The 70,000-nt window shown below is 44.0% G+C and overlaps 3 protein-coding genes across 4 annotated transcripts in view; 1 reads left to right on the top strand and 2 right to left on the bottom strand.

Moving 5' to 3' along the window:
* Nucleotides 1-11,748, bottom strand: part of LOC134463353 (E3 ubiquitin-protein ligase MARCHF9-like) — a 38,195-nt gene extending 26,447 nt beyond the window's left edge. Inside the window, exon 1 of the mRNA XM_063216567.1 lies at nt 11,410-11,748. Within this exon, the coding sequence (XP_063072637.1) occupies nt 11,410-11,748 (339 nt within the window). The remainder of the gene's footprint in view (nt 1-11,409) is intronic.
* A 12,947-nt stretch (nt 11,749-24,695) lies between these two features.
* Nucleotides 24,696-43,437, top strand: cdk4 (cyclin dependent kinase 4). Of its 2 annotated transcripts, XM_063215888.1 has the most exons (10): nt 24,696-24,941; nt 25,976-26,046; nt 26,806-26,855; nt 27,463-27,677; nt 31,483-31,618; nt 33,338-33,505; nt 39,706-39,815; nt 40,694-40,744; nt 41,360-41,495; nt 42,065-43,437. In XM_063215888.1, the coding sequence occupies exons 3-10, from the start codon at nt 26,826-26,828 to the stop codon at nt 42,140-42,142; spliced, it is 924 nt and encodes a 307-aa protein (XP_063071958.1). In that variant the 5' UTR covers nt 24,696-24,941; nt 25,976-26,046; nt 26,806-26,825; the 3' UTR covers nt 42,143-43,437. The 2 variants fall into 2 exon arrangements, with proteins under 2 accessions (XP_063071958.1, XP_063071959.1); XM_063215889.1 differs by lacking the exon at nt 26,806-26,855.
* Nucleotides 43,438-45,296: 1,859 nt separating this feature from the next.
* Nucleotides 45,297-61,445, bottom strand: LOC134462713 (tetraspanin-31-like). Its single transcript, XM_063215887.1, has 6 exons — nt 61,292-61,445; nt 59,252-59,419; nt 56,088-56,168; nt 54,280-54,420; nt 48,700-48,810; nt 45,297-48,423 (listed from the first exon to the last, which is right to left on the bottom strand). The coding sequence occupies exons 1-6, from the start codon at nt 61,352-61,354 to the stop codon at nt 48,349-48,351; spliced, it is 639 nt and encodes a 212-aa protein (XP_063071957.1). The 5' UTR covers nt 61,355-61,445; the 3' UTR covers nt 45,297-48,348.
* Between the last annotated feature and the right edge of the window lie 8,555 nt (nt 61,446-70,000).

The following is a 70,000-nucleotide window of genomic DNA, read 5'->3' as shown; positions in this document are numbered from 1 at the left end:
ATTTTGCGATCTTTATTTTGCTTGGGGCGGGGCTGTAGCTGGGGTGGGATGCTAGAGGGGGCATCGCCCTGGGCGCTAGTCATTGTAGGACCACCAATGGCTGGAGGTATACAATATCACAAATAACATAAAATGTGGATTAAATGTGTACCAAGCAGTAGCCTACATTCCAGCCTTCATTTCATAAAGCTGAAGAATATCTGAGTCTTTTCCCACCTTATTATACACCAGTAACATGGGTGCTGCCATGCTAGCATTGGAGCTCTTGGATGTCCGGTTGTGCAGTGTAGTCCATAGACAATGGCAACTAGCTGACCGGAAATTCTGTGAGTGCGCGAAACTATATAAAAGGACTTAATGGGGTTGACTGAGCAGTCAACTGGGGAGAGTAGGGGTGGGCGATATGACGATATTAAATCGTGAATCATGAAATCGAGTAGGGCTTCAAGATCGCCTCGAATCTGCCAAAGTGGAGAAATCGTATAGATCATCATGCAGTGAGAATGTTTACTATCAGTATCTTATTGTTGTCTTCACTTTTATTCTTTACATTATTGTGCACTTCATGAGTGTCATCAGTGTGTTCACATTTGATTAATTGATAATTACAAATTGCAAGTACAAAAAAGGCCTGTTTTTGCTTTTTTGTTGTTTTCATTTTTTCAATGGAAGATTGTGATAAAAAAATAAAATAAAAATCGGAATCGATATTTTATATAAAAAAATTGTGATATGACATTTTTCCCATATCGTCCACCCCTAGGGGGAGAGTAAGGCTTTAAGACCATAGACATTTATATAGAAATATTTTAGATGGGCAAGGCTACTCCATGGCCGTGTCTCTCCATAGTATGAAGTGAATGGCCCATAGCATGTGACAGGCAGACAGCCGTTAATGTCGGGGCTGTGATGGATTACGCTCTTGGCACGCAGCAGAAGCATGTACGTGTAAGAAATGATTAAAAAAAGAAATATTCACACACATTTACACAAATTCCTTTAAATAGGGTTGAATCATATAGACTCAGAATGTCTGAGTAGGTCAGGGTGAAATTATAGTGTGCTACCACATTGCTCACCTAGTCCCCATCCCGCCCCCAAACCCTACTCTTCCTCTTACTCACTCCCCCTCTTCCTCCATCTTTCCCATCCCCCACTACCTCCCATTCCTTTTCACCTCTCTCTCTCTCTCTCTCTCTTTCTTTCTCTCTCTCTGTCTCTCTCTCTCTATCTCTCTTTCTCTTTCTCTCTCTCTCTCTCTCTCTCTCTCTCTCTCTCTCTCTCTCTCTCTCTCTCTCTCTCTCTCTCTCTCTCTCTCAGTGCCTTTCTTCCTCTGTCTCTCTCCTTTGTCTCCTTCCTACCTTCTTTCTCTCTCTGTCCCTCCCTCTTTCTCTCCTGCCTCACTTTGTCTCACACCCACCTTGCTGTCTCTCTCTCTCTCTCTCTCTCTCTCTCTCTCTCTCTCTCTCTCTCTCTCTCTCTCTCTCTCTCTATCTCTGTCTCTCTCTCTCTCTCACCCCCTTCCCTCCCTCTTTCTCTGTCTACCTTTCTCTTTCTCCCGTTCTCTTTGTCTGCCTCCCCTCCCCTCCCCCACCGCCCGCTTCCATCTGCCGTTATCTCCTTCTCTCCTGTTTATGATTTCGGTGCCTTCCTTCTTGGTGGACATTGTTCTGAATTTATCACAACGTGCCACATAGTTACACTCAAACACACCTGTCATGCATGCATGTGTGTGCGCGTGTGTGTGCGTGTGCGTGTGCGTGTGCGTGTGTGTGTCCTGTTGTGCCCATGCAAACACACATACATTGTGTGAGTGTGTGCGCGTGTGTGTGTGTGTGTGTGTGTGTGTGTGTGTGTGTGTGAGTGTGTGCGCGTGTGTGTGTGTGTGTGGGCTCTCATGTGTATGCACACACACCCTGCTGTGCCCATGGAAATACACAGACAGACAGGTAAATGTGATGCTCATATAGTGCACACACACACACCTGCTGTCTGGCCAGACATGTGGACTCAGACAGTCAGACCGGAAGCCAGACAGATAAATCACACACACATAAACATATAAACACAGGTACACACACACACACACACACACACACACACACACACACACACACACACACACACACACACACACACACACACACACACACACACACACACACACACACACACACACACACACACAGTATGTTTTGTCCTGGACATGCACAAAGGCACATATGAGCAAGGAGCCACCAAACACAGACAAACACATACTGTAGTTGACAAAAATCACACAGAGACACTTGATTCACTCACGCGCAAACAGTGCTCTGCTCACAAAGACGTGCGCGAGAGAGAAGCACAGCATAGATCGGAGCGCTGACAGAAAAGGTCATGATTATTGTCTGTTTTCAGACCTATTTTACAGCGTCTCAGACAAGACAATGAGCAGCTCCAATCAGGACACCATGATCAGATTCTGTCACGGAATGAATACAGATTCAGCCCCTCTCTCGCCTCGACTGCAGTCTGGATGGGAGCTCTCCTCGTCTATTTATGGAACGGGGCTTTATAGCAAAAGGGATTTACCGTAGTAGTGACATTTACCATTAAGATGGCATTTACAAGCGTATTGGCCCTCATTACAAATCGGTTTCTTAAACTACTGTATATATTGGTCTATAAACAAGTTAAAACCCCATTACCGTGATGGGCTGTCAGCGTTTAAAGCAATTACAAACAGGTTGGTTTTTTTTGCTATAACCCTAATTATGCTGTTTATGTATTCAAATTAGCATATATAATGAACTAATGCTCCGTGGCACCATCCGGGGACACCATAGAGAGAACCTTCATATTTAATGCACACACACAGGGCTGGAGCTAGTCAATTTGGTGCCCTAGGCAAGCAACCCCTTACATTCTGTGCATTTAGAATAGAAATTACAATCTGGGCCCAGCTGTGGCTCAATCGGCTGGGCACTCCACTGCTACACAAGAGACCCAGGTTCGATTCCAGCCTGAGGTCATTTTGCTGAGCCCTCCCCATCTCTCTTTCCCCGCTAATTTCCTGTCACTCTTCACTGTGGTTGGCATAAAAAGCCCCCAAAAATATAAAAAAAGAAATTGCCATCTGTAAAGATATTGTAGCGTTGTACATCTGATTGAGTACAGCTTATCTAGTACCTACATGTACATACTGGGTGCCCGTGAACAATCATTGCCAAAGTTTCATGTTTATTTTGCTAGATATTCTAGTTTTGTGGGGCTTTTGGGTGCTAATGGTGCCCCAAGACATTTGGTGCCCTAGTCCAGTGGTTCCCAACCTATGGGTCGGGACCCCCCTTATGGGTCGCCAAAGATCCACAGGGGGTCGCGGAGCCCTCTTGATTTTAAGGGGTTTCGTTTTAAATATATATAGCCCATGTTGAATAAGACAAAGCATTTAAGAAATAAATACATAGACGCAACAAATTCTAAGTGCTACATTAAACATTTATTCTATATTTGACCGAAGACGAATTGAGGAATAAAATAACTAAAATAAGTTTTCGCAGGAAACGGAGGGCATCTTGTGACTCCGTCTCGTGCGGGCGCTCGCGTGGTTGGGTCACCAAAGCTTACAATAGTAAAAACATGGGTCCCTTAAGAAAAAGGTTGGGAACCGCTGCCCTAGTCAACTGCCTTGTTCCAAGTACCGGCCCTGTGCACACACACAAACACGCACGCATGCACGCATGCACGCACACACGCACGCACACACGCACACACACACACACCAGGTGAGCAGTCATGTCCTCCTTCTCCTAACAGTCTGAGGGAACGCCAGCGCGAGAGGAGAGGACAACATTACTCACCTCGAAGTTCAGAAAAAAACCCATCCCTGTATACTATAAACGACATTCAATATCTACGGTGTGTAAAAATAGAGGGATTGCTGCTACTGCGCTGTTTACCTCCTCGGGGAACAATAAGCAGTAGGAGTAGTGTTTCTGCTACACCTCGAGTAGGCGGTGAGGCTATAGCGTAGTTGCCCATTGACATTAGCCAAGAGACCCACTGACTGCTCAGCTCGTCTAATCCCCTGGCCAGGGCTGGACTGGGACCGAAAAGTGGCCCGGGCATTTTTTGGCATAAACCGGCCCCGAACACACACAGGCCACTCTCATACTAAATCTTGACTGGCTGAATCCATTGTCTATATTCAATACAATGGACCAATGGGCCTCCCCGTCTAATTTGTGGGCAAATCCCCAGGAAAACAACCACAACAACAACAGTGTCAGCCCCTGAGGACTGTCGGCCCAAAGGGAAAATGCCCTGTATGCCAGATTACCAGTCCAGCCTTGCCCATGACCTCCTATAATTCCCAGCCAAGTCCACCTACTGATAACTATAATGGACTGGTGCGCATTATAAAACAGCACTCTCGTTATAACAGCTATTAGTTAAACTCAAGTATCTGGCAAAACGGCTACTGATTGTAAGGTTCCTGGCCACTAAAGGGCCTTTAGAGGAGTCATAGATCTCCAAACTGTATCTGCGGCAATGTGGTTTTTCAAAATAGAAAGTGGTGGGTTTATGCTTGGCTAGGAACCCCAACAGCATTTTTTACAATCCTCTTGTCTTTTGTGCCCAATAGCGGTTTAAGAGTTGAATATGGTGGGGCTTTCTTGTCTTCACAGAGGGAGGGCTCACGTGCAACCAAATGCAAAAATACATGGTGACATTTTCTTTTTTAAGACAGGTTAAAGCCCGCACATCCATGACATTTTCCCATTTCACAGTTCCTTTTCTGTGCATCTCTATGTAAATAACATGTGCTAGTACATACAGTACATAACACTAATCCAAGCCCTTTGGTGCGTTGTAAATACATTATAATGCTACCTTTTATTGTCTAATGCAGTGCTCATCTGAACCTGGCTGACGTAGCAGGGACAGTACAGTAAAGTGTAAACAAAACAAATAAACGACTTGAGTTTCCATGGCCACCAGTGGAGAATGTCAGCCCGAGCCCCGGGTCCAAAGGACTCACGCATCAGGAAGCTTGAACTACATCCACCATCAGCAGAGCCACGTGGATTTCTCTTGTTTCTCATCTCCCTTCCTTTCCATCCATCCATCCATCCCTCCCTTCTTCCACTGCTCTGTTCTTTCCCCTCTCCTCTTGTTCCACTCCTCTCCCTAACTTTCACTTTCTATCTTTCTCTCCTTCTATCTTTCTCTACCACCTCAACCACAGTTAAGGAGACTGTAATAGTGCATGCTAACTCTGACTCGGACATTTTCAGGGGTATAATTAGGGCTCAGTGCCTGGGTTTATTTTCATCTCCGCTTAATGTCAAGCCAGAGCTGGGCCATACATGTAAAGTATGTGTTTTCATCATTTCGCAACAGCATCATGGTGTTGTTGTGGTAAGGGTGGTGGTGGTGGTGGTGTTTGTGTGTGCTGCATGTTGTTTATCACTTTGACAACACGCTGTCCTTTTGATGAAATGATCAGCAGCCATCGTTAACCCCAGAGCAGGAGAATGGGCTCGGAGGAAAAGGTCAGTTTGTACAGTATAATGAAGTGGAGGCCGCTAGAGCAAAAAAGAGGCTAGTTGAAAATCAGCAGGGTTCCTCCATCCTCTTCTTTTTTCTCTGTCTCTCTGTCTTCCCCTCTTTCTCCATGTCCCTCTCATAATCTCTCTCCCCTCTCCCTCTCCCTCCCATTCCCCCTCCCCCCTCTCTCTTTCTCTGTCTCTCTCTCTCTCTCTCTGTCTCTCTATTCTCCCCCTCTCTCTTTTTCTCCCTCTTTCTCTCTCCTTTTCTCTCTCTCTTTCTTTCTCTCTCCCAATCTCTCTCTCCCTTTCTCTCTATTTTTCTTTCTCTCTCTCTCTCTCTCTCCCTTTCTCTCTATTTTTCTTTCTCTCTCTCTCTCTCTCTCTCTCTATCTCCCCCCGCCTCTACTCTCTCTCACAGTCGAGTAGCTATTTGTTGCCACATTTGTCCCAAAGTTTATTTACAGTGCTGCCATCTATTTTTTCCTCAAAGCCCTGCATTTCCCAATCCGGAGGGCAAACAACATTTGACCTAAATCTGAGTGGAAGCAAGGGTATACGGGCCCTGGCAAAAGTGCTGCACACACCTAGTGACTCCTGTGACTCTTTCTTCCCCTACGAACCGACAGTGGTTGTCTTTGTCAGCAATTCATCCAGACTGCCTTTCCGTGTGTGTGCGTGTGCGTGTGTGTGTGTGCGCGTGCGTGCGTGCGTGTGTATGGATGTGGTCACAAATCAAGGTTTCAACTGTAAGCTTATCGTTCTTGTGTTTGGCAGCCTAGGACATGTACATAGGCTTGCATTGCGTGGATTGCAGCTCTGTGGACTTACAGTAATAAGGACAATTCAAAAAAGACTGCTAAATACTGCTCAATTTCTGCAATAATTGGTAGTTTAGCAATATAGCGAAGGAGGTGCCATGTCTACCCCTAAACAACTTAAATTAACCAGGCCATTCTGACCTGTAATGTACTGCATAAGACTCTATGACTCTAATCAGTCCCTACTGATTGCTATGAAATTTGCTTCCATCACTATTTGGATTTGTAATGCTGCCTTCTTGGTGAGATCCAAATAAAAGTACTAAACTGTGTGTGTGTGTGTGTATGTGTGTGTGTGTGTGTGTGTGTGTGTGTGTGTGTGTGTGTGTGCATATATTGGCATATACATGAACCTGTGTATCTGTGTGTGTATGTGGCTCTGTGTGTCTGTGTGTGTGTTGTTCTATGTGTGCGCGTGTGTGTGTCTGTACTGTATGTGCTATATCTCCTCGAGTGTGTGTATGTCTATGTGATGGTCTTGGTTAGAGTGTGTGTGTGTGTGTGTGTGTGTGTGTGTGTGTGTGTGTGTGTGTGTGTGTGTGTGTGTGTGTGTGTGTGTGTGTGTCTGTGTGCATGTGTGTGTGAGCGTGAACGTGCATATATTGGCATATACATGAACCTGTGTATGTGTGGGGGGGTCTGTGTGTGTGTTGTTGCATATGTGTGTGTGTGCTGTACCTCCTCGAATGTGTGTATGTCAATGTGATTGTGTTGGTTAGTGTGTGTGTGTGTGTGTGTGTGTGTGTGTGTGTGTGTGTGTGTGTGTGTGTGTGTGTGTGTGTGTGTGTGTGTGTGTGTGTGTGTGTGTGTGTAAGTGTGTTCCGGGTGCGCGCGTGTGTGTGTGTGTGTGTGTGTAAGTGTAAGTGTGTTCTGGGCCCCCATCTGAGGCCTCTCCACATGATTTACACTGTCATCTGGAGCTCAATGGCCAGGGCTTGCGTGCCAACTTTCAAAGGGCTCCACGAGAGCTAATTAAAATGTTCAAGGGGTTACGTCTGATGAGGTTCCCTCCGCTGTATTTCCTTTCTAATGGAGGCGGGTGCGACGCTCCATTCCGAGTGTCATTGGTGATTGAGTGGAGGACCTCTCCACTGCTCATTGTAGCTATAGCTAGCGGCCGCGTCAAATGCTCTCTCTCCCAGTCCATGTCACTTAACCCCGCAAAAGTCATACACAGTAAATGTTACAGTGCTAACTCAACATTTAGACAGTTGAATATAACATTCGTAGTGCTGGTCCTACTCGTCAAGTGTTGAATTTAACACTGCAAATGCAGGACAGCACAAGAGGGCACAAGAGGGTCCGGTCCACCTCCGCCGACGATGAGAGGGAAAGGTCAGGAGTCAGGCTGCTTAAAAAGTCAACTGGATTTCCAATCGAGGCAATGGAGGGGAACAATAACACTCTTCCACTCATCTGCCCATCCGTCTGTCTTGTCTATTGGTCTTTCTGTCTTTCCGCCCAGCCAGCCAGCCACCCACCCACCCACCCGAATGAACTTTCACAGATGCAATTTCCTGTCCCGGTTTTTCTGAATGGGTTTACACACAAGTGGGCATCTGGGAGAGGCACAGGTCACAGAACCCAGTGGAGGGAGGAAGGGAAGGAGGTGGATGTGCTGTGCTCTGCCTTTTTGTGCAGAACCAATCAGCGGCCCTTTTCACACTTTGCTTCAAAGACTCAACTGCATCATAACAACATTGATATGACATTGCAAAGAGCCTTAAGTCACAGATCAAGACTTGGTCATTATAATGTTGAGATCCATAAGGTTATGGCAGAGGCTCTGCACCTCTACTCTATCTTGACTCTACCACTACTCTCCATATCTCCTCCCTTCTAGCCTGTCCACAGCCCTCGGTAACTTTCCACCCAATTATTATTTCCCATTGTTCCTGATTAGCTTTTCTCCTGTGACGTCAGACACCTTCCATTCCATGCATTTGAATAAGGAAAAGTAGCATGCGGTGGCATAGACATAAACTTACACCCTACTGTTATCTATGGAAACAAAAAGCAGATTTTTCTGCTTCGTTTCAACAAACGGAACTTTGATGATATCACAGTGAAAAAGGTGAATCCCTATGACACGTCTGGGCCTGGTCTTGTTGGTCAAGACTTCATTGTTGATGTCCCCACCCAGGGCCGGTTCTAGTTCATTCGGTGCCCTAGGCGAGCACCGCCTTTCCTTTCGTGCATTTAGAAATTAGTGGCTGTATACATCTTATAGTTTTGCAAAGCTGTATATAAAAGTTATCAATATCAGCGAATGGGTAAAATCAGATCCAACTGTTTTGAAATCAAACAGTTCACCCCTCCCACCTGAAATGGTGGTCAAACCCTTTATGAGGGCTCTCGAACCAACATCACCTGACATCCATGTGGAATGCAAAACAAGAAACAAATGTTACAGCTGTTGAACTACAATCCATTCTTTGGCACACATTTTATGTGTCGGCTTTGTTGCATTTCCATTTGGCACTACATGTGTTTGCACTGCACCACACCACATGAGTGTAGATGGCAAAAAAACCATCATGGTAACAGATTCGGTGTCATGGATAGTGTACGGTAGGCTACTGGCTGTGAAGCAGAAGAAATCATGCCTTGGGAACCGCTGTCCTTGGCTCTGTAGCCTACTGTACTGTAGCTATGGCGAGGAGGATGAATGAATAATATGATTCAACATCCATCCAATTAGGGACAAAGCAGAATTCAGACTATTAGAACAAGGAGCTGTCAGCCGAGGGCTTGTCTAAGCCCAGTCAGAACGTGTTCTTGCACGTTGGGAGGGGTGTGGGTGAAGGGAGAGGGAGAGGGAGAGGGAGATGCTTTGGCGGTGGGAACACTGAAAGGACAGTGTGTCACATTTCTATTTGCCGTTTGGTCCTAAAGCAGCTTACTTCGACCAAAAGTGCTGACGGTCCTTAGCCTCCTCCCTCACCCCCGCCAACATCAACGCTAACACCATCACACCTCACCCCACCGCAAACACGTTTTAATTCACAACAACCACAATGGTAAAGAGAGGAAGGTGCAGGGGAAAGATTACTCTGCACACACACACAAGATATGCACATTCATTCATTCTCCGGGCCTATGAGTGTTTGTGTGGCACGTCTCACTGATAGCCATAATAATGTCCTTGGCAGGCTTTTAGCAGTCCAGGAATTACAGTGGGGGAACAAGGTCTAACAATGGGTCTTTGAATGGGGTCAAAAGACGCAGAAGCCCCCAGCAACGAGCCATTTTCCTTTCTCAGGATCACCAGCTTTCAGACACAAGAGAGAGAGAGAGAGAGAGAGAGAGAGAGAGAGAGAGAGAGAGAGAGAGAGAGAGAGAGAGAGAGAGAGAGAGAGAGAGAGAGAGAGAGAGAGGCCACAAGCTACGGTTCTATTAACTAGTCTAGTGCACAAAAAGACATTGGTTGTCCCTGAAAGCAATTATTGGTGGAATGATTGGTTGCCTTGAAAGGTTAGGCGCGATCGAAGTGAACAGGCAGGCTCCCCTCTTTTCCTCTCATGTTTGCAAGGCACTCAAATTAAAAGTCTTTTATTTTGTTCGCATTACGTTTCAGAGAGGAACTTTTAAGGAGCACTCTTGCTGACAATAGTCCTGTTCTGGCTTGTTGTGTTGTGGCTCAGCAAAACGATTCCTATTGAGTTCATATCGGGTGGAACTATTGAAGGATAGTGTGCATCACAGAGAGAGAGAGAGAGAGAGAGAGAGAGAGAGAGAGAGAGAGAGAGAGAGAGAGAGAGAGAATGAAAGAAAAGAGAGAAAACAGGAATAGTAAACTATTGTAACTTCTCCACCCCTGTTTCCACTACACAGATACTCGTCATCTAACATGAAAAGCTGCCATAACTACTGCTGCCTACTATGCCAGAAACAATCACCATCATAGATTTTACAGTCCACACTTTCAACTCCCTCAAAAAAGGAAACGCTATACAATAATAATAAAACCTCCATTCCGAATATCGGATTGGGGTTAATACGAGGCACATTACCATACATTTACATGAATGAAATGAAGTCTACCATGTCTGTACGGGCATTAATCATTTTGACAAATTAGGTAACACCACCTCTTAAGTGAAGGAGCTTTAGATAGGCTACGTAAGAAGAAGCACAACCCCCCCCCCCCCCACCACCACCACCACCATTATATCACTGTGACCTCCATGACTCTGCCCAGCTATACTTTCCAACTACTACCGCTTCATATTTAAATAATCTGCATAATACCCTCTACAGCCTTGTCTGTGATCTGATGACTCATCTGATGGGGGATAGATAGATAGGAGGAGGCTTTTCTGGAGGTTGCTAAGAGGTCCAGCTGGCAAAGGGAACAGAGTGGAGCGAGCGGGACAGGTGTAATGGATAGGCCCATGTTATCAAACTCTGCCTGCCTGCAAAAGAGGCCAGCTAAGCTACCTGACTCCTCATTAACTTGGCCCTGTGGAACTCCTGGCGTCACCGACACCCTTGGATTCTCATCTCAGCTGATCATCGGCCCTGCTTGCCGTGCCGTGCACAGCCTCGCCTCAGCATGCTGCCGCTGCCCCACTCTCCAAGACATATGTCAGATCAGTTTCCTCACGGCCAGCTCTGACTTTAATCATTGTTGACAAACACAGCATGGCCGGGCCTGGAGCTGTTTGTGAGTCTGTCAGGGTGTCTTAGAGGAGCTGAGAGGTGTAACTGCATCGGACTTGCACATGAAAGATATGAGGGGACCTTGTGTTTATGTTATGATAAGGAAGGCCAGACAGAACCACCCCTGTCAGATCATTGCTTGTATTCAATTCAACTGGACGCACTGTGTATTTAAGGTGTCATATCACCATAGCCAATTGCTTGTGTGGAGTTAAATTCAATTGAATAGGCTACATTGGTATTTATGTGTCCAATAGCTATAAGCATTGCCTGAAATCCCAATAAACAGCCTAAGCAAACAACGACCTATCTTGTATCCCCAGAGACACTAGAAGTGTTGTTTGAGGGTGCAGAGTGAATTAGTATCCAGGTGTGGCATGGCTGGTGTGGCTTACCTGCTCGGGACCTTGGAAACAGATTCGGCACTGCGGTGAGCGCATGCCGCTGTCCATGGTGCTGGTGAGAGACACCGCGTCCAGCCCCGCTTGAAGCTTCGTGTCCTTCTCCTCGAACGCCAGGCTCCGCGGCCGGGTATCCGTGCCGTAGTACTCCTCCTCGTCATTCCGGGATGTGCAGTCGAACGGAGGCCACCCGCAGCCTCCAACCCCGAGTCCCCTCATGCCTCCTGAACGTCTGTCTGGGTCAGCTTCCGAATCGGCCCGCCGGGAGCCAGATCGCATCAAAACTAGCACTTTCAGTTCATTAAAAAACATGCGAATCCGATACTTGAACATTGTGGGTTTACATAGGCGATTGCGAATATTAAAACTGAATTGGGAGAAAAATACTGTCAACAACAAAGGCTCAATACGTGCAACATTTCTGCTGCACGTCTCGGAAAGCCACCTATGGATTGTTGTTCCCCAGAAATGTAGCCTATATTTAGTTTTCGTTCAGAGGCCGAGCTATCAAATATAAACATCAGAGTTGGTTTTAAGCATGGCCTCCACGGTGCAAGTGTCGGCGAATATCAATTAACATTTGTTAATGGAAATAGCAGAAGAGGCACGTTTGACAGTTGTTACTTCCTTTGTAAGGATAGCATGTGTTGGCTACAGCCAATGCGGAAGTTTTTTTGTCATTAACAGACACTTAACAGGCTATTTGGAAAAGAACAGATGCCAGTACAAAATAAATCACGACAGTTTTTGATTTGAGGGAATGGCACAATCAAACGTCAATCCGGAAACAAACAGACAGCCTCGTCCCATTGTGAATGCACACACTTGCTTTTTATGGCACCAGCGTAAAGCTGTTTGCTACTGAAGGCGACCTGGCGTATCTTTGCAACGAAAATTCGGTATTCTGTCGACAGAGGAGAGGACAGCGAAGAAGGGGCGCGGGAGAACGTAGGTTAGTGAAGCTAGAATGAGGCGATATAAAAAAACATATGCCTTGAAGCCGTCAGAGCATCCACCAAAACATGTTGTTACAATTCAGCCAGTCCATATAAAAAATACAGCGTGTAGTCAAAGGAGTTTCAAAGCATCTTCCTTTTGTCTGTCCCTCAATGCCATCCCAGCCATCGCATCATGGTGTATGTTTTCCTTTCCTCTCTCCTCGTTTACAGTTTTTTCTCAGGTTGATAAAATGAGAAAACGTTCCACACAATTCCCCCGCCGAACGCATCCGAGATCCACTTCAAAACCCAGCGTGTTCGCATTTTAAACCAGACCGGACGCGGCACCGAAATTCAGTCGAAATGCATTCATCCATTTTCCATTGAATGTCCACTCGGTGCTTCTACCCTTCTTCCTGCAACGATTTCTGTACACCACAGAGCAGGAAGACGGTGTAGCCCTTAAATATCACATCTAACCAAAATATCACATCGCCGAGAGAGACACAGTGTTTGTTATCGATCAACATCTAATTAGACCATCTTAACAAAATTAAGACATAAAATACATAATAGGTGCAACGATACCCTACTTGCTTCTGACAACACAGCTCCACAACCAAGATGGTTTTCTGAGGAACACAGAATTGCAGGTTCTTCTAACAGGTTCGCGCGCTAAATGTAATAGAAACACATCATTTTGCTTATTGTGTCGTTGGTCCTTCCCATTTCCCTATAATACAGTTCCCTTCCTTGGTATGGCAAGGGGGAGAAAAAAAGCTCAAGCGTTCAGCTCCGCATTGGCAGAAGCCACTGTCCAAGGTGCTGATTTCATGTGACGTATCGTCCACGTGTTTTTCTCTTGAACCCGGGAAATCTAAACATTGTCTGAAGCATAGAGGTAGAAAATAACACTAGAGAGGACCCCGCCCCCCTTTTTACGGCAATCTATAGCGGCCATTATCTGTAGGTAGATCAGAGAAATGGAAATTAATGGAGAACGAGGCTCACCTCTGTCAAAAATGGCTTAATCATGTGAAAATGTCCATCAACACACCATACAAGGACAATAGTTGAAGTGTGTTGCTAACTATGTTCATAAAAGATATTATTTGATTTTTAAATGTATTTTATCGACTCATATGATTTAAGTAGATATTTAGCCTGACATTTCAAATCTGGTCTTTGATTAAAGTGTTACTTAATATTTATGCAGTTTTAGTCAATTTCTCGACAGGGGTGGGCGTGTTCTCCATTGACTTGCATTGCCTGAAGATACCTACACTACCTACGGAAGTTGGGAAGCTCCAGCTGCCATTTCCCAGTGCTGTCGCAAATTGCTGTGTCCTCTCTAGTGTTATTTTCTACCTCTATGGTCTGAAGCGTCAACGGGCCTAAGTTGATATTAATGTCACTCCAGGAACCAAAGCAACATCTCACGTGTCCCAGCAGTGTCCAGCAGTAGCTATAACAAGGTCTATTCCATATTTCCCCCCTTTTTTCTCTAAGTATGATTGATTTTACCAGTAATGATAGGCCTACTTCCCATTGTTTTTTTCTGTAGCCTATATAGAACATTTTTGATTAAATACGTGTGTGTGCACGTGCATGTGTGTAGTTTCAGAGGTGGGGGTTGTGGCTACTCCTATTATTACTATAAGATCTACTAAACACAGCTCAGATATACATGATCCCATTTCGGGAGAATTATACAGCATTTCCCCATGTAGTATAGCCTCTGATAATATAGACTGAAATACAAAGACTACAGAAATGTGACATTATGCCTCGTTGGAAATATGATTCATGTAAAAGCATAGCTTGTAGTCTGACAAAGACAAAGAAACAGCTTCAGGACAAAGAAAGATTTTTAGGTATTAACAATGTATATTCTTCAGAATAGGCCTATATAGAATACATATACATATAGAATTGTTATTTTTTTGACCACAAGAAGAACAGTGTTCCTGTGAGGAAAAAATTGATGTGTTGTCAATAAACCAATCAATCAATCAATCAATATGTCTAATTATCAATGCATGAATTCCTTGATTTATGCACACACGTGTGACCATTATAAACCCACATTGTGTCAAAAATGTACACATTCATGGTATTTCTTTTTTGTTTAGCATAATTCAACCTAAAAGTGATGTTGGACATGACCCTTAGAGACAAAATCAACAATGTACAGTAAATAGGTATAAGCTGCTGACATAGTTTTGTGTGTGACACTTCAAAAAAATTAAAGGGCTTTTTTTGCCTTCACTTTTTGACAGGACAGTGGAGGAGAAACAGGAAATGAGTGGGGAGAGAGAGACGGGGAAGGATTGGCAAATGAACCCGGCCGTAATCAAACCCGAGTCGCCAGCATAGTATCTCAGTGCCCTACCGTTAGGTCATGGCAGGGCCTTGTGTGTGACACTTGACTCGAAGTTCAGTCTCTTCCAAATTCCACATTTTCTCAACCCTGTTTTATATTTTCAGATTTTATTTTCATATTGTTTTTTCCTCCATGCACACCTCCAATGATTTGTCTCTCTGGTTTACTGTAAAAAGCTTCTGGACGCCGGGTTTTTATGTAGCTGGGCAGCCAGCTGGTGCCCAACCAGTTTATGGTCGGTGTCCAAGGTACTGGAGCGAACACCATTAACTCCCAAGTGTGGCCGGTAAAATAGGCCACCAAGTCCCGTCTGTTCAGTGTATTTTAAAAAGGCCACTCAGAAACACAAATAATAAATAAACACAACAAAACAAATCTCTCCACCATCAGCCAGTCCAGTGTTTTATAGGCTCCTCTTAAACAGACAGGGCTTGGGGAGTGTGTGTGTGTGTGTGTGCGTGTGCGTGCGCGTGTGTGTGTGTGTGTGCGTGTGTGTGTGTGTGTGTGTGTGTGTGTGTGTGTGTGTGTGTGTGTGTGTGTGTGTGTGCATGCGTGTATGCATGTGTGTATGTGTGTGTGTGTGTGTGTGTGTGTGTGTGTGTGTGTGTGTGTGTGTGTGTGTGTGTGTGTGTGTGTGTGTGTGTGTGCGTGTGAAGGGGGGGTGTTGAAGTTATGCTTGGTTGAAGATTGAGTGCTCCAATTAAATATGCAACCAACAATCAGGACACTTTTTTAGAGTATTGTAAATGTATGCCAGATATTTTAGTCAAAACCATAAAGTTTTTTTGTGGGGAGTAACAGGGATAAGGATAAGGATAAGAATCAAAAACTGGACATAGGGAGTTAACACATAAGAATTTAAAACTGGACAGACAAGCAACAACAAATAATGTGTTTTCATGTGTGTTTGTGTGTGCGTGCATGCACACACGTTTGTGTTTGTTTGTGTTTGTTTGTGTGTGTGTTCAATTACCTACTGTAGCGGTATGTCCTCTGAACTTATCTAAAACAGAATGGGTGGAGTGGTAGCCCATTCTGCCCACTCATGGCTGACCAGGGGGAAAGTAAGCACAGATATTAAAACTTTGGCTTTTCTTATACTTCAGACATATGAAAGTTTTATCTTTTACCTGACTTGTTGAAGACGGTATAGCTTCCATCTTCATCAGAAGGTCACGCTCTGGAGTATGAGAAAAAAGAGGGTAGATAAGAGAACGATACTTCAGGCTCTGAATTTTCCGGGATCCGTGTGATGTCAGGTAGAACGGCACTTTAGGAGACCTTTGGAGTCTTACGGTTGAGAATCAGTGAAGTCCCCTTAACGCTGTGGATGGCGGTAGCGCACATCTTTTGCAAGCCACCACCAAACATCACAAAAAGAGAAGAAGAAGGAGCCCCCTTAGGAGACCAAACTTGAGCACACTCTTTTGCATTGGGTGGGTGGAGTTTGAATCCTCTGTCTTTATTTTACCCTCTTTGCTATAACAATTGGACATGATGAACGTCTTTACGTTACATTACGTCACATCAATAGTAAAGACAAAGTGCACAGGAAATATACAGAGCAACATAGGGTTATTCTTACTGTACATCTAAACACAGATATTGAAAAATAGAGAGGAATGCAAAAACTACTACACGGGAATGAAAATGGGTGGAACTCGACCCCAAAAACATCGCTGCTGCCTCTGTGGCCAACTTTTCTGACATCCTGAAAGCGATGTCCTCCAAAAGTTAATCAGGTCATGTAGGCCGACTTTGTAATATTATACGATTCGGTCAAAATTTGTCCACCCATTCAAAAATGATCGTGCAAACAAAAAAATGTTTGATTTTACAGATTACTTTAGCAAGGCACCTACATAGCTCCAGGGACTGTAACCAGTAGGCCTACCTGTAATAACAGTAAGGTCACTTTAGAAAGCACAATTTAAGTACTCCAAATACTACCAAATACACTGATTTTCCATGTGGTTTGACACTAGGTGAGTGATTTGGCAATGGTTCTTCTCTGTTGCTGTCTGAAAAACCCTAGAGACAAAGACATTGGGAAGAACAAAGGGAGAGAGAGAGAGAGAGAGAGAGAGAGAGAGAGAGAGAGAGAGAGAGAGAGAGAGAGAGAGAGAGAAAGAGAGAGAGAGAAAGAGAGAGAGAGAGAATGGGGAAAAGAAAGGGGGTGGGTGGGAAAGAATGACAAAGACAAAGAGAGTGAAGCAGAGTGAGACAAAGACATAAACCTGGGCTTGGCAGAAACAGAAAGACCACAAAAGGGAACAGGTGGGGCCGCACCAGGTGCGATGGGGGTGGGGGGCGAGGAGGAAATGAACTGGGCTCAGTGTGAAAAGGAAAAAGGAATGAAGGCTGGAATGGAGCGTTGGAAAGATGGAGGGGAAGAGAGAAGGTGAACGACAGCAGAAACGGGAGCAACACGCTCATGACATGATTGCCAGAGTTTCAGAGCGCTGGCTGATTTACAAGGCCAGTGGCATATGTTGCCATGTTCTGTGGGTTATCATGGGCAAAAAGGCACCGCAATCAGCAGCATGGAGACTGACTAATATGCGCACAGACATACAGTAACTCAATCACACATGCATTTTAACTACTTTATTTATGTCTGCAATTCATATGTATATATGGACATAAATGTTACAGATACAATGATGCTAAGTCACAATCCAACGCGGGTCTCAAAATAAGAGCAGATTTAAGGATACAAACAACACCTGCTTCTCCACATATGACGGCTACCAATAATGGAGGATTTTGAGCAATATTTGGCTATTTGCACACACACACACACACACACACACACACACACACACACACACACACACACACACACACACACACACACACACACACACACACACACACACACACACACACACACACACACACACACACACACACACACACAAACTGACAGTCTCTCTCTCTCTCTCGCTATCTACCTCTCTTTATCTATCTATCTCTCTCCAGCCATCTTGCCACGTCACTCCATACAACCGCAAACAAATTGTACTGCCAGAAATCATGCCGAAAGTAGAGAACTGACTTTAAATTCAACATGGCAAGAAACTCCTGCTGCCCGTTTGCTCATCATGCAAATAGCCTAGGGCTAGGCCTACTAAAAAACCCATCAATTTGGACATAACTAAAACGTGCACTCTAAAATTCATCATTAAGATACAGTACATGATTATGGCACCTATTACTAGAACATTGTTTTTATTGCATTTGTTCTTTTTTCTTGTGCAATATTTCACATTGCTTTGCTGAAACTACGATGCATCACTGCAGAAATCCTAAATGTTCTCATTTCTGATCATTCCCTGTTTTTTTTTCCTCTTTCCCCCTCCCATCCCCCAATCTCACTACTTCCCTGCCCCCTCTCTCCCTTTGTCCCAAAGGCTGCTCTTCCTGCTTGGCAGGTTGGTGGCTTTGGAGGGTCGCTGGGTTTCCTGATCTGCTGTTGGATTTTGTAGGCCAAGCTCAACGGGCAGGTGGACAGATGGTGTCCCCAAGTCAGCGCTTCTCTCTCCGCCTCTCTCTCTGGCTCTCCGTGACTCTACGTGCGTGGCCTCCCCCAGATTGTCTGTGTGTTATTCCCCAGCATATGGGCTCTCATTACGGGGAGGCACTTGGCAGAAGTGGGGCCCTCTAAACCCGACATAGGATTAGAAAAAATGAAGAAGACACAGAAGACTTCTCTGTCTGACATACTAGGCTAGTGGAGTGTTGGTTTGAGCTTTTAGAAGCTGTCAGTAGGAATTTATTGTTTGTATGTCGTAGCATTGTTGCATCACACTGCTCTCCCTCTCTCTCTGTGCGTGTGTGTGTGTGTTGTCGTGTGTGGTTTTGAGTGCGTCCATGCGCACATTTGTTCAGACACTGAAGATGCTGTCGGCAGAAATAAGTGGTGAATCATAGACCAAAGGACACCCCCAGAGCAGCTCCGTTCAGTCAAACCCTGCCTTTGACACAGCACAGTTTATTATTCCAGTCTTAATGGTTTGTTGCATCCGACAACCAAAAACATAGACGACACACCAAAGCAACAAATGAAAAAAAAAAAAATCAAGGACACTTGCCAATTATTAATGTCTGGTCGTCTTTCTTAATTTCTGTTAAATTGATTTTAGTCTTTCTTAATTTCTGGAATCGGTAAATTGATTTTAGTCTTTCTGTGGATGCCATGCACTAGCCTTTTATTTTGATTTCAATTCATTTGTTAAAGATATTGTTTACCAGCACCACACACTTTATAATGTCTGACCTTCCCGGCCAAAGTAGGCACAGTATTTTAGCCGGGAGATGGGATATTGCCTGATGGGTACAGCTATAAAGGGAAGCTTTGTTGAATCATCTTGCATGTTTGGCAGTTGATTTGGACCAATATGGATTTTCTGACATTTTATTTCCTCCGGCCTTTCAGACAAATCTCAGATATTTCTCAGAGTCAGTATTTGGATTGAGGCATTGAATGGACCGAGCTGAGAACATGGGCTCCACTCTGCCTGTAGGTAGCCATTAGGATTCAACCATTTCACTGCCGTCTGAGCCAGGGATTTTTACATTACTCTACTCATCAGATCTTGAATGGAAACTACACTCTCTTCAATAGCTGCATTTTCACCCCAGTAAAAGCCCCCTTTTGCCTACTGTTGAGGGGTCATTTGAATTACTTAAATACACAAATATTTCTTTTGATGTGAAGATTTATGACAATCTCGCTGAACACATTCAAATAGTCTATGTGGATGTCAAATGGGCAAGCGTGGCTGTCTCACATTGATCCTTATTCTGCGATGTAAGCCTTGAATTAGCATAGGCTATGCTGTTTCTCCAATATGCCTCTTCTTCTCTGCTATTGTCTGCTGAAATGACGCCTTACATTTACCAGTCAATGTTGTTCACTGACCATCTATCAATATAATTGCTTTCATGCGAATCTTACAACTGATTGAAAAAAAAAAACGTTATGAGAAGCAATTACATTCAATCAAGCAGCATGCTTTTAGATTACCAAGTGTTCAAGTTTGCAGAATTTATGAATGACTCGTCGTCTACAACAGGAGTAGAAGACCCACTTAGGCAGGCACTCTGAATGGCCATTTTCAAAGCTTACGGATTGAAAAACAGTGAGAAAAAAGAGCAAGTAAACCACGTAAGCCCTTTTTGAAGAAGTCACGAATTGTTTTCCAATAACGTCTACATTTTTCATGATCATCCTTAGGGGAAACATGCAAGTCATGCTGCGTTTGTGCGTTTTGTGAGAAGGGTTTTTTAACTTTATTATAAGTTTTCACAATTATACAAACCCGTGTGTGTGTGTGTGTGTGTGTGTGTGTGTGTGTGTGTGTGTGTGTGTGTGTGTGTGTGTGCGTGTGCGCGTGTATGTGATTTATGATGCCATATTATACCATCAAAGATATTTGAAAAATACACTTTGAAAGGCCTTCTGCAAAGGATACTGCCCCATCAAGAAAGTATGCCCACTTTAGTGGGTGCAGTCAAACTTTTCTCTCTGTGTGCAGGATTTAGGGGTGTGCAGGCAAGTCAGGGGACAATAACACCCTCAAAGTGACTATGTCCCAGACTGGAGATGTACCTCTTACCATTTAGATTGCTTTCAGATGGTGGCTGAGACAGAATGATGAGAATAATGGGGATGGTGATGAAAAAGCAGGGATAAAGGAAAAGCACCCTGGAGTGTTGTTAGCCTGTCCACCAAATACAAGTCCTTTCACTATGTTGACCAGATACCTGCTTTATGGTTTCTGGTGTCATTATGAGCATGTGTACAGTAGCTGAGGTGTTCCCGCACAGTTCATCCCCCTCGGGTCTCGAACTCGCCACCTCAACGTAACGGGGTCATCCCTATGTTCCCCGGGACCTATGTTCCCAATCCCCAGGCCCTATGTTCCCCGCTACCGGGGAACTTAGAACCCTTTTTTCAAAAAAGGGTTCTATGTTCCCCGCTGCTTACAAGTAGACTGCTGCAGCATGGCGAGCACGGGTTATTGCTAAAGTTTCGGTTAGGGTTAGGGTTAGGCTGCCACTGTGCGCAAATAAAAGACCATACAAAGACCGGGGAACATACAGTAGGACCCGGGAAACATAGGTATGCTCCCAACGTAACAGTTTGGGTAAGGGAGGAACAGCAAGATATTGCTGAGCTAAAGGACCAGTCAGACAGCTCAGCACTACCGATTCTGTATGAGGCTTCGGGAGGGAGGTTTACTAATGTTCCACACCACACTCTGCTAGTTGGCCTCCGTTATGGTTCAGTGAAAGGTTGGATGAAATGTGTGGATGTGCTTGCTTTTTCTCAACCCAATACAGTTGACAACCCAAAGAAAATTGAGAGAAGTTTTTTTGATGGGGCAGGAATTCCACTTGTCAACATGGCCTACCCATTAAGCTGAGGTCGAACCTGGGGCCTATACTACAAAGCTGGGGTGCATTTCTCGAAACCAGAGTTGCTATATGTTAGCTACTTTGTTGTTTGCAATGCAATTTCCAATTGCCAACTATCCAAGTTGCTAACTGACTAACAACTACGCTTTCAAGAAACGCACCCTAAACCAGGTTAAGTTAAGAGGTAAATCATCTGGCCTAAAAGAAGAGCCTGGAGTCTTCATTTTCTACAGATGATTTACCTCTTAATTTAACCCATGGTTTACCCCTGACCCAGCTTTGTGGTATGGCCCCTGCTCCTGAATCAGGGGCTATGGCTTGGTGTGGGCAATGATAGTGCATTGGTTACTAGTGTAAAGGCTCTAGGTGGTACGGGCTGAAAGGAGTGCGTTGGTTACTAGTGTCAAGGCTCTAGGTGGTACGGGCTGAAAGGCTTTCCCCATTTTTTTTATGTCCCCTAGCTAGGCTACATAAGGGGAGAGGCGCATCTTGCCACCAGGCAAGGCAGGCAGCCGCTTGGGGCCCCCAAGCCCCTAGATAGTGAATAATAGCCCATACTGTGCTACAGTAGTGGTGATTTTGGTTCAAAGGTTTTTTGCATATTCGCTTGGGGCCCCACCTGACACTAGAATCGCCTCTGCATAAGGGATGATGAAATAACCTATGTCCAGGCCACGGTCCTGTCCCGCGTTGACTACTGCAACTCACTCATGACAGGTCTACCTGCTTGTGCGCTAAAGCCTCTGCAGATGATCCAGAATGCGGCGGCACGGTTGATATTCAATCAACCCAAAAGGACCCATGTTACTCCTCTATTTATTGAGTTGCACTGGTTACCGATCGCCGCCCGGATCAAGCACAAGGCATTGACCCTTGCCTACAAAACCATCACAGGAACGGCCCCAGCTTATCTGAAGGACCTACTAACGCCTTATGTTACTGGAAGAGATCTGCGCTCATCCAGCACAAGCCGGCTGGCTCTGCCATCCAGTCGCTCTAGGTACTCCCAGTCAAGATTGTTCTCCGTTGTGGTTCCCAAGTGGTGGAACAGTCTCCCAGAGGCAGCAAGACTAAGCACCTCTCTTGCAGCCTTCAAGAAACAACTTAAGACATTCCTCTTTCGAGAGAATCTACTAGACTAATGATTGAACTGGCCTTGCCCCAGGGCAGAATCCTGACATGATGTTTAGTTTAGTTTAGTTTGTGAGTGTGTGTTTGTGTGTGTGTGTGTTCTCGTTATTTCCTCTTTATTATAAAAAAAAAATAAATAAATAAAAAAAATAATAAAAAAAAACTAACCCCTCTTTGTAATTGCACTTGTTGTTCTGTATATCTCCTGTGCACTTTGTATTTGCTTGTGATGTTGGCTTGATTATGTCCTCTTCTGAAAGTCGCTTTGGTTATAAAGCGTCTGCCAAATGCAATGTAATGTAATGTAATGTAATGTAATGTCCCATCTTGACAAGTGTGCATGTAAAATATGACAATGTATTATGATTTAATAGTGAAGTAAGATTAGTAAATTAGGGTTAGGGTTTGGGTCAGGGTTATGTTAACAACCTACTTTATTGGCAGCTCATTTCGACGAAGCTGGCCATCATCTCAAGAGAACACCCGGTGCCAGACATCCAAGCTGGATCTTCCAAGATGTAAGGCACCATCCATGAGGAGCCAATTATTGCCAAAGCAGAATAAAGGAGAAAGCATTAACACTGTGGTTCCTAACCTTTTTTGGCCCAGAACCCCACTTTGACATCACAAATTTAAACCTGTAGATACAAGTTTCTATGTGTCATTTCAATCAGAACATTCATTAATTTTATACAGCAATATTTCAGTATAAATCAGTATAGCTACTGTGTTTTTACACACAAGACATTTCAGGCGACCCCATTTGAATTCCAGGTGACCCCCATATGGGGTCCCGACCCCAAGGTTGAAAACCACAAACAGGACCTTGGCCTGTGACACAGACAGCTAGGAACAGCTCCTGGGTCACGGGCGAGGGCTTGGATTTGTGTTAGGGCTATAACACTTAAACTTGGGCTATGCCAACCTACTGGCCCATCATCTTGTAGAGACACTGGGTGGCACTTCTAAAACACCAGCAAAGTGTTATTGGGTCAGGAATTCTGATGTCCTGTCGAGGACTCGTAAAGCTGAGTTAGAACCTTTTCTGAGGTCAAAGGTTAGGCTGCCTTGACAACCTACTGGTAGCTCGTCTTGACGAAGCAGCCCAGCATCTCAATAGAACACCAGGGGCCACTCCTAATAAAATACCACATATCCAAGCTACTCTAGATCACTCTAGCTGGATGTTTTTGACAACGTCTATGAGGCGCCCATTTATGTGTTGCCAAAGGGAGGATTAACAGGAGCTCGCAACGTGGCACAGGCAGTGAGCACGTCACAGGTGTGGTGTGTGTGGTGTGGTGGCAGCAATCTACAATCAATGTTCCCCATGAAGCAGCGGGGAGGAAACGATGAGTGTCAGGCATGAGTCATCCTGGCAGACCACTTTTCGCTAGGTTGCCCACAGTCAATTATAGAGGAGAGACCAGACCTCCTGTGGTTTAATGTGATAACACAGAGCATGAAATGCCACACGTGTCTTTTGTGCAGACTTGACCATTGGGCCCTACATACTGTACAAAGCCTACAGGTTATCTTTTGTGGATAGAGAGGAACCTGTTATGTAGGCTATGACATTTGTTATGTTATGTAATAGGCCTATGTGGAAAGAACATTCATATGCATTTTTTAAACATGTGAATCTGTTCTCAGAACTTCTGATTAAACTAATTAAACTAAGCGACTAACAGTCTGTGTGGCAATAAAACAATCTTATGCACTTCATCCATAATGTATCATTGTACTGTAACAGGCAAAAAGGGGGCCCATAGCCTACAACAACATCTGTTCATCTGAGGAAACGTCACATGACACTTGAAGGGGTGCATGTGCGTTTGGAATGTAGCCTATCTCTCTTTTTTCAAGGCGTTCAGTCTTCCGCCGCTTGTCTCGCTTTCTTCTTCTTAATACTGTGTGGTCTCTCAGCGAACCAGCGCTGCGGGTGAGCATAGCAACAGAGATTCTTCACCAATCACGGAGTGTTTGCGAGAAAGGGCGGTGCGTAGTTCTCGAATGGTCATCTGCTCATTCCTGTTTCTGTACAGGCACAAAATGAGTTCCTTCCATATATTTATTATAACAGCCTGTACGGTTTTAGTGGCATGCATCTGTGCCCATTTCAAACGTGTTCAACCAAATGCCCATAAGCACAGCAGTTTGCTTATTGCACAATTTATGGAGCGCAGAGATGCTGATAAATAGGCTATCAAGTACCCTACCGTCTTGCAGGATGACCAGAGCGGTAAATGCTTTAGTTGGAATGGTTTGGCATAGCCCATTGCGCAAGAAGCGGTTGTTTGTTACTCGTTAATTTTTAAGAATCCAAACACGCTAGAATAAAAAGTTCTTCTGAATGGCTGGAAGGGGGAGCGTCTACCCCATGTGGCTCCGCCTTGGTAAACGACAGGAAGCGCCTCCGCTTCATTGAGCAGGGCAGAAAAGTAAAGACAGGCCGAGCAAAAAGTGAAATACATTGCTTACGACATCAACAAGTGGCATTGGAAATAAACAAAATATACTTAACTGTAAGACTACATGCGAATGCAGTCTTGCGAAAAACGGACCAACATGAAGAGATGATGCGGTGTTTACATTTTTAATGTCTGGCAGTGGCTACCCCTGGCTAGCTTGCTAAAGAAAGCGAGAACGTGGTAAGTAAAGTATGCTATGAAGTTATTGATACAGTGAAAATACTGCAAACGCTCAAATATATTGTGCTACACCATTCCACTTGCTCTCCGAACATTTCTCTTGTATTATTTAATTGCAATTATTAATTCAACGGTACGGAAAATAATAGAGCTCAAACTCGATTACAGCTCAAAAACAATCTCTTATTTTTCTGTCTCCAAGTGTGCGTATAAATCGCCAATGCGGGTCGAAGACTGTGCCAGAATAATCTCTATCGCACGCTCAGAACTCTCCGAACTTTCCGGGCCTGTCGAACTCGCCATCGATTAATTAACAAAGAGACCAACGCGTTGTGTGGGCACCACCACCACGTGTGAGGAAGAATTGTGTTCTTCATCATCCTCCTCGCCCTCTTCAATTGAGGTGCCGCCGCTCTGTCTCATAACGCATTGTTGACGTGTAGCTTTAGCGTTGAACATGGAAAATGCACTTATCCTTTACAATATCATCCCTTTGACTTCAGCGTATCGTTGTCCCAGGTTCTGTTAGTTTATGCACTTTTCCATGTAGTGTTTATGACTAATACTTAATATTTTTGACAAGACATTTACAATAGCACAATCAAAGCTTTAATTTTAAAATGTATTATTAATGACAGACGTGCTCAATAAACGTTTTTACTTGTTGTAAACATTGATGTGGCGCCCAGTTGTTTGGAATTCTTGTTTCAGCATGGGTTTTCCACGGTGGTTACTCTTGAATTCCCCCTCGGTGAATCATAGCAGTTAATTCAGGCAATGAAAACAAAAAAAGCAGTTTTGTTTGAAGTTCAAGCCTATCTGAGCCAAAAAGCCATTTTCTTGTCCGTCTTTCCGCAGACAGCATACAGCCACATCCCTGCATTCGCATGTGTTTGCAGTTTGCCAGGCAGTGATGATATCTGTCCACTTTGCGCACTCCTTAAGTCACAGCAGGCCATGTGCACAACCCTTTGCATCGTTTACAAAAGTCGGTTGCCTCGTTTTATTTCTCATTCTCTCACCCCCATCTGCAGGGTGCCAGCGTGCTGTGTGGCTGACCTCAGGAATGTCGTGTTGACTGAAGCCTTGTTGCATTGGATATCAGGTCAGATTCCAACCACCCACTCACAGTCAGTGTCACAGACACATTCGCTTGCGCTCTTGCTCTCTCTCTTAAACACACACACACACACACACGCACACACACACACATACATGTCACTTGTTCCATTTCAGGACATCTACAGCTGTGTCAGTTGATCTGAAAGCTCCTGCTCAGAAGAGGAGGGGTCACCAAGGTTAAATCTTAAAATGTAGTGCAGGTGCTGAACCTGAGTAGTGGTGAACGACAGATCGAGAAGGTGCCATGTCGACACCCCAAACACAAGATCTTTCATTGCTCATGTACCTCCTCATGCATACTCAGCCCTTTCACACCCCCCCCCCCACACACAAACACACACAGACACAGATACTGTACACACATACAAACCCATCCCAAAACCTCAAAGCAACTCCATTTAATTCAATCTGACTCAATTCTAAGCCATGCGTGTGTTGTCTTTGTCATTTAAATCTTGTGAACGTTGCCTTTGTAATTGAGTGTCGCAGACAGTAATGCCACTGAACAGGGTTTCTGGTGGTGTTCTGTTACAAATGTTTGGCCATGAACGTCTGAAGGCTCTGGTTTACATCAGTGGTGGATGGCTGGGGAGAGGGGATTCCCCTCGCAAAGCCTCTGTGATCTCAGCCTCCTTGACGCAGCAGATTTTCCTGGATGTGATGCAGAGAAGATGTGGTTGTTTGTTCCCCCCAATTTAAATACTGTATGCTGTCTCTCTGTCTCTGCCCCTCCTCTCTCCAGCGCGATTCTTAATTGGCCAAATGGGTTGTCAATCAGCATATGCATACCAGGTATTCAGATTGTCACATGAGTAAATTCGCTCTCCGCTCTCCAACCTTGTGCATGAACCCATCTAGTTTTTCTGTCTTAACCATGCAATGACCCCCCCCCCCCACCACCACCACACACACACACTTCAATCTTCACCTTCAATCTGGGGTTGATGCTAATCTAGACCAAATTCTCTAAACACTAGCTAGTGTTTTTGCACATTTCTCATGTTGGTTGATGTTTGTCATTCTCTCACACTCTCTTGTCGTCTCTGTCATCTACGGTGATCGCCTCTTTGGGTTCTCCAACACTCCCCATCTTCCACTTCCACCACTGCGTACGGCCACTGACTGACCGACATGTTCCTTATTTTTTCTCTCTGTTTACTTGTTTGGTTACTTCCTTTCTCTCTCTCTCTCCCCCTCTCATTTCCTCTCTCTGTTCTTATCTTGTGTTGGGTCACTTACTCCGTACACGTGTTTGCTAGTAGGTTTTTAATCTCTCTCTCTCTCTCTCTCTCTCTCTCTCTCTCTCTCTCTCTCTCTCTCTCTCTCTCTCTCTCTCTCTCTCTCTCTCTCTCTCTCTCTCTCTCTCTCTCTCTCTCTCTCTCTCTCCCCCTCCCATCAGGCGATGGCTCAGGAGGTGCAGTATGAGCCGGTGGCCCAGATCGGGGGCGGGGCGTACGGGACGGTGTATAAGGCGCGGGACCGGGAGAGCGGCCAGTTTGTGGCGCTGAAGAGCGTCCGCGTGCAGACGGACCAAGACGGCCTGCCCCTTTCCACCGTCCGCGAGGTGGCCCTGCTCAAACGCCTCGAGCAGTTCGACCACCCCAACATCGTAAAGTGAGTTACTTTAGCCGTTCGACCACCCCAACATCATCAAGTGAGTTACTTCAGTAGTTCGACCACCCCAACATCATCAAGTGAGTTACTTTAGTAGTTCGACCACCCCAACATCATCAAGTGAGTTACTTTAGTAGTTCGACCACCACAACATCATCAAGTGAGTTACTTTAGCAGTGTGGTGTCACATGGTGTTACGCATTTGCGGAAAATTTACGGATGAATGACGTTTTAGTAGCAGCACACGTCAGGGTGGTGCAGCCACAGCTAATGCCACTATTGGATTAAACTATTATTTTTAGTGAATTATCAATGAAGCATGTTTATTGCAGTACAGTAATAATCAATTATTAACTAATTTATGGGCATTAGCTGTGCTTGTACCACCTGACGTCTGAACCCAAAACAATGTCATTTACCCTTTCACAGAGACGGTCATCCGTGAACAGGCACACACTTGTATGCAGTATAGACATACATGCACATAGTCTACATACTCATATAGACGCATGCATAAATACACATTCATTAACCTTTTAGTTATTTACCATCCCACTTTTATCGAGAAAGGGAGTGTCACGTCAGCCACCCACCATACCCTCTCTCCATATACGCCACCTTAGATGTATGAATGCCAAACAGTAATGCACAAGCATGCATGCATGAATCCTGTCAAGCCAACACTTTGAAGTCGAGCTGAGGTGGATGCAGGGCACATGCACATTCTGGCTGTTTTTATTTCAACCACATCAAGGCAGTGGAGCAGGCATATTGAACCCATTCCAGTTTTGTCAAACCTGCTGGAATCACAAACATGTTAACAGATGTTGGAAGGAGAGGCATTTACACCACACATACCCACACACCACACACACACACACACACACACACATACTGACTCAGGTTCTTTATCCCAAGCGAAAAAAATCTCCTGGCACCAGCATGCATACCTGAATCCACCCAGAAATTCCATTTAGAGCATGTCAAGGTTGTCAAAAGAGCTAAGTTTGTGAACTTCTGGACTTTGGGAGCTATCCGTCTCCAAGAAGACCTAGTTGCTAAGAATTTGACTTTTTTGACTTCATGAGTGACAATCCTATCTGACGGCGTGTCAGGGTGGTCAGACAATACAGAGCTACAAGCACTTAGACAGCCACACACACACACACACACAAGTACGGCAGGCTTCAGCAAGCTTCAGGTTACCCTTGGGAAATGCTGCTACACACCCTTTAAACCAATGTCAACTTTCTCTCTCTTCCTTCCTTTTAAACATCACTCTCTTTTCACCCTGTCCTGTCACTTTGCTGTGTGTCGCTGTGCGCACCTCTGGTAAGTCTATACCGAGCGAGGAGGGAGAGGTCCCACGACGCTGGAGGTATTTTCTGCCTGAGGCCTGCCTGACTGCCTGCCTGCCTGCTTGCTTGACTCATTCAGCTTGCATTATGCTTGCTTCACTTCCAAACCCATCATTTACCCCTTAAAGTTCTCGTTTGCTGCACAATGATGATGGCTGTCATTTGCTCGTTTTTCTTCTTCGTTGTTTTAAACACAGGCTGCCTGCCGTTTGTTGGACTCATCCTTTTCAACTTCTCTTTCACCCTCTTGTGTGCTTGCCTTGCTCATTTTTTGCTTTTGTCATTCAGACAGGAAAGAAAAGCGCTCCATTTAAACCTCTGTTACTGTTGCTCTATTGTCTGCTATTTCTGTATGCATTTCGATTCACTTTCGCTTGCTCTCACTCTCACACACTGAAAGACATAGAAACTAGCATGTGAAAGTTGCACGCGTTTTCGACATAAGCAAGTTAATTTGGACCTCCTCTGTGTGCGTGCATGCCAGGTCAGAAACATTTGTAACTAGAAATGCACCACCAAAATCCAATCACTTGTTGGTTTTGTCATTTCCAACAACTCCTCAAAGTCTCATCAAAATCCGTTCATAATGTTTTGAGTTATCCTGCTGACAAACAAACAGACACAGACAAACACGCCCGAAAACACAATTAATCTAGCAAAGATGGCCAGTCCTGATACCAGAGATTCTTTAAGTATAGAGATATTTCAATGTAATAGGTTGCTATGGGCACCTAACATGACCAGGTTCCGGTCTGCCTAAAGGGACGTGTCATAATACTCCTAGCATTGAATAGAACAGTCCTTAGGTCTGCTTAGGTCTAACCCGGAAACAATGGGCCAATGGAACCTCTCTCTCTACTCTCTCTGCTGATAGCTCTGCTGTAGCTACTTCTAGCCATCCCCTCCTCGAGGCCTCTCTCTGCTGTTGATGTGGGGACTGTAGCTGAAAACCACTTCCAGCTTTCAGACAGCTTGCGACCCAGTACAGGCTACACATCCTGACCACACTGATGATCTCAGGGCTGGGTTGAGTTTCATTGGTTACCATAGCTTCCTCACTGCTGCTTTTTTATCGCAGGCCCTAGAAGTCATATCCTCATTCATTCATTCATTCATTCATTCATTCATTCATTCATCCATTCATTCATGAACTCACTTATTCACTTGCTCATTCATTTATTCATTCCCTTACACTCTAACTCACTCACTTGCCCAACTCAGTCCATTCATTCATTCATTCATTCATTCATTCATTCACAGAAGAGGTGAACCAATTGAGATTGGTTTGGAAAGGAAAGACATGATTTCCCCCCATTCTTAACAAAAGATCTGGTTGTGCAAGACATCCAGATCTTTTTATTAAGAATGGGGGGAAATCATGTCTTTCCTAAAAAAAAAAAGACAAGACAGTGTGGTGTTGCAATCTCTGCGAAGCCAGCTCACAGGGCCTTTAGCATTGACCTTTAGCGTGGGCTAGTCTCCCGGAGCTTGGCTTGGCCGTCCGCTGCCGATGTGGACCCTGATTAGTCAGCGTGCAGTGCCGCGCTGAGCTGTCCTGTGTGAAGCACTTCTCTTGTCCAGTCCTACATTAGCTCATGAGGTCATTTCCTGTGTCATGTCATGCCATTTCCTGTCCTGTCAAGTCCTGTGTTGTGTTGTGCTGTGCTGTGCTGTGAAGTGAAGTGGAATGCACGGCTGTGTTACATTGAGTGATGTTGTGTTGTGATGTGATGATGGGTCTTTGTGCTGTGAAGTGTAGTGTCCCGCTCATCTTTAGGTTATCCATTGTTTTCTCACGCAGCAATTGTCTTGTTGCATATTGGATTGGCAGTGACCCTGTGAATATGGCTGCATTGCCAAGAGGTCTTGGTTGTGGTTATTACAGTGCTGATCTATAGTAATACCGTATGTGTCGATCTTTAGTATATGTATCTTTTTCTGATTTAACATTGATATCTTATACCGTATTAAATGTCTGAACGGGGTCGGCGGAAAATCTAGCAAAACGCATGTATTTGAAGAAATAGTTTCATTGCAGATCCTCTCATCAAATAGTTACTTGATTTACATAACCCTCGAGCTGTGCGTTTTTGTTTTTCTTTTCTTTTTTTTGCTTGTGAATCTGCATCTGGTGTGTTTGACTGAGGCCTGAAAGTCTGTTTCTGCTTTTTTTTTTGGTCTTCCGGACTCTCTTTCCCCTGCTGTAGCGACTGCATGTCTCTGGAATTTGAGAGCTGCAGAGAAATAGCTTCATTCCTGCTCGGAGTGTTTAACAGATTCTCTCATGCCTGGAATTTAACCATAATGCCCTGACTTACCCCTGGGTGTGTATGTGTGTCTGTGTTTGTGTGTGTCGTGTGTGTGTGTGTGTGTGTGTGTGTGTGTGTGTGTGTGTGTGTCTTGTGCGTGCGCGCGCTTGTGTGTATGTGTGTGTATGTTCCCTTCAGGCTCATGGATGTGTGTGCCTCTCCACGGACGGACCAGGAGACTAAAGTCACACTGGTGTTTGAGCATGTGGACCAGGACCTCAAGACCTATCTGGAGAAAGCCCCCGCGCCCGGCCTGCCCGCTCACACCATCAGGGTAACCACCCAAGCTTTTCTTTCCTTCTTGTCTTTCACTCTCGCACTCTGGCTCTCATTTTCTCGCTCTCTGTCTCTTTTGCTCTCGCTCTCTCTCTTTCACTCTCGCTCTCTCATTGGCACCCTTTCATACACTCACACGAACACTGCATATGTGAAATGCATAAAGATGCATACTGTATGTGAAGTCCGCTCCGCTCCTCTCCTCTCCTCCCATCCCATCCCCTCCACATCTTTATTTGTCCTCGGTATTGCTAAGTAAGTCATGTTTAGCAGGAGCTGATGTGATTTCCTTAGAGAAGTTGACACACACACACACACACACACATACACACACACACACACACACATATATACTTGCCCCCTACCTACTCCCTTCTCATTTACACACAGTCACCCTCTGTCGTCCTAGCTGTCTCACGCAAACATGCAAGCGCCAACAGACACACACTCGCACCTAACACTGAAGATGGATGTATCAACACTAATTGGCAGCTTGTTTTTCTGTGGAATTCGGCACAGTCCCAAATCGTTTCATCCTGGTTTTTGCAGTCCGTTTCTCGTGCATCCCCCGAATTTTGTTTATAGCATTTTGGACCTATTAGTTAAGAACCACGAGGTTCTATTTTTCACTCCCTGACAACTTATTGAATCACATGCAGCAGCTTTTAACTTTGTGCCAAATTGGATTTCCTCACGTTGACAGTTCATCGACAGTAAAATGTGTTTTGAAACATCTGAGAAAATTGGCGGATGGAAATATTCTATTGAAATGGCTGCCTGACTGAAAAATGTTTTGTGAACTGGTTTCTCAACTGAAAGTGGGAAGTGTGTTTTTTTTGTAACCTTATTGCTGAAGATACCGCATCGGAAACCATGGTGTAGCTATGCAACACACGGTTTGGTTTGTTTTGATGACAAGATTGACACGGCATGTCTGTGACCTATTCATTTTTTTCCCATCATGTTCTGTTTGTTTTTTTGGCTAATACATCCTAATTATTTTGCTGTTCAGTCAGTGGAGGGCTATACCTACATGTATTGCATTGCAGATATAATGAATTATCGTTTTGCATCATCATACATATTTTGTGTGGTATGTTAATACGCAGATCCAAGGCAAGGCTTGTCTATGTGTATGTAGGGCATTTCCTACATGGAGGCGATTCAGAGTGCTTCACAGGCATTAAAGCTAAGGGCAATATGATTGATGCAGAGGTGTGTTTATTATGAGTTAAGGGGCAGTATAATTTTATGATTGTGTGTTTAGTCTCTGTAAGTTAGTGTGCCTGTTATGTTTAGACCAGGGCTTGACGATGGCACCTGTGTGTCTGTCTGTGCGTGTGTCTGTCTGTGCGTGTGTCTGTCTGTGCGTGTGTCTGTCTGTGCGTGTGTCTGTCTGTGCGTGTGTCTGTCTGTGCGTGTGTCTGTCTGTGCGTGTGTCTGTCTGTGCGTGTGTCTGTCTGTGCGTGTGTGTCTGTCTGTGCGTGTGTGTCTGTCTGTCTGTGCGTGTGTCTGTCTGTGCGTGTGCATGTGTCTGTCTGTGCGTGTGCGTGTGTCTGTCTGTGCATGTGTGTGTGCACGTCTGTGTGTGTGTACATCTGTGTGTGTGTGTGTACGTCTGTGCGAGCGTGCGTGTGTCTGTGCGTGTCTGTGTCTGCGTTTGTGCGTGAATCTGTGTCTGTGTGCGTGTGTGTGTGCGCGTGTGCGTGCTCCTCAGGACCTGATGAAGCAGCTGATGACGGGTCTGGAGTTCCTGCACTCCCACCGCGTGGTGCACCGCGACCTGAAGCCCGAGAACATCCTGGTGACCAGCAGGGGGCAGGTCAAGCTGGCCGACTTCGGACTGGCTCGCATGTACAGCTGCCACATGGCTCTCACACCTGTGGTAAGGAACTCACACTCACACACACACACACACAGCTGGGATTATACACACACAGCACTCACATCTGTGTTAAGGTACACACACACACACACGCACACGCACACATGCACACACAGCTGGGATTATACACACACACACACACACACACACACGGCACTCACATCTGTGTTAAGGTACACACACACACACACGCACACGCACACATGCACACATGCACAGCTGCCACATGGAAGTCACACCTGTGTTGGGTGGAGCACACACACATACACAAGCATTCATATATACATATGGCACTCACATCTGTGGTAAGGTGCACACAAAGACACATGCATATACAGCTGCCACATTTGAGTCATACTTGTGGTAGTTGGACTACACTGTGTGCAGAATTATTAGGCAAACATGTTTTTTGACCATATTGTCCATTATATGCATATTTTCCGCCACCAACCTCTATGGACATGAACACCTATTGGATTTAAGCATTCCAGGTCATGCATATTGGTATAATAAGAGACAGTGTGATCGGAGGGGCCCAATACCCTATATCAGGGCAAAATTAGTGTGCATAATTATTAGGCAACTTTGTTTTCCTCTGGGAAAATAGGCCACAAAGGAGATCTAACAAACTCTGAAAAGTCTATAAACAATTTTGAAGTCTTCCAGAGGGATGTGGCTGTCTTGAAATTGCCCAGATATTGGTCATATCCGTCTAATGCACCGTTCATCAGTCATCAGTGTCACATGCATTGTGCTCACAAAGTAACTGCCGGATTGAGAAGAATTGAAGGTCAAACTATCACAAAATGATTACCCTGCAGTGCTGTTATATCCCAGAACTGAAACCTACATTGTGTGTCCACAAGAACATTGTATTCAGCACTCAGAGACATGACCAAGGTAAAACAGGTTGAAACCTGAAGACCACTCAACAAGAAATGCAGTCAAGACTGGGTCAAGAAAGGTCTTTAGACAATTTTGTCAATGGTTTCATGAACTTGTGAAAGTGACTGTTAATGGACCAGATCGATGAGCCCATGGCTAGATCGGTAATGTGCACACTCAGATGAGTTCCTGAGTTCTACTCAAATGCCAGCAGAATACTGCATAAATACCATTGTCTTCTTGAAAGTTGCAAACTTTTCCCTCACAGATCCAGCTATGGGCTCATCCACCCTGTCTGTCAATAGTCACTTTAACCAGTCCATAATGCCTTTAAAAACTCTGTCCTAGGGTATTTCTTGACCCAGTCTTGACTTAATTAACTTGTTAAATGGTTGTCTGGTGTCATCCCTTCTTACCTTTGCTATGTCTCTGAGTGCTCAACAACCTGTTCTTCTGGACACCTGATGTAAGTTTGCATTCTGGAATATGATAGCACTGCAGGGTAATACTTTTCTTGTAGTTTCACCTTAAATTCTTCAAATTTTTGGCAGTGACATTTCATGTGAGACTGATGACTTTGCAACGGTGCATTTGATACTTCTGTGCTAACGTGACCAACGTCTTGCCAATTTCAAGAGAGCCACATCCCTCTGGAAGACTTCAAAATTGTTTATAGACTTTTCAGAGTTTGTTAGATCTATTTTGTGGCCCATTTTCCCAGGAGAAAGCAAAGTTGCCTAATAATTATGCACATTGGGTGTTGGGCTCCTTTGATCACACCCCCATCTTATTATACACATATGCATGATCTGGAATGCTTAAATCCAATAGGTTTTCATGTTCATAAAGGTTGGTGGCAGAAAATACGCATAAAATGGACAATATGGTCAAAAAACATGTTTGCCTAATAATTCTGCACACAGTGTATATACGGGTGGGAGACGTGACGCCTTGTTTTATGGTAACATTGGTTAAAAACCTACAAAACTGTTATTTTTCCTCTTAAAAACAAATGTCAATAAAGAAGATGTGGTACATTATGTTTCATATTAGTCTTAGATGAGAAGAAACATTTTTGTTAAGATTTATGTAAAGGTTTATATGTCAAATATCCTGCGGTGTGACTGTACCATTAATGAAACTTGGAATATAATATATATATAAATTAACCAACAGCATTTTGAATATTGTATGAAGCATTTGGCATGATTGCATAAATATTAACTTGATATTAAGATATATGAATGTGAAAAAAATTCAAGACAGTAATATTAACTACAAGTTCAATTTCGTAACACAAATTGCGTCCTGTGGGGTGACATGTATGTCAGTGTTGGTGAACGGGCAGCTGCAAGGCCAACTACAAGGGTCTTAAAGACAGGCTCCTAACCAGTCAGTACCTCAGCTATTGGAGAGTGGTCTGGAAGTTTAAGGTGACTCTTCACCTCTTAATATGTCTACATATTGCAATGTTTCTGTCACGCAATGCTTAGGTTCATTTTATGGTGTCCTGTGGTGTGACTGCTCTTATAGAAGGGGAAAAAAGTTTTTTTTATAAATGAAAACACATATTAAGATTAAACACAATATCATTATCTAGTTAGCATGATCTCAGAGGTCAGTCATGTATACAAAAGGATTAAGATGGCCACAATGCAGTGAATTTCCTGTGGTGTGACTTCATGTCATGCGGTGTGACATGCTTATGCAATGTGTTACTCAAGCCTTACTTGTTTTTCATGTATCATGCAAGGATATAAGTAATAGTAATAAGTAATACAGTGAAACCATGCAGTGAAATCACATTAATCTGCCTGTACAATGCATAGGCGTGTGTGGGTGGGGGTGGGGGTGTGGGTGGGTAGTAGTGTGTGTGTGTGGGGTGGGGGTTAAAGGGACACTGTGCAGGAAATGGTCAAAAAATGTACTGCAACTATGCTGCTCATTGAAACTGGGTTGCCTATCGCCAAATTTGATATTTACATGAAAGTTTACTAAGTAATAAACAAATATTTTCTAGTATGGTCCAAGTAGAGTCCTTTTTGTAGCTAAAAATGGCTATTTTTGGAAATTCAAAATGGCGGACCATGGAGAAGATCCCCTTTTCATGTATGAAAAGTGCAATTTTTCCAGTCATAATGAATACTTAGAATTTCGTGGTGGTGGTAAGTATTCATGAAAAAGGTAACATTAGTGAATGGGCAGCATGAATTCTGGAAATAAACAACTAAACATCTCACACAGTGTCCCTTTAAAGGAACAATAGTACAAAGAGCATGGGGGATATGTTTGTGCAGAATATTAATCATTTTATTGTATCTTACAGAAATGTCACACCAATGATGGCACACCACAGGACACATTTTCCCAAAAATGGCAAAAAATTAAGCGAAATTCCACGAACCACTGAGTGCTTTATTTTTTTTTTCTATTTTTTCCGATTTTTTTCCCACCCATTTTTTCAGGAAGTGGAATATGTTTCCTCCTTTAAGTGTTTTACGGCCTTAAACGTCAACCACCCATACACGCACAGTAACCCGCATAACATTATATACACCCATCACATATACAGCAGCCATGTGCTCCTCACACTAGTGGTAGGAAGACCACACAAACTCACACGTCTCTTTCCATTCTGTGACACACACACACACACACACACACACACACACACACACACACACACACACACACACACACACACACACACACACACACACACACACACACACACACACACACACACACACACACACACACACACACATCTATATGGCCTGGTTTGCACATAGTCTTTAATTAGACATACATTCACACATGCAGACATTCACACACATTCTTTTTCTTGCACATGCACACTTAAAGAGTTCAGTTGTAAGAAACTGGACTTGTTTTTGGAGCTTTTGACTAAGAAGAGTGAATGAACAAGGGAATGACAAATGTACACACACAGACACACACTCGCGCGCACACACACACACAGAGTTGCTCACAGTCTTTTTTTCTGCAGGCAGCCTACTGTATAGGGTGAATAGGCTTCTTACAAACGGATAGGACGGCCAGGAATGAACCTGAGGCATGGCCTATAAAGAACCCATATAGCTCTGAACAACAAACAAACAGACGGGCTCAACATCCAACTCCCAACGCCAACAACTTTAAACTCATTATTTACAAGTCCTCTGTATCCATCTCTTCCTGTGTCATTTTAATCTGACCATTTTATCGAAATAAATAAATACAGCTGTGCGTGTGCACCAAACCCTCAATGATGCTGAATCTTTCAGGATGTCGCTGATCTCACTATGAGTCATAGGTTACGGTTTCATTTTATGTTCTGGTTGGCGTACTTTTTGTAACACAATATCCGCACAGGGTGACTAGGTGCAGTATGATTGTTTGATTTCCTGATGACGAGACTCACTAACGACGCACGCACGCACGCACGCGCACGGAGAGATTTTTTCTTTCAGTACAGCTTTTGCAATAAAGAATTGCCAAATCCTATTGAGTGTTGCTTGCAAATGCAAGTCATATTTAATCAGTCATTAAGACGCATTGGGGACAGATGATGGAGATGACTTCTATCTATCTCTCTCTCTCTCTCTATCTCACTCACTCACTCACTCACTCACTCACTCCACTCGTAATGTGAGATTGTCATGCGATGGAGATAAACGCAATCTCACATTGTGATAAACGGGTTGAGTGGAATTGCACATCAGTGTCAAGATGGACCCTGAAGGGGCCCCTGTGTGTGCACTAAACAACTTAGAAACAAACTGCAAGTTGGGTAGTTGTGAAAGACAAACACATGACTTAACACTTCTATCTAGAGTAGTACCGGTAGTTCTGTTTGAGTGTTGGTCACATGATCCTGTGGTTGTCAAAGGGGCCCTAGCTCTCAGATCGGTATCACATCACGCATGCTGTGAATACAACCAGGCTGCAATTAGCAGGAAAACAGGGGGAGGTGAGGGGCTTGGTGTTGGTCTGCATGCTGTTCGGAATGAGGGATACCAGACCATCCTACGAATCTTTTTTTAAAATGTATTTATGTATTTATTTTATATATTTTTGGGGGGGTTTTGGCCTTTATTATTACAGGACAGTATGAGAGTAGACAGGAAATGATTTGGAGAGAGAGATGGGGCTGGGCTGGGAAATGACCCCGGCTGAACTCGGAACAGGGAACCCCATGGGCTTGCAAGCCCAAACACGGGGGGCTTAGCGCGCTGCAGCACAGCGCCCCCCTCAAATCATTATTAGAACTACACCCAGCCACAACGAGCATTAGGACTTTGAAATTCAGCTTTTATTGCAAAAGAAAAGCCCTTAAGAGTGATATGATGGTAGACATGTCTGTTTTGATGCGTCAAAGGGAATGTGTAGAAAAGTTGCAATAATCAAGTGTGTCTTCATGCTGCTATTCGGCTTTGCGCTGCACCAATTGTGGCACACCAGGTTCCTCATCATACAAACGTTACCAACTTGAGCCTATGGCATCAAGTGATCTTCGGCCAAAAGCCAACAGCTGAAGGCCCTGAAATGACTCCTTACTGCGGTGTTGTGCAAAGAGCTTATTCTGCACGTTTGCACTGCACCTACCGACTCATTTTAAGTTTCCCCCTAGCAGTTTTCCCCTTGACGACAAATGCCTAACACCTTGATCAGGACAGGTCCCTTGATAAGGTGGCTTTGCAATCTGCAACATCATCTTTCCAGTTAGCGACAGAACAGATGGCTGGATAACCCCTATCGTAGACAGCTAACATTTTTTTGAGAAAGAGAAGGATATGGTTCCTGGAAAGATTTGGGAAATCCAAAGTGCAGGCTATTGACCAAGACCAACGGACACAGATGGGCTAGGTTAGAACATTGTGTGAAATGTCTGGTTCCTCCCATGTCATTTACTGGACAGGGACAGAAAATACACCAAGATGGCAGAGAGAGAGAGACAAACAAAGCAGGATCATCAGCAGCCCTTCCTTCCTCTTTTTCATCTGACACTGTGGCTTTTTATCCCGTCTCTCTCTCTATTTTGGCTTAGCTGTGTGTTTTTTTTCTCTCATTGGGGTGGTGAGAAAAGAGAATTTGAATGACCCTGCTAGATTTCTTTAAACTGGTTTGGCAGGTTGATTTGATGTGATTAATTTTTTCATGCAAAATCTTTTAACAGTCTCTCTCTCTCTCTCTCTCTCTCTCTCTCTCTCTCTCTCTCTCTCTCTCAACCCTCTCTCTCTCAACCCTCTCTGTCTCTCTCTCTCTCTCTCTCAACCCTCTCTGTCTCTCTCTCTCTCTCTCTCTCTCTCCAGGTGGTGACGTTGTGGTATCGCTCTCCTGAGGTTCTGCTCCAGTCCACGTATGCCACTCCTGTGGACATATGGAGTACTGGCTGCATCTTCGCAGAGATGTTCCGTCGCAAGTGAGTGTATTGTCTGTGCGTGCGTAGTTATGTGCATTTGTGTGTGTGTGTGTGTGTGTGTAAATAATTACACCCGTGTGTATATTTGTGCGTGCGTGCGTGCGTATTTATGTGACTTGTGTATATGACTTGTTGCGACTGTGTGTATTCATACGCTTGTGTGAGAACTTTTCGACAACATGAAGATCATTATCAGGCTGGGAACGGTTGTGTTTTCTAGTGTCCACAATGGCTATAAATCAGCGTGCTGTAATAACAGGCTGTAAGAACATGTGTGGTGCTAATAAACAAATCTGTCCCAGCCTTGCTGTGGCTCTGTGGTGGAGACCCATGAGTCGAGCCCCGCTCAGGACAAGAGGCTTTATTTACTGCCTGGGAACATCCAGTAGAGTTTTTTAACTAAGAAGTGTCAAAGCTATGAGAAGTGGGGATGAAAGGAAGACTTTTGTTACAGAGACTGGTAGGAGGCTGCAACGGCAGGGTATTCCTGCAAATTTTGTAGTTTGGCGCCATCGGCTGGTTTTATTTGGTATTGCAAGGCTTCCGCCTTCAATTCTGATGATCCACTGGTTATGTCTGGTTAAGTATGTACACTTGCATATTGTTTCCATTATTTTGTACTTGCTCCGTGTGTTAGGTGCTTTACATGTGCTGTTAGCTGTGTAATTCTCTGCTTTTTCAGTGTCATACGACTTGTGGTAATTAAATTATTCATAGATCACAATAATTGCATCAGTGTTTATATATAGATCTCTTTTGTCCAGCAGTTTGTAATCTCTCTCTGATTCTGTCTCTGTCTCTCGTTGTCTCTCTCTCTCTCTCTCTCTCTCTCTCTCTCTCTCTCTCTCTCTCTCTCTCTCTCTCTCTCTCCCTCCTAGGCCCCTGTTTTGTGGGGAATCCGAGGCTGATCAGCTGGGGAAGATCTTTGAGTAAGTAGGTCGCTTTGAGCCGCACACGTTGCCTTGTCCAAATCACTCATATTTCTGGGTAATCCTGATGTTGTGCATGTTGGAACATGCGTACATCGATCCTCACTATAATCTTACTGTTTCGATGCTCATTATTGTTCAAATGATTGTAACTGATGTTATCATAGATTCAATGGTGATAATGTGTTGCCTTGATGAAATAATTTTGCCGTACAAAGGCAAAGTTACATAGTTTTGCAAACAGTGAAACAAATAATATGTTTGTTATAATATTTGTCTTGTATTGGAGGCTTCATGAAAAAATGTCAACGTTACTGCCTTTGTGATTTGTTGGACAGAGTTGAAAAAAGTGTATAATGGTCACCATGGACAGTATTGCCTGTATATGGTGCAGGAGTATTAGGTGCTGGTTACACGTGTGCAGATGTTTCCTAATCAGTTTACATGTATACACAACGTGGATAAAAATAAAAACTCCACTGTGACAGGGCGTTTTAGCCCCCTAAATATTTGGGAAATCCACATACAATACATATACGGCTTCTTGGTGTACTGTGCCGTAGCGTCGCCATGCTTGTCTTCATTTCTGACGATGATCACGTCTTCTTCCGTCAGGGTGATTGGGCTGCCGTCTGAGGAGGACTGGCCTGCTGACGTCACCCTCAAGCGCCACAGCTTCAGCCCCCAGAAGCCCCGGCTGCTCACGGACTACGTGCCCGAGCTCTGCAGCCAAGCGGAAGACCTGCTGCAGGTGAGACCACAGCACCTGGCCCCTCCAGTGGCCTCTTCCAGTGTTGCCAGATGTGTCTGATCACCCAAAAGGTTCTCAAAAAACGCCAAAGTGGGCAGTTTGTAGCAGGCCAAAGGGGTGAAAGCAGTTAGCGCTGTTTGGCTCGGCATAAGTATGATCTGGCCCAGTGGTGGAAAAAGTGGGGGCTACTGGTACTGGTACCTGGCTTGAGGCCTGATGGAAACACACCCAACAAAGTACTTCAACTGCATACATGTGGTTTTTCCTGATTTTGTTTGGGAATTTCTGATTTTTCAGCCTGAAAACGTGTCTTTAAAACCTATTTCAATGCAGAAAATTCTTTTCACACAATTAGTTTACAATATAACGACTTGCCGTACAATTATACAATTATAATCCTTTACCAGCCCAATTGTGATTGAGTTAAGTGCTTGCATAGAACGAAAGAACTGGATTCATTATATACCTATGTGTAATCGACACCTATATATTCACTGATGCATTTATTCATCAATTAGCGTAGAGCGCTTGGAAGAAGACCTCTTATCTCTGTCTCCATCTCTCCCCAGAAAATGCTCACCTTCGACCCACTGAGAAGAATTTCGGCCATGAGTGCTCTCCAACACGACTACCTGAAGGAGGGCTAAAGACCGCTGCGTCCTGGAGTTGAGACTAGTTTTCGTTTTTTTTTATTTCTACATTCGAGGAAGACAGTTAAAGGGACGACTAAAGTATGTTTTTAAGAGACGTTCTCAAATGGCCACCAATGACGCATCACAGACCAACCGACCAATCAACCCCACAGTTGTCACTGCCAGACCTTGGTTGTACTGTACGTCACATTGCAGGCTATGTCGCCATACACTAGGTGTCGAATTCTTTTACGTTGTCTTCGTGAATGTGCTGTATTATGAAGCCAAGCATGAGACCATTCCTGTGATTGATCAGGTGATCAATACTAGCTAGTTTCCCCCTCTCTTTCTCTTTCTCTCTCTCTCTGGTCACAACATGATTGCCTTTCATAATTACTTCTGTATCGATTCTTTTTTTTTTTTTTTTGACCATCGAGTTTTAGTGGCAAAGCAGAAATGTCGAGAGGGTTGTGCAAAAATGACTTCGCCACACAAAAATTTGCCAGAGAGTGATGTTTTTTTTTAAAAAAGATTATTATTTTATCACGGACCATGAACTGTCAGACAAGGCAGACTTATTCCAATGCAAAAAAAGAAGAATTATGCAGCCAGTCACTGTGATCCTGAGTTTCCTTTGCTTATTATAGTGTCCTATTTTTTTAAACCGCTGTGGTCACAGACTGAATCAAGGTGATGAAAAGATGTGTTTGTGTGTTCCGGATAAAAGCAGTTCTAGTTTAGTTTGTTTATGTCCCAACTCTCCCATCTTCTGGAAATGCCTCATGACTCTTCTAGTATCTCTCTTTTTACCTCTGTAATTGTCCAGGGGTCTATTGTTGTCTCACTATGTTGTTGAATGTTGACGTTTTTTAAGTTATCTCCGATGAAGATGGACACCTTTTTTTTCCCCCCATAGTTCCGTGTTAGTGTGGTACAGTACATCTTTGACCGTAAAATGGGTGTTTTTGAGAGCTTCATTGGAAATTTGTTTTTACAGGGGGAGGGTTGGGGAGTTGCGTATTGTTTTATAAATATGGCTATGGACTCTGGCCAGGAAAACACTTGAGAGCGCACACGTGTTCACCTCACAGTTACTGTGTGCAAGTTGTAGGTAATATCCAGTGAGAGCTTTTTTCTCCTGATGATTGAAAGGCCTGTATTACAGTGTCACTTTTCATCTTGGGTCACATTCTTTTCTCTCTCTCTGTGTCGTATCTGTCACTTCATCTTATTGTGGAACAACATATTTGATGTCATGTGACATTGGTTAAGAAAGTAAAAACTAATAAAGCTGCTAAGACACATTTTAATGCAATGCTGTGTGTCTGTTTTAATATATTGGCAGTGTCTCTGAAGAATGACAACTAAAAACTATTTACTGGCAGAGAAACTAATGAGTAAGGAGTGTAGTTGCCTTGTTTCTGCCTTGACAATTGTCACTTTTTTGCCATTTGATGCACTCGAACATGTTTACCCATGATGACCCTCGCTAGTTTAACCTACAGAAAAGTAATGAAAATTAGGACTTAAAGCCCTTTTGATTAGACGATTAACCACAACCTCAAGGTCAATTTAATCTAGTGTACTACTGAACCAGCATCTTGGAATTACCCCCTAGAGTTAGTCACGGGTTGATATTCAACCCCCAACTCTGAAGTTGGGACATTTGTTAAACTGAGTACAATCTAAATACTATCATTTTTCAATTAGGCCATCAATAGCAGTTCCTGTTCCAGTGTATTGCAAGTGGCGTGCTTGAAAGTAGCAGGCCTCATTCTAATGAAAGATTAACATTTGTACACAGAAATGAAATAAACGGTCTGTCTCTGTACCACTAAAATAGTGCAGCTGCTGTGACTGAATAGTGCATAACTTCATCTGGGACACCATTTGCCACCACGTATACATACAGTACGTGCACACACACACACACACACACACACACACACACACACACACACACACACACACACACACACACACACACACACACACACACACACACAGGGGCGTAGCAGCAAATTTTGGGCCCTATGTACAATCAGCTCCAATGCCCCCCCACAGCCATAGATCTTCATAATTCGGACTGTGTGTGGGCCCCCTATATACACGGGGCCCTGCTGATTCTGTGACACGTTACACCCCCCTGAATGACACCCCTGCGCACACAATATCATTGTACCCAATACGCGTGACCCTTTGCCTCACGAACGTGCTAACTGAAAATACTCTCTAAAGTTTGTATCTGGTGGTTATATTAATGGGGTATGTTGGCCAATTGCAATACATATACTATAGTCTTCACAGTCTCCTCTACTGGTTGTGCCTGGGGTGAAATCCAGACAGGGTGAAATGGCATTTAGCCATTTCAATGCCAGGTGAAATGGCATTTAGCCATTTCAATGCCAAGTGTTGGAACCAGTTTCCTGTTGAAATTAGATCTGCCCCAAAAGTGTCACGTTTTAAAAAGAAATTAAAAATGGGTCTATTTTCATCTGCCTTTAGTTAAGCTTAGTTAGCTTCAGTCTTTTATATATTTTTATTCCCTCTCAAGCACATTCAAAGACAATTGTGTATGTTAAAATACTATTGCTATAATAGTATTTCTACCTTACACATCCCTGTTCTAAAAGTATCTTTGTTCAGCCCAATGCATGCAGGTGCCGCAGTCTAGATGATGCTGCAGCAAAGATGTGTTGATGTGACGATGCAGAAACACTGTTGCTCACTCCTGCAATCTGAACATTTTAATGAGACCACAGGTTTGGCCGGGTAACGTACACTGTAATGAGGTACTCTACAAGGGTTAGCAGTTATAACCGAGATTCCATGACTTACAAACAAGTGTGGGACACAGAGCTGCCTGGGACACACTTCTGAGAGACATTAACAATCAGTGGTTTGGGGTCCTTTGTTAGTGATGATGTGTAAAACAAAACAAACAAAAAAAGCCAAATTTGAGCTTTTCATGAATATTTACTTAGTAATTAACTCATGTTTACTATTATGACCAAATAGTGGGACATGGAGAAAACCTACCTTTTCATGTATGAAAAGTGTGATTTTCCAGTCATAATGAATACTTAGAATTTGATGGTGAGAAAGGTCATATTTGTGAATGGGCAACATGAGTTCTTGAAATAACTTTCACAGTGCACACAACACATACATACACAAAATATAGTATCTTTGCATTTTATTATTTTATACAAGTTTGTTTTCACATACACATCATGATGGTTGTCACAAAATATGGGGGCAACATTATTTGCTGGATTAAAATATTGTATTATAGTATGATGACCTACCAAAATAATCCTTTTTGTATTTATCTTTTATTTGACATGTAGGCAGATGTTACATGATGGAGGGAATATCTATTAAAGTCACTATGTGTACCATGAAAAGATATTCTCATACATTAACGATTAGTCACATGTGATGTGTATTTTGAGATTGATAGATAGTAGCGTTTCTAAGGCACTGTCCTTCTGTGAAATGTTTGGTAATATTTCATGCGGTGCAAGTGCTTGAATATAATTAATACTTCCCTTCCCTTCAAGGCAATTTGGTGATTCATGGTTCATATTTCAAGTAAGAGCACTTTGGCAAATGGTACGTTATGTTGTCTTTGGATACAATAAACAAGAAATGAAAAGGACCAGTCAGATGCTGACAGAGTAAGGCACAACACAACACAAATCCAACAATCTGGCATTGAACACACAACAAATCATTAAAATCAGAATGAGTAAAACTGAAAAATCGACAATTTGGACAGCAAAACAAAACAAATCATTAACATCAAAATAAGCATAATGATGGAACAGAAATTAAAATGATTGCAGACAGATGCCTGTTTGATTGATCATCTCTCCACCCGGTTTTATATTTGCTTTTCCAACTCAGGTCTTAAAGAACTTACAAAAAAAGGAAAATAAATCACACTCCAATGTCCAACGTACAATCTCACCATGACTCTCACAGCCACTCTCACGTCTGATTTTTGCAACATAATAAGCATATCCTTGGCAGGCACAATGTGATAGATTGCCTTTCATATTTTCCATTATATCAAAAGGGCCTTTTGTATTTCTGAATTGATGGATAATGTGGGAGGAATGTACAAATACAGTACAGAGAGCTGGTGGCATACCCAGTCAAGGGAGCATCAAATAGCTCCATAGTTGTATTATGTATTTGTATCGATAGTTGTCTTTGCTGTCCATTCTTTTTCTCTTAATGGATTGCATAGTTGGAACTTCCATTCACACAGGTCTGGTGGCAAACTCAGTAAAGGACGTTGGCAGAGCTTTACCGAGCTATTACATAGACATGTGCAGGGCCGATGATAGCTCTGGCCAGGTCCAAGTCAAAGTCATCTGAAAGGGCCTCCCCACCCAATACATGAATGTACATAAAATGTAATGAGGAGCCGATTCTGGGCCCCTTCTCCCTGGGGCGGGACAAGTCCCTCCCCTTTGTCCCCCCTGGACATGTATACTGTGTATGTCTATGGTTCAGTGTGGTTACTAGGGAGACCACAGGAAGGAAGCAGGGCCTATGGTGACCCCTGCTGGCTCACAGACAGACAGACACACACACACACACACTCCTTCCGCTGGGCATTGAGCCACCCACACACACCAAAACATGAGGCATGACAAGACATGCATACATATAATATGTGTCTGTGTGCATAAACAAATCACAATTAAGATTTTTGTAAATGTGTAGGCCTACCCTTATTTGAGCAAAAAACAACAAACAAAAAACCCAACCACCCATACAAGGTTATTTCTACAGCAATAAATATCTGTACTGAAAAAAAAAGATTGTCTAATGCATATACTGTGTTAACGTACTGTGAAAAATGCGGACCTTTGGTTAGATTTAGTCAGAGTTTAATGTCGTCTGCAGCAGCGCTACCTCCGATAGTGCCAAATGAGTGCACGCGAATGCGAACTCCATTAAGTCCGGAGCTAAGCTCTCCAAGTTCTCTCTCGCCCTCTCCCTCTCTTCGTCACAGTGAAGTCAAAAGAGCCCTTTGTGTTTGGCACGGTAACTTCACTGGCGAGTAGTCAAGACAGAGCCGTGGAGGAACAGAGGAGGGAGAGGCGGGTCTCTCGCTCCCTCGTGTGAACACAAGAGTGTCTTTCACAGCTCTGCGACAGACCTGAAGCCTGTGACCGGAGAGAGAGAATCTTTGGCATGTCTGGTCACGACGCAACAAGAACACATGACATGATGTGACCTTGCTGGCCAGAAAAAATATCATTCCAACAGGAAGAACCCACTAGACCAGTGGTTCTCAACCTTTTTTTAAGAAACGCCCCCATGGCCTCATCACAAGCCTCCCAACATCCCCTTGACATCATCACAAGACTGACAACACCCCCCTTAGTGTTCAAAAATTAAATGGACTAATGCCCGCAATGGCAAGTAAGCACTGGCCTCTCTCAGCTGTATCCTTCTCAACGCCCCCTAGAGTTCTCGAACGCCCCCTGGGAGGCTGTACCGCCCCATTGTGAAACACTACACTAGACTCTGTCTGGAAAGAGTTAACACAAAATACATGTTTGAAATGGTTGCAAATCTTAAAAAGAAAAAAAACATCAGAGAACGAAACACAGACCTCTTGAAAAGAGACTATAATCGATAACCAAGCCAGCCAAAACAACATTGAAAGTCTGAGAGGCTGAGAGAGACAGAGTGTGAGATGTAGGCCACTACCATGTTCTGTCCATCTAAGTTACAGAAACAATTTACTTGCCTTTACCAAGAGAGACATAGTAACACATGAAATGCATAAATATATTTTTTTCTGGTGTCGAAAAAGACTTGAAGTGGAATAAGTAAGGTTTATGGTTAAATAACTTAAAACTAACTAACTTAAATCATTGCACAATTGGATGTCTATAACTGTTAAACAGGTCACAGGTTGGAAAAACTATTCTACACAGTTCAGATGAAGCAGTACACACCACCAGGAGCAAGCAGAAATGCTGACCGATAGTGGGGAAAGTTGTGTGGTGTGTCTACCTATATCAAAGTGCAGATAGTTTCAAATGGGTGGTACATCCAGTCTATCCAGTGTGTGTGTGTGTGAGTGTGTGTGTGTGAGCGTGTGTGTACAAATGAGTCTGTACGTGTCTGTGTGTGGACATATTTTTTGTTTGTAGTAAACAATTGACTACTTTAGCCACTCATCGACTTCCGTCTTAGAGGAAGGCACTGGGATTGGCCCGTGGGTCTTTCTGGTTCCGATACCGCATGGCAAGCCACACCCCGAAAATCTGAGAAGAGAAGAGAAGAGAAGAGAAGTACTTTATTTCACACACATGCACCAACTCTCCACAAGCCGCTGTGAAAGATGACACTACTTCACAGATGTGAGTGAGTGTGAAAGAAGACAGATCCTTTATGTGTGTGTGTGTGTGTGTGTGTGTGTGTTTGTGTGTGTCTGTGTGTGTCTGTGTGTGTCTGTGTGTGTCTGTGTGTGTCTGTGTGTGTCTGTGTGTGTCTGTGTGTGTCTGTGTGTGTGTGTGTGTGTGTGTGTGTGTGTGTCTCACCTGTGTGAAACTGAAGAAGAGTCCAACTCCTCCAAGGACCTTCAGGACTTTGCCGGCGTGATGCAACATCAGATCCCCACAGGTGGAGCATTCCTGCTTCTGCTTACACGCCTGTAACACACACAAGTCAAGTCAAGTCAACTTTTATGGTCAGTTTCTTCATGCACAGGTCATACAAGGAAATTGAAATGACATTTTCTCTCTATACCATGAAAGGACGAGACGTACACAAGACTGACCTTTACAGACTGACACGCACGCACGCACGCACGCGCGCACACACACACACACACACGCACACACGCACACACACACGCACACGCACACGCACACGCACACACACACGCATACACACACGCACGCACGCGCGCACACACACACACACACACACGGCTTAGGGTTAGTGTTTGAACACAATTACAGTAACTAATTAACTAAGATGTGTGACTGAAGAATCGTGTGACATAAGACTACTAGAGATAATCATAGCACATTTGAAGAGGAAAGAGCCTAGACAGCTACAATGCGAGGCATTTGATTCCATGACCCTGAGAAACACATTGCATGGCTAACTGCCTACTTGATTTCTTGCTTGTTTGCTTTCCTCCTCTCCTTTACACATTCCTTCCTTCCTTCTCTTTTCTTCCTCCTTTCTTTGAGTCACTTCATCTCTACACCCTGTCCTCAGTGCTCTCTGCCCCCCCCCCCATCTTCTCATCCCCCCTTTCCTCACTCCTACACAGCTTACTTTCTTTCTTTTCCTCTCCTTCTCTTTTCAGCACTTCACTACTTCACTTCTACACTCCTGTCTTCAGCGCTCTGTGCTCCCATGTTCTTATCTCCTTTCTCCCCCCTTCCTCTCTCTCTCCTGCAGCCCACGAGGAAGGGACAGGCGAGCAGCTAATCACGCGTCTGAATGTGGCAGGCCTGAAATCGAGCACCGCTGGGAACGGGGAGACGGGGCGGGCTTCTTCTTCCAAACGAATGTAGGACGTGCTTGCTTGCCATCAAGTGAAGGCACACACGGTTAACGAGGGAACGGGCAATGATGCCCGCCACCTACTGTGCTTGCATTTACTGTACAGTGCTGCATGCAGTATTATTGAGCTATGCTAGCATCCTCCAAGCAAGAGGGATGAGAGAGAGAGAGAGAGAGAGAGAGAGAGAGAGAGAGAGAGAGAGAGAGAGAGAGAGAGAGAGAGAGAGAGAGAGAGAGAGAGAGAGAGAGAGAGAGAGAGAGAGAGAGAGAGAGAGAGAGAGACAGACAGACAGACAGACAGACAGACAGACAGACAGACAGACATGGTAAGAGGAGGTAAGAGAGACAGACAGAGATGGATAGGAGGTGCATAAGAGCACCAGAGAGGGGTGGGGGCAGACAGACAGAGAGACAGAGAGACAGACAGACAAGCAGAGAGGAGGTGAGCAATTGGGTTGAAGAGATAGAGGAAAAGCATTAGCAGAGACACATAATGAGAGAAAGAAAAAGACATAGAGAGAGATGGGAAAAGAGATAGTGAATGCCGCGCTGGCCGCTCATGCACTTTCTGTCTTTAGCAACTATCTGACAGTGCCATAACCGTCACAGCACGCACTCTATGACTGCAGATGACATGAGACTAAGGAAAGCAGAAGAGGACACATTGCACGCTACAACAGCACTACTGTCTGCTTCAGCAGTGAGACAGAGACAGAGAGAGAGAGAGAGAGAGAGAGAGAGAGAGAGAGAGAGAGAGAGAGAGATAGATAGAAAGAGATAGAGATAGAGATAGAGATAGAGATAGATAGACAGACAGACAGAGAGAGAGAGAGAGAGAGAGAGAGAGCTGAGCATACACGTCGTCATGTCAGGTGCATTTGTTGATTCGACCACACGGTTGCATAATGCATAATAGTGAGATCACACGGTTCTCCAGGAACAAGTGAAGAAGACGATGCACAGACAGGACAGGACCCTGTTTCTTGACAGTGCCGTTGCTAACCAGTTAGCAACTTAGTAAGTTGCCAATGGGAAATTGCATTGCAACCAAGTAAGTTGCTAACTCATTTAGCAACGTCACTGTCGGGAAACACACCCGAGTGCAGTACACAGGTACATAGTTTTCTAGCACACACAGAATAATGTGTACTGTATGCACTGCATGCTTTTCAGACAATAACACACTGCCCAAAGCTGTGTTCTGCTGGTGGCACGGAGTAGACACACTGCATACCACATGGGTCATGGGTCAATCATGGGTTAGCGTCAGACTTGTAGCTCAAAGGTTACCGGTTCAAATCCCGACATGTCAGGCTGGTCAGGGGAGTAATAAACCAGTGCTCTCCCCCATCCTCCTCCATGACTGACGTACCCTGAGCATGGCACCATTCCGCCGTACTGCTCCCTTGGTACACCAATTGGGTCTGCCCCCTTACACGGGTGAGGATAAATGCAATGAAATAGGCACAATTTCATTGTATGCAGTGAGCACTGTGTGGTGTGTCACAATGACAATGGGAGTCTCCCAGGTGGGCTTGCACCATATGGGGTTGATTTCCCAGCAGCACTAGCCCATCTCTCCCACCCACTACTCTCCTGTCACATCTTCACTATCCTGTCACCTCTCGACTACCCCAAAAACCTATTTAAGTGGGTTCTGCTAACTAGCCAATGTTTGATGACCTGGCCATGGGTTTCAAGAGCCCTACATAATAATGTGAATGCTAGCAGGAAGACCCAATAACAACCAGAGTGAATATTGACCCCGAGTGATGAGAGGCAGGATGTTTGGACACTAGCCTGGATGGTATACCTACTGTAACTCCTTATACACAATTCAGTGGACACCTTGCCACCTCAAGTCACTTGGGCCGGTGCCAATCATCAGTCTCGACGAGCCAGTGAAATCTTGGGCAGGGCACAACAGGGGGCATTGTTCTCTCATGATCTCTTGATGCATCACGTCGGTCCTAGCCACATCCCAGAGACTTATGGCTGGAAGCGGCCCAAAAGAGGCTGGTCCTATTGACAGCTCTGTGCTCAGAGTGAAGCATGGTGGTGGGTGTGGAGCCAGTGTTTCCCAGAGAACATTTGTTAGCCAAAGTGTTGGGGTGGGGTGGGGGTGTAAGCCGGTGTCAGATGTGACCATCATCACTGGAAAGGTATTGTCATGCAGTTTCATATGAAATATGATATAAAACATCCACAAATAAATGGTATACATTTTTTTTTTGGTATAGCAACTTCACAAAGTAGATTACATTGCATTTACAATACAAACACTTTTTTGCGAGTTAGAATCACGATGGTAGGTACATGTATTTGTCGTCAAGTTCAGGGGGAAACTGAGAGGGGTTTGGAGTGCAATATCATAGCGTTGCTTTCGCTTGCTACAACCTCTGAAATGGTAAAAAAAAATCCCATATATTTCTTTACCTCCCATAAGGAGTTTAGTTTTTTTTGGCAGAGTTTGTTCCTGTGTTAGTTAATGTGCTAAACAACATGTGAATGTATCTGAACAGATAATCTCAGCTGCCTTGGTGGAGGTTTGCACTCATCGTTGCTTTTTCTAGTTGTCATTGTTGTGACACACAGCATACCACAGTCAAGCACGCAAACATGAAATCAGTCTGATGCCATAATGGCTTGCCTATGACTGCCACACAATGCCGCCACAGTGCCTACCAAATCACATGGGCATGCTCTGCCTTCACCAGCTGCCTAAAATACCAGAGGCAACTTCTTGATCCACACAGCACAACTCACCTCTGGCTTCTGCAATGCTTAATGCTCAGCAGCTTCCGTCTGACATTTCCTTATCAGTTTTATGCAAATTTGTACTACAGTCACCCCTGTAAAGAACGAAATGGCCGACCTTCATGCCAACCCACCTCAAACGGACACCCCCCTTGGTTCCAATCTCTGCTCTGCCTCTGTCAGCTCTCAGCTCTTCAAAATCGAGTGTTTTTATTTATTTTTGACTTGCAAATGGAGCTTTTCCCCTCACAGTACAGTTGATTCAGTAAAGTAATATAAAATCTATTGTCTGGCCGACCGATACACTTCTATGTCAGGCCTTATAGTGCATTTACTGCGTTATCAGCATTATCTATTTCTTGACAGACTGCAAGTCTATAGTTGACTTGTAGCTGCCATTCCGTTATGCTCCTGTGTATCACCTTGCCCCTCACCTCAAAATTAAATTCCATTTGTTTACATTACAACTGCCTTTTGCATTTACCTGCTGCCTCCAACTCTCTCCATTCCTGCTGCCAAGCACTTAACTCATTGGATGGTAGCCATGTGCGACCCATCATACAACCCAGCAGTGCCAGAGCATTTTCAGCATTTTGGGTGTTTTTTTGAAAATTGAAGTCTATGCCTATCTCAATACTACAGCATAAAAAAATGAATAGATATACTTGTAACGGCCTGTAACGGTATAATGTAGTGCTGTACCGAAAGGTAGAGTTAACAGGCTACCCTGTACATGTTTTGACATTATGCTGCCACAACAGTGGCTCATGCAGAACGCTAAGAGAGAATGCAAGAAAAAAACAGGTGTAGAGGCTTGTTCTTTGTGAGACTTTGAGAAAAGTGCAATTTCTTACATTGATGAAATCTCCCACGCAAAGTAGCAGTTTGAATCTATTTTCCTTTTTTTTTTTTTTCATTTTGACAATATTTTGGTGAAACAAACAACGTGCAGAGGAAGGTAACGGTTTTCCATTTTGTTCCCATATACTGTACCGAAAATGTACCGAACCGTGACCCCAAAACCAAGGTACCGAACCATGATTTTTGTATAGCATTACACACCTAATACGTAGGTGGTTGTGGACGTTAACCACCACTGATGATTAAAAGGTACATAAAGCACTCAAGATATGTATACCATTGAAAATGATCTGAAATGGTTACAGAGCCCATGTAATGATGTCACATTGGGCACTCTCCCTCAGCAGGCAGGCAATGGCATTTTGGGTCTCCAGTCGCCAACATGAACCAAATCAAATATGATGTTTCAAACTTTGAATGTGTACTACTAATAAGATAGTGGAGAAAATTCTTTTAAATCTTAACCTGCACACCCACCTTTAAGCAACATGGGTACTGAACAATAGGATCTGAAATGGAGTGCTTAAGCATCATTGGCATCAAGTTACTCCCCGCATAACGACCTTACATCGTTTGCAAAGCTCTCAGCTTAGAGCCAGAGAGTATTGTATGTTCATGTGTCTCAACATAGACACTACAGAACATATCAGGAGAGGAAGCATAAGCAGCACATCTCGCTGTTAACTCATTGGTATGTGTATTTTAAAAACATTTCTGCAAAACATCCCTTGCTCAAGCAGGGGTGTTAGGAACAATTTCCTTCTGCTAATTTTATCACAACAACGTGCAAGTACAAGACATCATGCCCTCCTATTTAGACGCACCCCTGCTCCCCAGTAAGCGTATGCATGAAAACATCAATATATACAGTAATACATACGTATACGTATGACATAACCAAGAGTTCACACATGAATTTTTTGCACATGTGGTGTAAGTGTGTGTGTGTGTGTGTGTGTGTGTGTGTGTGTGATAATACCCACCGCCCTGCACTGTTCCACGTCTTGGTTGAAGGAGCTGCCGGGGTCGGTGGTGTTGAGGAGGCCGCAGCAGTCCATATTCACCTCCAGGTCCTGCCTCATCTCAGGGGTCATAAACTGCCACGACCTCTCCAGCAGCTTCCCCTACATACACAATACACAATACACACAAATCAGTAGGAGGGCCAATGACGTTTTACTAGTAGCACACGTACGCACGCATGCACACACGCACGCACAGACAGACAGACAGACAGACAGACAGACACTTTACTGAACAAGATAATTCTCACCAAAACTAACTGCAACAATTAAGCTTTCACACACTTGCATGTTCTCACTCACACACATACAAGCCACTGGCTGCTGCTGACGCATGCATTCAGGACTCATATAACTCCAAGACCTGTTCAACAGCTTTCCCTATTTACGGTACACACAGTACACACAGACACACAGACACACACACACAAGAAAAATCACACAAAAACAAACTGTGGCAATTAAGCTTTCACACACTTACATGTACGCACTCACATACATTCAAGCAAACGGCTGCTGACACATGCATTCGCTGAAATAGCACAACATCGGTCAAGCATGTACACACACACACACACACACACACACACACACACACACACACACACAAGAAAAAAACACACACACACACACACACCACACAGAGCTTTCACACACTTACATGTACGCACTCACATACATTCAAGCAAACGGCTGCTGACACATGCATTCACTGAAATAGCACAACATCGATCAAGCATGTACACGTACACACACACACACACACACACACGCACATGCACGCTGGTACGCACGCACGCACCTCCAATACAGGAACACTATAAAGCGGATGCTTGGGTGAGTGAGTATGAAAGCAATCACTACTGAGTGACATGAGTCAGTTGAAAGTGACAGAGAGGGGAACTGCGAGAGATGATAAAGTAATGGAGCTAAACTATAAAGCGACGGGGAATGAAAAGTGAGGCCATGGTGTGCAAACATACACACCCAATTATGTCTACACATGCATTTATAAGTACATAGTACACTCACAGGCGCACACACACACACACACACACACACACACACACACACACACACACGATTATATACGTAATCTCACACACAAGCAAGCACACACACACGTACATACAACCATATTACAGAAATGTTGGCTCATATACACACGCACGCACACAATATACATGCATGCCAGCATGCACACACATAAGCCAATTACACACACAAAGTACACCCTTAGAGTACAACTGCACGTTGAGCAATAATGTTACGAAGAGGATGTAGAGACATTAAGTTCTTCCCAATATGCGGACTCCCGTTTTCGCCATGTGCTTGTGGCCTCACATTTCACTGACGACTCGCCTCCTTGGAGAAAACAATTAACCTTCAAGAGTGTGGGTTTTTGAACATTCTATAAAAAGAATGCGTTCTCTAACAAGGCAAGATTCTAAAATTCCAAATTTTATTGAATGGCGCCCAGAATTCTATAGAACTTTCACTGCCCGAACATTCCCGTACACTCTGCTGTCAGCCTAGCCACAATATCATTTTGGGGGACTGTTCTTCATTCATCACCCCCATTGCAAATGAGAAAATGACATAAGAATTGAGCTTTTGCGAGATGTTGAAATCACAATTCTGTTGCCAGTGACGCCATCAGGAGGCCACAAGGAGACAAGTGAACAAGGGAGAACGGGAGTAGGCATTTTAGAAACAACCCATGAATTTGTTGAGGGGCTCACTAAAGGCAAAAGCACAGCCACACTAACCTGCTGCTCCTCTGTGATGGCCAAACAGGAACATGACACTCCAAACTGGAAAAGGAACACTATGAACAAAATGATCATGTACTGACATGGAGAAGGAGAGGGGGAGGGAGAGAGAGAGTGAAGGATAGAGGGAAAGAAGTAAAGGGATAGAGAGAGGGGAGAGTGGGTCAAGGAATATAACTCTACACAGCAGAAACTGAATCACCCTCACAGATTGATGCCCAATTGGTCCAAGAAACAGCCCATACAAGAGCACATGCATGCATGCATGCACGCACGCACATATGCACGTAAGCACATGCGCGCACATACACACACACACACGCGTGCGCAAACACACATACTTTATGAGGAAACTAAGAAGAAGCAAATTTAGATCAGCCAAGAGAGAGAGAGAGAGATAAGAGGGTCGCCCTCAATTAGCAGACGACACATGGCGCCCAAAAAAAGAGGATGGCCCTGTCGAGTGCCAGTGGGCATGGGGCACTGGTGCCATTCCTTCACCCGAGCCACTCAACATGGGCAGGCTGTCAGAGGGAAACCCATCACTCACTCATATGCCAGTTGCCAAGAGCAGTGCCATTCGACTTCAGTACCAAGAAGCCCGAATGGAAAAATCACTGGGTTTTCAGGGGCCACATGAAACCAAGAGGACACAAAAAAAATCCATTGAACTACAGTCAACTTTGAAGTTGGTCATCGGTCAGTAGTTGACTAGGCAGTGGTTGATACACTATTTTGTGCATTTTTTCTAGTATTGGTGTGTTTGACAACACGTACTATGTGCATGTTGTAATTTTTTAAAACTTCAATTCAAACAACAACTCTCAATCTTTTTTTCTGTGCTTAAAAAGGTATGAAATGATTTCAAATCATTGCACAGTGAAGTGATATTAACACAATAACGTTTTGGCTGCATTCGCAATGCTGCTTCAAATAATTCCTAAAAAACTCTCAGAAAGCCAGGCAAGGGTAAGGGGGCAGTGAGATATTTTTTGTCATATGTATCCGTTGATCAGACTGGCACATTTGCTAGTGGATATTTCTAGAAGAAAATATTTTTAAATGGAGATGCTGAGAACATCTAGAGCTTTTAGCATGTCTGGTTTGCGGGTGCACTATCTTTCGTCAACAAAGGCAAGTGGAAAGCAAGCTCTACAGTACAAGTAATTTTCCATCACCTCAAATTTGATTCTAGACAAGGCAATCTTGCTTAAACGATTACAGCGTATAGTCAACCTGCTGGTAAACAACGGCACCTTTGTGAACAATTATTGTATTGTGTATTTATGTCTATTGTGATTGCGCATAAAAAAATGGAACACATTTTCTTTCAATTCCAGTTCCAGTGTTAAGGTTTTGCTTTTCACATTTCATTGTCTGAATGACATTGAATTTCAATGTCTAGACTTAAGAGTTTACAGGTCAACTTAACAACATGTAGTGCAAGCCAAATACAATTTGACCACAGGAGTCTTTCAACCTGACAAGCGTCCAGACGTCTCAGCAGTGTTCACCCACACAGTGCCAAAGTCTGTTTCTACAGACTGCCTACTACTCCATTAATAAATGGAAGGAACCATCGTCTACTTGGAATATAACCACCACATACCCTGTGCCAAGTACATACACACATACTGTAATAAATTAAGAAAATACATAAAGTGTAAACCTCTTATGGTCTACTCTAGATGAAAAAAGAGGATTGGTGAGCTCTTAACACCGTACAAGTATTTGAGAAAGACCCAGACTACTACAATGTGTACTACTGAAAAGAGCAGCTGACAGCTTTGGCTGGGATATGGACAAAGTCATCTGAAAGCAGTAATAAACTTCATACATTCAATGTAACAGGGACCCAATTATGGGCCCCTTTTTTCTTGGGCCTAGGACAACTGACCCCTTTGTCTCCCCTGTTGGCTTCTCTGCTGCTGAGCGTCTGAGAAGCAAGCCAAGACACAAGCTGCTGTGGCATTCGCAGAGTCGATTTATTTTTCATTTACTGGCAACGCTGTGATTAGTAAACTGAAAAAGTAAAAGCAGGGACGCTAGCAATTGCACAGATAAAAGTGAAAAGTGAAAGCCTACCTGGGAAACTCCAACTCCCATTGTCATTGTGACACAGCACTCTGCACTGCACACAAGGAAATGGCATTTATGCCTCACCCGCGCAAGAGGGCATTCCCCAATGGCGCCCCAAGGGAGCAGTGCGGTGGGACGGTGCCATGCTCAGGGTACCTCAGTCAGGGAGGAAGATGGGGAGAGCACTGGTTAATTACTNCCCCAACAATCTGAGGGTTCGGAAGTCGAACTGGCAACCTTTGAGTTACAAATCTGACGGCCTAACCGCTTACCCATGACTGTCCATAATGACTGCCTGATGCCTGCCATCTCCTCTCCTCTACTCTACTCTACTCTACTCTACTCTACTCTACTCTACTCTACTCTACTCTACTCTACTCTACTCCTGTAGTGGAGGTGTGATCTCATTCTGACCGTGTTAACATGTGAAGTGAAAAAAGTGAAAGTCCAACTGGGAAACTTCCATTTATTGCCATGGTGACGCCAGCACATCAAAGCACACAGGGAACACAATGAAATGGCATTTATGCCTTCGCCAAAAAAGCATCAAGGGAGCAGTGCTGGGGCTGATGATACCACGTCCAGGGTACCACAGTCATGGAGGACAATTTGGTGGAGTGTTGGTTATTCATTTACCTCATGCACCTGATCGAACCTGCAACCCTCAGGCCTGACTCTCTGACTGCTATACGGCTCTGTGACTGCTTACCTATGACTGCCCCCTAGAGAAGGTTATGAGATCATCTGCATTGTGGGGCATGTGATGAATGAGGGAATTACAAAGTATGTAAGCTGCCCTCACAGTCTGTTTGTCTTTTACTGTATCAAAGGGTGTGGCAGTGTATGTGCAGAGTGTTAGTCATGAAGTGTGCGCGCGCGCGCGCGCGCGCGCGCGTGTGTGTGTGTGTCCAAAGGATATGAGGAGGAGCAGGACATGGTGGTGCTCACAATTTGTCTGTCTGTCCGTCTGTCATCTGGTGAGTGTGTGTGTGTGTGTGTGTGTGTGTTTGTGTGTGTGTGTGTGTGTGTGTGTGTGTGTGTGTGTGTGTGTGTGCTGTGCTTGGCCAATTTAAAAAGGATACGAAGAACAGCAGGACTTGGTGGTGCCTGGAGGCCCCGAAGAGGCCGATGAGGGAGATGAGGAGCACGAAGACTCCCACGGCGATCACGCCCCCGATGATGTGGATGCTGGAGATGGAGCCATAGCCCGTGCCCCACGCAGCCACGCCGATCAGCAGCGCCCCCACCAGCTGTGGAGACACATTACATTACATTACACCGGCGGTACAGTGGGGATTTTTAAAAGTGATTTAGTGATTTAGATTTTTAAAAGTGATTTAAAAAAAAAAGTGATTTAGATTTTTAAAAGTGATTTTTTTTACGCGGTCATCCCTCAACATTTTCAACCTCAGAGGATAGAGCACGCTTTGGTTTTAAAAAAACGGTACATCCGGTATCCTATGCTTTTGATAGATGTCGTATTATAATGTTACCTCCACCTACAGGGTAATGTGCGTATCGCCTTGTCGACAATTCATGGTAGTGATATACCGGCTAAACATGCCAGCTGTCTGATTGGGCCATTCGGACCATTAGGCAAGTGCTTGCAGCAGGAGTCTGTGGGAGAACAGAGGAGAGACCGAAATATCTCTTTTCCCCCAGGTGCCACAACTACTGGCTGTAGGCCTACCTCCCAGCTTTTTCAAAAGTGCTACATTGTGAATAGAATAGAATGAGATAATCTCAGAGTAGAAGCATTTTCAAACGATATCTTAGTTCTGAATCACAGAAGACAATCACCTATACCATTGAATTAAAAAAAAATCTGCCACTTCCTGTCACACCCATTTATTCATGTACTCCTCACAAATGAAAACCAGTATCTGGTAAATATTCATTTAAAGGGTTTGAGAGCTGGCTTGACAAATTTGGAGAATGTTAAACGATGGAATTTTAATTATCTCTCTAAAACACACACCAGGCAATTCCAGAAAGAGTAGACCCATGACACTAAATTGAAGAGGTTTCTGAACACGTATTTGCAGTGTCATGTGCACGATCGCAACATATTCATCACATGATGACCAGAAGAAAAAACAAACAGTGTGAAGAAGTCGTCCTGCAAAGCATATTCACTGGGTCTGCACGTCTGCAGTACGCACCACATACTGCTCTAGCCTTATATTTGTTACCGTATTGCCAAGAATTACCAAGGGGAAAAAATCTGATATCTGAATTAATCACAGAGACACATCTTATACCTACCGTATAAAAGTACATGTGTTTCGCATATTATGTTTGCTTATGATATGAACTCCATGCGTTAACGCAGTAAACTTGAAATGAATGGTGATAGGCTGGGCACCAGGATGTTGCGCATCATACCTCTGTGTATGTCGAGTGATGCGTGTAACTGTAACAACACGTTTTCCTCACACAACAGGCGTGGAATAACAACTAGTTTTGTCGAGTGATGCGTGTAACTGTAACAACACGTTTTCCTCACACAAACAGGCGTGGAATAACAACAAGATTTGTCCCCCCCGTGATAACTTGAGTATGGTTACCTACCTGGTCGTTCTTGATAAGGTCTAGTGGGCAAACTCCAAAGTCATTAAATCGAATTCCTCCCTGTTCCTTTTCACAGACATACGTGAGCGAAGGACAGCGTCGTAAAACGGTGCTGTCAGATAAACTCCTGGAAAACACACCTTTTCTAGCCACACTGAATTTCATGACCATTGTGTAAAAAACACACTCAATTTTCGTTCGCTAGCAACGAGACCCGTCATTTTAAAACAGAAGGGTTTGTTCGGCTCTTGATGATAGCCTAATCAGCAGCAGCGATGACGAGGGGGCAAACCAGAAGGGTGAACACCGATATCTAGTCACCTGGCAGTTCATTCTCACTTCTTATGAATGGGTCTAACATCCAAAATAGCTCGTACTCTAATATTTACAATAGACAGCAGTTGTTGCAAACTAGACAGCCATCCAACTTTCTTATGCGTAACTGCGCCTCCACCATTGGTTTTCTCAGCTAAGCTATCCGGCAAGCTAACCACCATACCATCATGACTTGTGAAGTATTAAATAGATTGAAATCGGACTGAGTAACTTACCAAATAAACCACATTTAGGGAAAACAGCGCATTCTTCGAACAAGTGAAGCCTCCGCAAACCATCGTTAAGCCCAACGTCTAACACATGTGAAGTTTGGATCTCCAAGTTTGTCTGGCAGGCCGCTACCGCACAAATGCGTTTCTCTTTGCTCAACTTCACAGCTGGTTGGCACACACAGAAACACTATGATGACTCACCGATTATTTACGCATGTTGTTTTTCTCATCATAAACACCGGTCACCGATGGTGACGCGTGTTACATTACACGTTGTATTGAACACAAACCAATCACAGATGAGTGCGTCTTTTGCGGCACAGAAAAACAAATTTAAAAGGCTGGCTCAATTCGCTTCGAATGTGTCATTTGGAGTAGGCCTACAGTATTTCAGTCTAATGAAAATTGTGAATATTCTTTAAATCGATAATTATAGCCTACTGAATTATAACCTCAGTCTGGTTGCGCAATATAGGCCTACAACTGATCTTCCAACACAATGGCAACATTCTGGACATATACTTTTAATACCTTATCATGCTCAACTAAAATAGCCTATAGGACCCCGAACATGACACCTCAGGTGACCCTAAGTTTCACAGAGACCAGAGAGCTGTGAGAGTAGAAAGGCTACTCCAGGTGGGCAGCCCCAGCTGCCCCAGCCCTGCGCCGTTCCGAATCACAATGACCAGAGAATCCCATCAAGACCCCACCATCAGCTTGAATTGAACGAGTGAATGAATGTCTTGGAACAGAAACAGGTTCAGTTAGGGAGTCAGAGTCAAAATGGCATGTCAATTATTTTCACTTGGGTGTCACCTCTCTTATAATAGATAGGTGACACCGCTTAAGCCAAAAAGCGCAATCAGCATTTTGACAGCGCATCCAGGAAGTAAACTGAAGAGTCATGCATACATTTACTACAGATGACAGGAAATCGTCTACTCTGCGCCTGTATTTGGAAATGACCGGGGTTATTTCCGAGGAACCAGAGACAGAAGGTGACAGACACGCTCCTGCAGTATCGTTGCAATGTTTTGACGCATTGGATAGCACCCTCACAGACAGATGACGAATGAACTTCCAGCTGTCATATTATGCTACGTGACTTGGCTTTTTGAACAGATACAATATGAACAAAACTAAAGTGGCACAGTCGAACGCGATACGGGTGGAAGTCAAGCGACATGAAAACCTCAAGAACTCTTTCGCAAAACTTTTCAAGCAGTTGGACAGAGTCCAGGACGAGCAGCTTCGCTCATGCCTGAAGGTGTACTTGCACAGTGTTAAAGGTAGGCTAACCGTGGTTCGATACACTATTTTGGCATCTGGACATATTTGATGAATTCAGAAATGTAGCCTATTTAATTTTTAATTTTAACTTTTAATTGCAATTTGAAGTAATGGTGTACAGTACATGTTACAAAAGCCACATACTTTGGTGTCTAGTGTATTTTAGTATATGACTTCATTTTAGCCTATAAAAGGAATAGTGGCAGTAGGCTACCATGAATATTAGACCATGGGCTATTAGTCCCATAGGCCAGACCATCCATAAGGGCCACGGTCAGTGCCCAGTGCAGCCTGCTTGGCAAAGCAGTATCAGGTAGCCAGCCTATGACAGGTGAGGGTGAACAATCCTGACCTTTAGCAACTTCAGTAAACTATACATGTACTGTACACTACTCAGCAAAATAAAATCGCACACAGACTGCTAGTGAGCCTGCTTAGCGCACCTGGCCATGGCAGCTGATGGGTTATTATCAGAGTGCTGTGATGAAAGCACAGAGGAGAATGAAGGCATATTTCTCAGAAAGCATTTTAGGTTTACTGGCTGTGACGCACAGCGTGGGGGCAATTTTGTCAACTTTGTGAGAGGAGGGAAGGAAGTCACTCTAACTGTCTCTTCCCTTCCAGTCCTTATGTGTAGATGGTATCTACAGGGTGGTATAAACAGATGTACACAAACCAGCATTGATAGACCATACAGTAAAGACAGGCAGAGAGAGTGAGTGAGAGAGAGAGAGAGAGAGAGAGAGAGAGAGAGAGAGAGAGAGAGAGAGAGAGAGAGAGAGAGAGAGAGAGAGTGTGCGCGCGTGTCTGTGCGTGTGCGTGTGTATGTGTGTGTGTGTGTGTGTGTGTGTGTGTGTGTGTGTGTGTGTGTGTGTGTGTGTGTGTGTGTGTGTGTGTGTGTGTGTGTACATGCATGTGTGAGTGAATGTGGATGAGTGTGTATGTGTTCCTGTAAATGATGTCCTTAATACTGTTATGTTACTGTTTCCGTAAGCTTTGGCCATACTCATACTATACAAACAGGCATGCCACTTAAGTAAACTTGACTTGAATTGAATGGAATTGAATTACATTGAGAGAACAAGAGGGAGAGTTCTTGTTGGAGCACATGTCATGAAAAGATGCTAAGTTCACAGTAATTGAACAGGACAGGCCGGGTTGGAGGTCTACAGCCCATGGGGAAAACCCAGCCGTGTAGCCATTTATGTCAAGACCAGGGGTGAATTTCTCAAAACCAAAGTTGCTTACTACATTAGCTACTTTGTTGTTTTCAATGCATTTTCCCATTGGCAACTACCGAAGTTGCTAACAGGCTAACAACTTCTCTTTTGAGAAACTCACCCCAGACCAGACCAGACCAGACGGGCTCTCAGGTCGACAACAACCACACACTCCCTTTCTCAGACAGGCCGCAAATAGAGCATCCTTCACTTTCCCCATGCTATTTTGATTCGGAGGGAAAATCAAAGGTACAAAGAAATGCCTGTGAAGTGCATGTCAGACTTGTTTTTTTTCTTCTTCTTCTATCTCTTACTTTGTCTTCTGTGTTGTGTGCTGGATATAGCTCAGCTGAGAGCCCTGTCATGGCAATTATTTTGAAGAGGTGAAGTGTTTCTTTAATGTGGTTTCATTATTAGACCAAATAGAAAGTGGGCTTTTGATGTAATATTTAGTGGAACATTTAAGTAGGGTTTGATTGTTTTCGTAGCACTTGAGTGTATCATGCTGTGTGTTCTACCCAACAAATGTGTTTTTCTTTAGCATGAGAATGTGGCTGAAAAGGACATGGCTGTAAGGGTGTGTGAATAGAGTGGGAACGGTAACACTTTACTTGACGCCGGCATCATACGTATGACATAACAGTGCCATAACAGTGTCATAATAGTGTCATGAATCATAAGGGTCATAAACGAGTCATAAACATGCATTTTATGACATGAAAAGTTGACATTGTTAGGCCTGTGTTTTTCATAACCAAATTTCACTTAAAGACAAAGTCATACAATGTTTATGACGTTGACATAATGTTTATGACACATGCATGACAGCATTACGACAATGCTATGACGCCGTTATGTCATACGTATGACGCCGGCGTCAAGTAAAGTGTTACCGTGGAAACTGTATGTTGTGTAAAGCAGTATCTGCAGTGGCAAATAGATAGGCTACATAAGTATCTAACAGCAGAGTCCAAGTCATCTGTAATGAAGATGCATCCACCTGTTATGGCAGAGTGAAAGTTCTGCTGCATGTGGAAAGCTACAATGTTTAATTTTTCAGTGCAGATGCTTCACAGAATTGATGTGTCTGTGTGCGTGTGAACTCCAGAACAGAAATCTTAATTAATAATGGAGAGATATTCACCTCTGAGGCACTAACTGCTTATCTCTGTATGGAGATGAGAAAACAGACCCAGTTTGAATTGGTTGAATGAGACTGCACTACGATTATTTTAATTAAATTTAGAAAAAAAAATCGGAAATTAAATAATAAGCAAGTGTGTGTTGTGTGATTTGGCTTCCCGGATGAATACATATGGGACTGCAATGATTACTCTGTCTCCATGATGTTAACACTGCAAATGAGTCAGGATGTTCAGAAAATCTGTTGGTACCGTACATATATGGTCTCAGGTTCACCGCAGTTGTTTTTGACATGTAAATATTTCACTGTGGCAGCATCGAAGCCATGATTTGTGGTTATCCAAAAGCTGTGTTCTCTTGACCAACATTGTACAGTCTAACACATGGCTTCATCGGGTCGTGCCGTGCTGTGTTGCACAATCTGTGGTTGCCAGTTGTGCTGCTGTTGCTTCTGTAAATGGTTGCCATGACACCCATCCTGTTTTCTTTGTGCCCGTCTTCAGAGAAGCCTCAAACCCACTTCCCATGCTGCAGTGCAGACACGGTGAGAGACGGTCTGTGGCTGGCGTGAGCAGGGTGTTGAACACACACGTGTACAGATACAATACGCAGCATATTATAGACCCACATACTCAGGCATTTACATTTGTGTATATCTGTATACATGTGGTTAATGTGCATGCATATACAGTATGAGTGGGAGTATACAACCACATGCACAATTACACACATGTCCAATTACACACGCAAAACGATTGTCCACACGCTTGCATGAGTAATGCACACACACACACACACGCGCACACACACACACACACACACACACACACACACACACACACACACACACACACACACACACACACACACACACACACACACACACACACACACACACACACACACACACACAAACGCTTCGTTCTCTGCTCTGTTCTCCGCTCTTCCCGCCTCTCCTGTGCAATAACCTAATGACCACAAATGTCTCACTTGAGCCGATATGAAATAATACTGTTTGACTAGGCACCGTAGACGCACGCGTCCCCTCACTTCCCACTCAAGTCTAAATGCATTTTGCTCGCCCACAGTCTCAGAATGCTGCCAGACACACACACACACACACACACACACACACACACACACACACACACACACACACACACACACACACACACACACACACACACACACACACACACACACACACACACACACACAGACACACACACACACACACACACACACCATGCAGCCCAAAAATGGAAAGATCAAACAAGCAAGAGAGACGGCTGAGGCCAAAGGAGAAAAGAACAAAGAAAGAGCGAAATCTCTTTCATCACTTCTTTTCTTCATCCATCCATCACTTCCTCATCTCATCCTCCCCAACCCAAAGCCTTTGCATTCTTCTCATTAGCAGATGCACGTGATGCTACCCAATTGCCACTAGTGTGGGAGTGCAATTCATCTTCTTTTCAGCGTATAACTGAGGCGTAGGACAGATAAACAAACAAACGTATGGGCCGCCTGCCCTGCAGCACAGAGGAAGATAAACAACTGATAACGCGTCGCTGATATTGCCTGGGTCAGGCCAATTAGGGTGTTTGTTATTCGACGCCTCTTGAGTGCCACGCCATATGCGATGTGCAATAATTCTCATTAGCCTGATGCAGGGACTGCTGACAGCTTTGGCTGGGCCCAGGACAAAGTAATCTCAAAGGGCCCCCACTCAATACATTTAATGTAGTGCAGACCCAATTTGGGCCCCCTAACAGCCCAGGGCCCGGGACAGCTGACCCCGTTGCCCCCTCCTTGTTGGCGTCCCTCGCCTGATGTATTATGCACACATGCTTGAAGTGTGCATTTCTCCTTGAGGCATGCAGCATTACATTTGCAGCATTACATTTGCAGCCTTACATTTGCAGCCTTACATTTGCAGAATTACATTTGCAGCCTTACATTTGCAGAATTACATTTGCAGCATTACATTTGCAGCATTACATTTGCGTCACATTTATCAGATCAGTGGGAGGTCATTAGTTCAATGTCTGTGTATGTTTTATTGTGGGGGTGTGGGGTGTGAGTTGGTGGTCTTGTTGATTGGTTGTGTGTGTGTGTGTGTGTGTGTGTGTGTGTGTGTGTGTGTGTGTGTGTGTGTGTGTGTGTGTGTGTGTGTGTGTGTGTGTGTGTGTGTGTGTGTGTGTGTGTGTGTGTGTGTGTGTGTGTGTGTGTGTGTAAGATAGAGGCAGAAACAGATGTGTCATCGACAGACGGAGATATAGAGGGAGACAGAAAGAGATGTGTTTGGGTATTTGGGCATGTGTGTGCTTAAATCTGTCTCTCTATTAGCCTAGCAAGCCAGACTAAATGTGAGATTGAATGTGAATATTTAGTCTGGCCCCGATCAATGAGACATCAGAAGATTGTTGATGGGAACAACGTTGTTTTTCAAACCGTGTCTCTGCCTATAGGCCAACTTTCTGGCCAAAAACCCTGCCCGATTTGCATCCAAAGATTCAAAACAAATCTCCTGCGTTGTGATTGGTCCGCCAGTTTTAGGACCTGGGGCATTGTCCGAGGCTAGACCCACTCACAGGCAAAATAATTTTGGCCGCTGGCGGGTGGGGATAGTTTACTAGGCTATCTCTCTATGCCTCTATGTGCACCTACTTACAGGTCAAAACAAATCATTCTCAGAGCAGCTCTCTTCCTTTTTATCCCTCATGCCCCATAAAAGTGCACTATACCGCTATGAAGTATATGTATACTCTGTCCACCCCCGAGGCTTCACAGATGGCGAGGTGAGATGCTGGAGGTCACTGATGGAGCTCAGTGATGAGTCACACATTGGGGGGTGATGGGGGGAGCAGTAGGCTGATGTCTCCTTCCTGATGTCACCTGCTGGAGTCCCCAGAGGGTCATTTCGTGTCAGCAGCACCATAATGTGCTGTACTCTACTCAGTGAGGTAATCAAAGGAAAAGTCCAGCACTTGGTCATGAATCATGATATTAAATTACATATTTATACAAAATCCAGTGTATTATTCCACTGTAGCTTAAGAGGTTTAATACTTCTCAAAATATGAATGAATGAATGAATGAATGAATGAATGAATGAATGAATGAATGAATGAATGAATGAATGAATGAATGAATGAATGAATGAATGAATGAATGAATGAATGAATGAATGAATGAATGAATGAATGAATGAAGTGTTGCCAAAAAGTAAAATCTCTTCCACAAATTTGATCCAACTAGCTCAGAATCAGCTGACTGTAAGACAAGTACTGAACATTGATTTGCAGTGACTGGGCTCAGTTACTCAGTAAAGTTACCCATGTTGACATGAACATTTTGAACATTTTTGAATATTTTGGGCTTTTGCCTTTATTAAGACAGTTTGACTGTAGACAGGAAAGCAGTGGGAGAGAGAGATGGGGCATGGTTGGGATTAGAAATGACCCAGGCTGGACTGCCTGCACATGGCTTGGATGTATTAGCACACTGCACCATAGCAGCTCCCTACTTTTACTTTTGAGACCTTTTGTCATTCTGTCAACCTGTAGGTGCTCAGACTTCACATCATGCAGGGATCCAGTCAAGGCCGGATCTAGGCAATTTGATGCCCTAGGCGGGCACCCCCTTTCCTTTTTAGAAATTGGCATCTGTAAAAATGGTGTCATGTCTGATCGAGCACAAATGATATAGTAGCTACGTATATACTGAGTACCCATGAATAGTTACCCATGACTATCACTGTACAGTTTGATGTTTTATTTCACCTAACACTCTCATTCTCTGGGACTTTCGGACATTGCTGGCACCCCCCAGACATTTGGTGTCCTAGGTCGTCTGCCTATGCCTAGCACTAGCCCTGGATCCAGTACCACATGGCTGGGCTAGATTTGGGCTCTGCTGCAATTGCTTCATTACAGTATATTATATTTGACATAGTTTGATGCATTTGGCTCTGTCTCTCTTAAACGATGGCTCTCTCTGTGTCAGTTTAGAGTTTAGTTGAACTTCTTTTGTGGTGCTTGAAAGACATTTTTTTCTCTTCCATTAACAGATGAGAATGTTTTCTGTTCAAATTCGGTCGTGGGAATCAGAAGTTATCTCTCTCTCCCTCTAATAAATGTGTGCACATGCATTCCATATGTGTGTGCGTGTGTGTGTGCGTTTGTGTGCGCACGCGCGTGTGTGTGTATGTTTGCAAGCGTGTGTGTGCGTGCCTGCGTGCGTGTGTGAGTCTCTCTGTGTGTATCCTTTTGCAATGTTGTGCAAGTCGTCAATTTCACTGCCTTTGCATTTTCTTATGAGAAAAGTGTCACCACACCCGGTTATAGTGAAATGTTTTTTTGGTCCGCACTTGTGGTTACACAATGACATATTACTTCTGCCTAATTTTTCTAAAAAACTGCATTCAACAAGAGTGAACATAGCAAGCCTGAAAGATCTTTATGCTGATGTGTGTAAACACAATCAACGTAAAGCATGACAGGTTTTTTTTCCAAAATTACTTTCGTGTCCTGCTATGTTGGCAAACAGGATTTGACACACCCGAACTCAAGGTGACAGATGAACTTTGATGTTGATCTAAGGATTATCCAATGCCACACACAGACACACACACACAGAGACACGCACACACACACACACGCACACACACACACACACACACACACACACACACACACACACACACACACACACACACACACACACACACACACACACACACACACACACACACACACACACACACACAGACACACACACACACACACTTTTACATGCACAAATTCACACAGCCACAACACAGCCCTGACGACAGACCTATTCTAAGAGGTATTTGGCCAAGCCAGTTTAACTGCAATATCTGTCTGGTTTGGTTTGCAAATATGAGCAACACCGTCGTCAGCAATACTGCACCGGCAGACACAAACTTTTAAGACTTTTAAGTGACATAGGCATACGTACAGTGACAACCTGCTGGAAGCAATGCTTTCACAGTAAATGGTGTGGTGTTAATTCAACACTTAGAGAGTTCATTTGA

This window comes from Engraulis encrasicolus, chromosome 14 (genome assembly GCF_034702125.1).
Source record: "Engraulis encrasicolus isolate BLACKSEA-1 chromosome 14, IST_EnEncr_1.0, whole genome shotgun sequence".
Classification (NCBI taxonomy): Eukaryota; Metazoa; Chordata; class Actinopteri; order Clupeiformes; family Engraulidae; genus Engraulis; species Engraulis encrasicolus.
The sequence above is the reverse complement of the archived record's forward strand: the minus strand, read 5'-3'. Positions and strand labels throughout refer to the sequence as shown.

What these genes read in the sequence shown, in the direction of transcription:
- cdk4 (XM_063215888.1), top strand. Translation starts at nt 26,826, where the DNA reads ATGGGTTGTCAATCAGCATATGCATACCAG. An exon ending in AATCAGCATATGCATACCAG is followed by an intron (nt 26,856 to 27,462) that starts GTATTCAGATTG and finishes CCCTCCCATCAG; the next exon opens with GCGATGGCTCAGGAGGTGCA. An exon ending in TGCCCGCTCACACCATCAGG is followed by an intron (nt 31,619 to 33,337) that starts GTAACCACCCAA and finishes CGTGCTCCTCAG; the next exon opens with GACCTGATGAAGCAGCTGAT.
- LOC134462713 (XM_063215887.1), bottom strand. Translation starts at nt 61,354, where the DNA reads ATGGTTTGCGGAGGCTTCACTTGTTCGAAGAATGCGCTGTTTTCCCTA. An exon ending in CCATCACAGAGGAGCAGCAG is followed by an intron (nt 54,421 to 56,087) that starts GTTAGTGTGGCT and finishes TTGTGTATGTAG; the next exon opens with GGGAAGCTGCTGGAGAGGTC. An exon ending in TCTTCTTCAGTTTCACACAG is followed by an intron (nt 48,424 to 48,699) that starts GTGAGACACACA and finishes TTCTCTTCTCAG; the next exon opens with ATTTTCGGGGTGTGGCTTGC.